Here is a 72,089-nt window from a genome sequence, read left to right on the forward strand (position 1 = left end):
AATCATCGGCTTGAAGATATCAAGCTAAAGTCATCAGCGATTCGAAACAGCGAATGAGCTTTTAAAAGCTAAGAGCTTTAAGTCGCAGCAGGGGCTTTCAATCGCCAAGTAAATCTTATTAGTATTTCTGTGACTTGGGATTACAAGAGCCTAATAAATAATATGGCGGATTGTGCTTTGAAATCTTTATAAACCACACAACAAGGCTGGAATAAAAACCATAATATTATGTTTAAGCGAGAACTCCGTCTTTGAGATATTGACAATAATTTTTTTTCATTATTTTAAATGGCTACCCTTTATTTAATTGAAAAAAACTTTAAGTTACAATGTACAGAATGATGAAGTTGCGTGGTTGTTTACACTATGTGGGCCAGCATGTATAATTAATTAAAGATTTCGGTTGTGCATCTGTCTGTAGCTCCGGTTCAAGAACTTTTGCGTTGAATTTCAGTTTAATTTTCAAATTGGAATTGTTTGTTTGAAGAATTCTATAAAGAACATTTACCTATAATATAATATTTTTAACATAAATAATTTTCAAAATTGGAACTGATTTCTCAAGAATCACAGAATTTCGGAAAAATGTCTGTTGCTAATTTATTAAGAATCTCTCCAAGCTATTGGCATTCCGGTTAAAAACGGGATTGCAGGACGATCGAATTAACGGGTGTGCTGATAAGGTTTTAGTAATTTACGTTATCATGATGTCGGAACACGTGTTCACGAACATCCAAATATATTTTTGCTCGTGCGCGAGCATTTGCTAGATACATCATGACGAAATACAAAAATATTCGAATTTCGTGAACACGCGTTACGAAATCGTTAAAATATATTCGTAATTTACTATAAGTTTTTCAGGAAACCTGTTAATTTATTATTCATCCTAATAATTTATTATTCAGGATTCCTAATAATTTATTAATAAATTAGCAATATTATGTCATTTTTTTCCGTACGCGCTCTTCTACACGAGTAATAATACGGAACACGTTTAGAACACGGAAGATATTACTACTCCTCTATACTGTGATTTTTTCACGTTAGTATGATAATCATTAGATTAATATTATAAACTTTTCGTCTATGTCATAATAATTATCGTCCATTTTTCCTTCATCAGATAGGCATTTCTAAAAAATATGTTTTATATTACTTATAAATTACACTATAACAAAACCTTGACTAATCACTGGAGTGATTTTTTGTCATTTTTCAAAAACGTTTTAAGTGATCGCTTGTCATAATTTTCCATATTTATAGTACCGAAAAATATGGGATAAATGGCGAAATCTAGGTTGATTCATTTGTTTTAAACCGCAGTAAGTAGTTTTGTACGTTTTCATATTAATATTTTGAGGAATAGTATTAATTAAATAATATAATAAAAATATATGACACCAATCGCTCCAGTGATTTTAACAGTGTAAGGCTTTTGTATTTTTTTGATTTACCTAAAAAAGTCAATATAAACAATACACCAAAATTTGAAAAAAATACGTATAAATGTTTATGGTTGCCCCACTTGAATCTATAAATTTTCTTGACAAATGAAAGGAAGATGTGTGCGGTATCCTAGCAGCGGCTTTATTTAGGTAGTCGAATAACAGAGTCGAAATAGAGTAGCCAGAGAAGTAACAGTTGTTGTTGATGACGAACTACAGGCCGTCGCGTCATAGTAGCGTTGTGCATCACGGTGGGATGCATGTAGGTCACATCACGGAGAGTTGTGAATCTGTGAACCATGATCACGGTGTCTCGACTTTTGCTGACGACGAACGACGATGTCCTCAATCTTAATGTGCATCACGATGTGATACATGCATGTTACATCACGGTGGGATGTGAATCCATGATCATGGCGATGAAGACGATGTCTCGACACCGCGTCGGTGGAGACCGGCCTTGCTGACGACGAACGAAGTTGTCGTCAGTTAATATGCATCACTATATGATGCATGTAAGTGGTGTTCATCACTGGTGAAGATGCTGGGTCTTCCTTGTGCTCCAGTGTGAGATATGTGGTGGCCAGGGAAGATGATATAGGACAAAGGCGCTGTTGTAATCCCGCGGAGCTGATGATTAGTTGAAACCTCTCCTTTAAGGCCCGTGGTGGCCGCTCAGTAGGCGGCTGGCGCTTGCCAGGGACAGACTTACTGTACTTACTTATAGATGCTTATCAATGACTGCCCTAGGTACCGCGATGCGATATTTTTATAGGAGTCACACCGCATACTAAGTACAGTCAAGAACCTTTCAGGTCGTAAGTAGGTAGCTGGCTGCTTCGCTATTATTCTAGCTTCTCGTAAGTTCCAATGTGATGCGTGTTGCAGATGTTCTAGATCTTTCGAAGAAGTAGCAGGTATTATTCTAATAGCTGCCGCTACATTTATTTTGTTTGGCTTTCATTAATATTTCTATATAAAACTTAAAAAAAGATTTAATAAAATTCCTCACAAACGCGTACATTGCGTTCCGGTATCATTTATATCTATCAGCGAAACTTACTAGCAAAACAAAAGTACTACAGGTGTTTTGTTTATTTAAATACGTTCAATTTATGTAGGAGTTTCCAAATAAGGGGCTGATAAGAAAACTTGCCTTTTATTTAGAGGTAAAATATTTATATTTGTTATTTTATTGAGTACTGTGAACACGATGTGTAGTTCCATTTTTCAAATTTTGGCTATCGTCTATCTGCAAAACAACACTCAATAATTCTTATTGGATGTCTGCAAACACCTGAATGCTATTTAATGTTTGCAGTCCATTAAACAACAGCTGTCTGCACGAGAACATAATTCCTGCATTTCAGAGAAGCTATCTGATTGGCGATCACTTAATGTGGGCAAGCTAGTACAAGTTACTTATAAACACTGTACATTTGTCTTATTGGATTATTAGTTAAAGTCAAATACAGGAATCAAGCAAGCAACCAACATTACTGCATTACACCTAGAACCCGTCGCAGACGTAATGCTAAAGTCAATGTGTCTAAAATGCATCTTTTTAAGAAAATGTGTTCCGATATCGCGATGAGAATCGGATACATTCACTTTAACGCAATGCTAAAGTCAATGTGTCTAAAATGCATCTTTTTATGAACATGAGTTCCAACATCGCGATGAGAATCGGATACATTCCATTTAACTAAAAGTTTTGCAGGAAACCTATCAATTCATTCGTTACGGGCCTGCAATCTCGTTTTTAACCGGATAACGAATAATTAAAAGAGATTCTTAATCAACAACAAAACAATAACAACAAATAATAACAAAAAAATAATAACAAAACTCGTTTTTCTCCGTTCAGGGCCAAAAACAGATTCAACAAGCAACTGCAATTCCTACATTTGGGCAAAAAAGCTTCATATTCTATGGTACTAGACTCGACAGTAAAATCCCACCCTCATTCAAAACATACAAAAATATAATAACAATAAAAATACATGGCGACAAAACATAGGGAGATCAAAAATTGAAAATATACTGGAAAGAAATACAAAACAGGAACCTCTCAACTGCACTATAAAAATAAAAATTACTTATAATTATTTTAGAAAAAAACGCAACTTGACGCATTTATATTATACTTCCTTTATATTATCAATCCTACTATTTTAATAATATTTTAATGAAAGCTTTAGCAAGGGATATCCCAGTGAGGATATCATTATTTCAACTTGTTACAAAAAAGGAAGATAGAAAAACAAATATATTTATTAATTTCCCCGCCACGCGTTGCAGTGGCTCAGTCTGTCTGTGAAGATAGAAGAGAAACAATAGCGCAAAAACACACGCGTATTCAAAAGATTTTGAACAAACGAACATTCACACAAATATGATTTAAGATTTTCGCGGCCAAAAGTATTTTTTCTTATTTGTTTTTGGGATGTTATGCCGTGTTGCAATAACTCCTTCTTTAGCCAACGTTTCGGACAACAGGTTTCGGTTACAGTGTCCATCATCAGTCACATCTGTCCTGATGATGGACACTGTAACTTTGTACGAAACGTTGGCTAAAGAAGGAGTTAGCGCAACACGGCATAACACCCCAAAAACAAAAAAAATAACATTATCACTTATATTTCCATACTACCTGTACCTCACCACGCTTGGCTGTGGCTCTGTCTGTTTGTGCAGATAGAGAGACAATAGCGTGTGTTGCTTGTAAGTCCAACAAAAGGCGCTGTTTTAAAAAAACATGGCACAGTGACACCTATATAATAAAGGTATATAAAAATAAAAGTATTCGAAAGCAACGTTATGTTAAAATTTCAATGCAATCGGATAGAACTTTCGGTGATTTAAGATTTTGAACAAACGAACACTTAGGACGGGTTGTTTCGGAGAATTTGAACAATTCATCAAATTTCAACGTTCATTTTCGGGTTCTGTGAAAGTCCTATTCAAGTTCTGTTATTATATCATTATAGGCTTGGTGCTTGACAGAACTGAAATAAAAACAGAAATTGAAAAAATCTTTCCAAGAACTTGAAAATTAACTTTAAATTTGAAGAATTGTTCAAATTCTCCGAAACAACCCGTCCTTACATTTTAATAAATACTTTTTTATACTGATTTTTGTTAAACACTTTATTTTATTTTATTTAGATACCAACATTAGATATCTCCCTCTATCTCTAGATACATTTTATAATATATTTTATCTAAATCATGCATTTGAGATTAAAAACTGAAATTGTTGGAAAATGTATGTATAGAAGGGTGGTAAACCTGGATATTATAGTTTAGATCAAGGGCTCCTAACCGGTTCGGACACCCTGTATTATGTACCCCTAACCATTGATGTATTATAACTCTATGGCCCCAACGCATTACGGAGCACGTCGTTCCAGGGGAAAGGATTCTATTAGTAATTATTTTATATCGATTATAACGTAAGCAATCAAACTCTGTAAGGAATTATAATCTGTCATAGTAAATATTCGATCGGAATGGCAGGTCGGCATTCAGAGTGGCCGATCTCCCCAGAGATATCCCTCTGCTACCCACTGCAGATGCTGCGATAACATAGGATTCTGACATTGTATTTGCTGAACGTCCGGAGAGAATTTATTTTAGATTACATTGCAACCATGCTGAAAAATATGTTTAATAATTTTAATCTTTTTTGTTTCATGTAGGCATAACTATAGGTACTCTTTTTAATAATATGCTATGATAGGGATCGTAATAAAAATATGTGAAACAGTATTTTCAAATGTTTTTGTATATTCTTCAACACATATTAAAATTATTATTAATATTTGATCATTGCTCAAATTAATATGACGTAACTAAATAAAACATGGATAACTAGTTATTTATATAAAAGACCTCAACAAGTAAAATTACTCAATCAAGTCAGCGATTCAAAATATAGCGACTTTTCAATACCCCAAGGCACGGTTTTGGGACCAATGTTATTTATTATATATGTCAATGATATATTCAATATTTCCAAATATGGAGACATTGTCTCTTACGCTGACGATACAGTCCTACTACTAAAAGCAAACACCTGGTCAGAACTAAATAACATGGCAAATACAGATATCAATGAACTAAAATTATGGTTTGATGAAAACCTGTTGACTTTAACCTGTCCGGTGGTGAGTTTCTGGAAAGAAAACGGTCCCGCTGGAGGGAGTTTTTTCAACAATCAAAATATAGAAAAAAATAAATTCCACTTCGTAGAGTAAAAAATAATAATAAAAAAATCCTTAGAAACTAGCACGAAAAACCAAATACTTTAGAAGAAAAAAATAAAAACAATTTTGCAGAAATCGCCAACCATCGAAATCGCAGCAGATTTTTGTTTTTACTTAATAAAAATCAGATTCACTTACCACAATTTTAATGATGCCAAGGGAATCAAGGGGGGAAGAACAACTTTTTTCACACACTTACATATACGTTTTATTATTTACACTTATACTATTGTATTTTCATTATAAAAATTCAACATAGGTACACAATGTATATGCAGTCAATAATTACGATAACAAAAACACTAATCTAATTATAATGTACACTTTCTTAGGAATAAATTTGTCTTCACTAACTTATACTGCTTTTTCGTATGGTAGTCTTCGAAACATGGATATACGCAAAATGCAAGATTGCAGTCGGTGCACATATATTTCGTGTCACTTCTTTTTTGAGCTCGAACTGCTTTATGTCTACACACATGGCATTGTCGTTGAGTTCGCTTTCCTTGGGCTGCAGTTTCTGGTACAAGACGGAGAAAATGTTTTCCTTAAAGGCGAGTTGGTTGATCCACTACTCTCCTTCCTCCAGATGATGCCGGCCTTGGCGTGTGATATTTTTCGATCATTTGAGACACTAAGTTTTCCCGGAATTCGTTAAATGATAAAACCTTTTGCGTTTTCAAACGATGCAAAAAGAAAGCATTTAGTGTTCCAATGTCTATCAATCTGAATAAAATTTTCTTATACCATTTTAGAGACTTCCTGAAACTGCTTGCGAAGCCCAATATGCGGTCCACTTTGTCAACAGCTCCCATATTCTTCGTATAATCTAAAACTACCTCTGGTTTTTATTTTATTTTCTCCCGTGGGGAAGTCAATTTTATCAGTAACAATTATTGCATTTGTATGTATGTTACTAAGCATAAGTACATCCCTTTTATCGTTCCATTTCAGCGCCATGAGATTGTTCGAATTCAAAGACTTCATTTCAGTTAGTTGAATCGAATTCATGAATAATGGGCGTAAACTTACCTTGATCCCATTTACGATGGTCAACTTTTCTCTTTTTGGATGTTGAACAACTATGGAGAGTTTCATCCTCATCAGATGTATCAGATTCGTCGGATGAGCTATCCGAATGTATTGGCAAATCATGAAGATCCTCGTAAACATCTTCATCTTCACTTTCGATTAAAATATCAGCAATGTCTTGTTCATTCAAAGAGTTAACCATTTTTTATAAAAGCAAAATATTTAAATTGAACAAGTTATCAATACGAATCACAAGGTCAAATCACAGTAAAACACTGTCCAAATTATTAATAACCTAAAATAATAAAATGTCAATGATAATAACAGTATAACGAATAATATTTCAAATAGTTCACAGCACTCAGATTCACTATTGAATTTTGTTAAAACTGTCAAGAACTGTATTCAAACTGAAAACAAACACTGGCGGTGCAATATATGTAATAAATATTCACATCCAAACACGTGAGGTAATTTTTAATGCAAGATGATTAGGTTATTCAGTGTAAAAACAAACAAAAACCACAAATTTCACTTCACAAAAGACGTCGCTCGCAATAAAAATGTTGTTTACCCCCAACTACCAGACGGTGACGTCACGGAATATTTTAATTGTGAATAACTCCGTTGGTAATGTACCTAAATCGCTAAAAACTTTTGCAAGTTATGACAAATTGTCTTTAGATGGCAGTAACTATCAGTTTTCCGGAAGAAATTCAATAATTAATTAATTTTAGGCGCAACCGTACGGGTACGGTCATACTCCTTACGAGTAATTTTTTTCTCACCGTACCTGTACGGTCATACCACCGGACAGGTTAAACTCTAAAAAAACTTATTATTTACCATTTTTCATTAAAATACAAGAAACACCTAAAGAAATAAACATAATTATCCACTCTGTGAAAAATACAGAAAACCACAAATGCAATATGTTATGCACAAACATAGAAAGCAAGACCGATATTAAGTACCTAGGCATAACAATAGACCAGCGTTTAAAATGGTCCCCACATATAAATATTCTGAACAATAGAATAAGGAAACTAACATATATATATTTAGATGTTTAAGAGATATTTTAAACGAAAAATTACTTAGAACCACATACTTCGCTTTCTGTCAATCAATTATACAATACGGCATTATAGGCTGGGGCGGTACATATAAAAATCAAACTCAAACAATTTACATATCACAAAAACTAATAATAAAAACCATATTAAAAAAACCCTATTCATATTCGTCCGAACTTTTATTCAAACAATTTAAGGTCAGAAAATTAAGTGCATTATACTTCTACCATGCAACATTACAAATTTATAAAAACTATATTCAAAATAAAATTGCACCCTTTAAAAATAACAGAAATCTTAGACAAACGTCAATACTTCCTACTCCTAAATGTAAAAAAACAATAGGACAGTTCAACCATGAATATCTCGGAGTTAAATTTTTTAACTCATTACCAGAAAAAATTAGAAACATGAATGCAAATATAAACGAATTCAAAAGCCACCTTAAAAAGTATTACGAACAGTTGAACTGAATCGTACCAAATATAAACAAATATAACAACACCCCCATACACACAAGCCCTGCTTATTTATGGGGGTACATCGAATACTTATATTATGTAATTAATAACCTACTATATTGTGTAATTATATTATGTAATTGTTATATTATGTAATTCGTGTATCTTTTTTTTTACTAATAAAAAAAACTAAAAAAAAAAAAAAAAAAAAAAAAAAAAAAATAACGTTAAAGCTCTAAACGATTTTATAAAAAAAATGACGTCACAATAGTTGTCAATCTGTCAACAATGCTCCACAATGCGTTGCGAATGGGGTCGAATGACGTTAGAGGCGTTTTAATCTCTTGGCCGAAAATTTTGAACAATAGGCATATAGCAAAACTATTGCTGTCACTGTCAACATTATCCCTCTCCCTCGAATACTGAGCTAAAGGGACAACTGATAAACACCTCAGGCTGATTATACCTAAATAAAATGGTAAAAATTGAAGATTTGTTTGCCTCTGTTTTCTTCTCCAAAACTGGACAGATTTTTAAGATTTTTTTCAAAAACTTATATTTGAAAAAAAATTTATATATATATGTAAGTAATCCCTTTTTAAAAAATACATTGTTCAATTTATTTACTGATTGCGTTCAAATTAGGAAATCTTAAGGATTTTTTGAGGGTCCTAATTTCTTGAAGTAGTTACTTATCAAAACGTAAAACGTACGAGTGGTCGATAATACATTAAAAAATATTTGCAATAGAGTCAAAATGCAGATAGGAAATTGGGGAATACGTTTGTATGAACAAAACGCGTTGACCGCGTTTCCACTTAATATATTTTCAAAATGGATTTTAATTAAATTTTTATGAATACTTGTAGGTATATCTACAATAAAATGCGTACTTAGATATTTAGAATATTAGATTGAAGTCATAACACTTTTCATTGGAGTTCCATATTATATTGAAAATTAGGTAGTATTATTTTGAAAAATAATTATTAGTTATGTTGGAAAGCTAAACCAATTTTGACTTAGTGCCTTGTACAATAAGGAAGCTATTGCAGATTCGAACGATAAGGATACTCTATTTTGTTATTAACTCAAAGCCTTATAAAGCAGTAGCGTGCGATCCAAAGAAACTGTTTCCTTTGTGCAGTAAAATAGCACAGAAAAAAAAATCTCTTGATTAAAGTTTTTTTAAGGAACTCAGTAGATAGAATCGGAACCATAATAATTATAGAGTGGGTTTATGTCGTGATAGATTTGTTTGCGATTGGCCGATGGCACTAGCGCCACTTTTTAGATGTAGCGGTAAATCTGTGAAATATTTTTTAACAGAAAAATATGTGAAATTATATAAAGGTAGAATTACTTCTTATTTTAGAATTATTATTGGTTTGGGGTAAAGTTTTGAGGTTATGATACCTTTTTAAGATATACATTTCTGTAGTGCATTATTTAGATGTATTTGGAAAGGTTTAGCCAGCGTTAGCAATGTAAGCGACGGATTTTTTTTTTTTACGAATAATCAAGTAATTTGTCAAGACTATTTTGTAATTAACAAAACGTCGACTTTTCTCTACTTTATATAAATATAATATGCATTTACTATATATATAAACATTCCGGAAGAAATTCTCTAAATGGTACTGATAATCTTATCAATATCCGTTGCGTAGTTTAGAAGAACTAAGCGCACAAACAGACCGATGTGGATAGCGAATTTATTGTATACTATTTAGAGATTGATTCTTATAGTAGAGATGCTTCCTTTGTTGTTATTATTGTTGGATCTTTGCTGTAAATTGATATCGACAGAACATAAATTTCCGAGAGCTGTGAAGTTACTTACGGTGATGTTATCTTCTCAATTACTTACCAAGCTACTAAAAACGTTTAAACATTTAAAGTGGCTCGAACTGTGTCAAAGTGTTTTGACACTTAAAGCATATTTCACTTAATTTTAGTTAAACTAAAAAAATACCAATCAACTGTATCTAATTTACGAGATTTTTGGCATTGCATATACACTGCATAAATGGTACAATTATAACGTCTTAGGCTTTATTACCTGTAATTGTTATAAATAAATGTACAAATTATATATATAAATAAAAATAAATAAATAATTAGACAAACTGACAAACTACTTGAATCAAAAGCCAGCGTAGGTAAACACGAATTTGGTATGCATTTGTAAACATTCTTAATTATTTATGAAAAATAACAACCAGTAAAAAACATTTTTTTTGTATTTTTTTTCTATTTTTGTTAATATATTTATTTAAAAAAAAAGTTTTTTTTTGACTGACGATTAAATCTTCCTCTCCAAAAAAAGAGTGAACCGTACCATCACTTAAGCTAAATCCTAATTGGATCGTACCAACATTTATTTCGTATATTAACTGCTGTAATTTTTTTTTAAATCATCCGATTTCAGAGAAAGCGTGAGAGTGCACGTGTGTATGCGCGATTGCTACCAAACGTTGATAGAATACATTGCCATCGACATCGAGTCTATTTGCCTAGTTCAGCTCGATCGCTTGTAGGGAAGAGGGTTAATTTCCACTTTCAAGATTCCATTTCAATAATTTATTTATTATTCATCCATTCGAAAAAAACAAAATCGAAATGCAAAGAGATATATTTAATAATTAAATTTGTTAAAATTAATTCATATTATAACAAACATTCCAGCAAATTTACACCAATTACCTAATATAGAAATCCTTGTATGCCTCCTTAGTTTCCTTCCGGCACCGCTGTCACCATTAACGCCATCTATAATCCAAGCTTACAACCTGTGCACAGACTTCACTCATTAATTTCCGCCTCTGCAGCCTACAAGAACACAGCCAGTCTATGCATACCGCTGATAGCTCCATTCTAACATCTCCTTCTTTCTCATAAGCGACCATGTTACAGAAAGAGATGTAACAAGTTACAGCAGAGATCTCTGCGTCAGGACCACAGAAATCAGTTTAATGCTGTAGCTAAGAGCTTCAATGTAACTTCTCCCTCTTTCTCATAATCGACGCATTTGACAGAAAGAGGGGTAACAACAGAGCTCTCAGCGGCAGAACCATAGTAAGCGGGTACCTACCTGGACCATCACAGCATCTCCAGGAAGTAAACAGGTTCCGTTGAAATCTATTCAAATCTTCTGCAGGAGCGCGAGAAGAGAATGTTTATAATACAATGTTATTATAAGCAACGTGCAACGGTGGCAAATACTGTGCATTGTCACTATCAGTGATGATTTCATATTATATGAATTATTATTTGCTGCATTTGATGCACAATTATGAAGCCTTTTTTACTTTCCAAGACTAAATTCCACAACAAATAAGGAACAACTTATAAATAACAATTTAAAGAAACGTCACTATTTCAAAAACAATTATTTTTTCAATCTTTCGTGCGCCAGGTAGGTAACTAACAGTAGGTAGGCACTTTAATTTATGGTACTGTATATCCCATCTTACTCATAATAGATAATACGGAGGGATAATAACAGATTAGTAGAAAACGTTACAGATAATTTTACTGCGTATACCGGCCGTAATACCGCAGTATTAGTGACTGACAGATTTTTAATCCGCCCGACCCCCAGGATTAGGGACGTATTATTGTGGTATTTACACGGAAATCGCGGACATTGTTTGATTTGACAAATACGAATCGGTCACGCAATGAAAAGAAAGCAGATGGGGTCAATGACATCGCAAATATCATCTGAAGAAACGTGAACTTAGCAACTAAACGCGAAATGCAAAAATGACCGTGTTTTTGAGGATTGGAACAAAGTGTTACCAGTCTAAAAAAATCTTGCAAGAATATTATTATGATTAAATATTTTAACCTGAGCAGTACAAGCCTCTCCTTACCGTATAGCTAGCCATACCAGCGCTGCAGCAACGTATTAGGGAATCTTCATAAGTATGACAGATGAAATACAAAACGGTTGAGTTAAAATAGGACTTTGCTACACTGAGTCAATACATATACATAAATTGATCTGGAATGTTGTAGCTGTGGCAATCGTAACACTGATCTAATGTTACGATTTTTGCTTATTTGCTGATGACAAGCAACAGGAAAGGTTTTTACCGCACTCTTTCTATATATTTTGATAATATTTAACAAATTTCTCCAATAGAAACAGTTTTTACATTATTCAAAAATAATATAACATTTTTCATCCATCATTATAACATTACAATAAGTCGGTAACATGTTGTCTTTAAACTTTTTTGGTTCACCAAACACAGGAAATGACAAATCTTTTCTTGTGTCTGCATTTTTTTGTCTAGCATCAATAAATCGATGTGCGAGAGTGATTTTGAGTTTCATGCGCTTGGCGTCTAAGAAAATTTGCGACTGTTGTTTTAACGGAAATACTAGAAAGTAATGGAAGAGCGAGAAACGATAGTCCAAAACGTGCCACCATAAATAATAATAATTTATAATTTATTTTTTTATACTTTGTTTTAAACCACTTTTGGGTTACATAGGTTGACCGGTTTCGGTTAAACTCAACCCTCTTCAGGGCAATGGAAATATAAACTGAGAGTTTATTTCATTTATTTATTTTTCGATTTATTTAAAAATAATTTATTTATTTATTATCAACGCCTTGAATTCTTTTACATGTATAATGTATACATTGTTATAGGTAAGTTGTTCAGGAGTACAATAATAAATGTATAGAACATAACATAATAAACTGAGTATGAACAATATATAAGCAGGTACAAAACAAGTTATCGCAAAGGGTTCTGTTGTACAAAGGAGTTCAATAATTGTATACAATAACAAGAGTACAAGATACTATAAAAGTAGTTGCAGAGCAATGTGAAATAACAAAAATAAACATGAACCGTTTGTTGTAAAGCACGTTTGTAGTTAATAAACATAATAATAATAATAAAAGTTACATGAAATTCGCTTTGTGAGAAGATCTAGTAAAATGTGAAAAATTATTTCTTTGTAAATTTAAGGTTACCCGCGCCGCCTGAAGATGTCACCTCAGGCAATATTTTTTTTGTATTTTTCGTATATAGTATTTATTGCATCTCACTATACATAAATCCATGTTTTTTCTCATAAAAATCAACCTCACTAGGAATAAGCCTGCATTGAGGTTAACAATTTACATTTGAGTGAAGCAAACATAGATTAATCACAAACATAAAGTAATACTACATTTGTATGTTTGTACACAAAATATTTGAAAAAGAAAGAACAAAATATGTATTCGATAAGTTACCAAATGGGTAATTTGACGGTATATTGAAACAATATTTGAACCATAACTACTTATTTACTAGAATATTTGAACCATAAACATATTATTAAAACAATCGTCCGTCAATATAAACAACGTATAGGGTCAATGATTAAACATTCAGGGATTTCGAAATTCAAGAAATAAAAAAAATTTAACCCCGCCGTACCGCGTATATCCAAAACTTAATTTTTTTTTTAAATAAGAAGATAATATTAAACCTTTTGTTCCGTATCCAAAGAGCCGAGGCATTAAATAATATAATGAGTTCTACCATTATACCCATAATCATAATGCACCGATTAGTCCACAGAAAACGTTCAACAATATAAAGTGTAGGAGATACTAAGAAAATATCTGATAATGAGTTAATTTCTTCATAAAAATAATTATACAGAGCGTGCAAGTGACGGTCCGTAAGCCTGTTGCAATTTTCATCATTAATGCATTGACCACGATTTTCTCGCATTTATTCTCGGCTGTAAATCTAGACTCTGCGGCGATAATAAGACAAGTAATAAGGAGTACCAGTTTACGTGAAATGAGATCCTTTAATTCACGCTTCATACCTCACACTTGTCGGTCCTTCTCACTTGTACTTATTCAACACCTCGCCGTACAATGATATGATCCTCCAGACGTCTTCGACACCTTGATTTGTAACTCTATCCGTGGCTTTCAAGGACCCAGAGTGGTACAGGATTAAGTCCGATTTTATTTACACAATTTGACTAGCACAAGGGAGAAAATAAAAAAAATGGTAACGTTTCGAAGTTACGCATCTGTCAAAATAAAATTACATATTGCTTAATTTCGATATTAGATCTTAGGTGCAAAAGAAACCGCTAGGTCACAAATAGTATTTTAAAGAAAGCATTCGAATAACGTGCGCCTAAATTATATACAACTCTATTAATTCCCTTTAATAGGGTCATTTTTTTGATATTCTGGTCCGTCATGATTTGGCATGTCAGCCCTTCAATGGATATCATTGGCTTTTCTCGAAATGTTTGGTAAGAATATTGGCACATTGCTAGTCAATCCATCTGAGCCTAATATCTATGCCTCTATACAAAGGACTATCTCATCAAAATCGTGGTTTTAACAAATTCCCCATTTCTCCAAAATAGGAACTTTTTCACTAATTCGAATGAGGATTGAACATTGTTCCGTTCCTTCTCACATTTTTAAAATTCACGTGCTTGTCTAGAAGTGGGAACTTTAGATCACATATTTTTTGGTTGTCCCTCTCTAAAAAACATCCTTTCTACTATCAAGCCTTATTTAAAATTGCCTTCCCTTCATTCAACATCTCATCTCTTCTAAGTCTGAATTCGACTCTAATCTTCCTTTTGAAATTTGTCAATTTAAACTAAATTAATATATAAGTTCACCTTTCTTCTCTCCATAATTTGAAATGATGTCCTAGAACCATTGATATATAAATCAATGCCTAGAACACGCTGGAAGGGTGAAAGCCAGAAACATTTAAAAACACTAGCTTTCGAAACACATTTTTTGGTGGCAATACGCCTACGCACGAGAACATAAAGGTTTTCTCTAAAATTGGATGACATTATAGCAGTTAATATACTAAATAAATATCGGTCCTACCCAATTGGGATTTGATTTAGTTGTTAGCGCGGTTGACTCCAGTCCCCGGGGAAGAAGATTCAACCTCCAGTCAGAAAAAAATGTGTATTTTTAAAAACATCAATTAATAGAAATAGATGTATTACAATATAAAATCATTTTTTGTTACGGATTTATTTTTTGCTTTCTTTCCAGCATAAAAATGAATCTAGTATCCATACAATGCGTTTTATCGTTTTCTCAACTAAATTTATTGACTTTTAAATTAGCACCTTGAATCATTGAAATTTCACGTCCCATGTGCCGTGTATAATGATTGGATTGCGAATGCTAAAATTTACCTAACTTGCAGAGATACATATTTACCATAATTCAATATACTATCCATCGCTTTATTCTCTATCTGCCTTCAATCTACTGTACATCGCTACATTCACTGACTGGTTCACACGCAGCGCCAGTAAATTGCTCTCCTGCCTTGTTTTTAATATATTATTGTATATTTTTACAGAGGGTAATAATAAAATGATTATTGGTTCTTTAGAAAAATTTAGTCCATCGATACGAATGCAGCAAGAATTACTATTTATTTAGTATTAGCTTTCTAACGAGTTTCATAATTATAATTGCAAAAGATGAAACCAAAATAATATGGCGTTTTGTCTCAATTTGTTGTCAGTAAAACGGATATATTTTAATAATCCGTTAAGGCGATGCATTACGGACTAATGCAAAATCATGTGTTTTTGGTTTGAAAATTTGGTCGCCTAGAAATGTTTCAGATGCTTTAATTAAATACTGCGAGTAGAATACATCTTGACCTTTGAAATAATCGAGTAGTTTTTAGATAAGTCTTTTTATAAGCCCAGAAAAAAATAATGTATAAGGCCTATGAAAACTGCTTTATAGTTCAAAATCTCCTACTTATAAACCCATTTTCGGTTATGATTTTATTGTATAATGTGGCAAATTAAGTTATTTATAAAATGGTCGGAATAAAATTAAATATTTATGCTTGAACATCCACAAAATAAAATAAAAGCCACTTTTTGGCCATGTTTTTTTCTTACATAAATCAAAACAGGCGGATGGTGTTAAGCGGGAATTTAAAACTTATCGCCATCTATAAAAGGGTGTTATTGGTAACGGCTCGTTTTAACATATTACACGACGTAGTGCATCGCCTTAAGTGTTTCAATAAATAAATTTCCTTTACGCACTGAAAATTATTGGTAGTGTTAAACCCGAAAGAAAAAGCAGGGCAAAAACCGAAAATGTGTTATCTTATTTTTGACATGTAAAGCTACATATTTCGTGATTGACGTAGTCAACTGTAGTATTGAAAACGGTAGTGTTGAATCCGATGAACGAGGCAGGACCACTTGTATGACGCCAGAGCTTAGCATTTGATAGTTGATTTCTGCTTTTCATGTTATTAGAATCTTTTTAAAGTTTTCAATATGAACCACTCAGGACGGGTTGTTTCACAAAATTTGAACACTTCATCAAATTTCAAACTTGATTTTCAAGTTCTGTGAAGGTTCTATCCAAGTTCTGAAATCTGCAAATAAATAAATTGACCGTGAAAGTTCAACGCAGGACGATCAAATATCAGGAATTTATTCCCACAAAGGTTGCCTCATTCATTGGCATTTCTTGCTTTTCACTTCACACCAATCTTTATCGATACTATAACTAATCGTTATTGTTGCAAAGTGATTTAGTATTCTTTTGCTTCCCATGGAAATCATTCCTGCGTAATCTACCATACTAATTTAATTATGAAATATATTGATTTAATCGTGAACAAAAACAATCGAACCTGCCATTTGTAATGAGCGTGAAAAGAATTGGTCCCGGCGATGGTTTGTTGAATCTTTTAATTGTTTTTATCAATTTCCTTGGTAATGACCGTAAAGACGATTTTATTTGTTACGTTTATCAAACCCAACAATCGCAAGCACATCAAAATAATTACATTTTTAATTTTGTAAAATAGCACTAAATCTGGGACCACCCGTGAAACAAGACTATTGTAAAATTGACAGTGAAATTGACCATTTTTGTATCAGAAGAACAAAATTGTAAACTTTTTTGTATGAATTAAAACCATTTGGTGATTGGTTAAAACTAAAAACTGAGTAAAGCATTCCACAGGATAAATTTTCAAGTTTAAAAAAACATACGTCATATTTAAAAATTGAATGAATAATTCAATCCATTACTGTACGTGTATGCCTTTCTTGAAAAAACTGAGTTTTCACACGGACAAAACTATTTATTCATATTAAGTTTATGATTAACAAGACTAGTCACAAAATAATAATTCAATACACATTAATTAAAAATATTAAATTTATACATAGAATTATTTGATGAAATTACATAAGTGAACACCGAATATAATATAATATGTTGGATATAGGATCCCTGATATTTTAAGAAAAGATTTCTAGTTTTGCAGAGACAAGCAAATTTTAGTTTGTCTCTCCCGAACAATTGATAGTACACGGAGAAAAATGAGTATTGCTGACTTATTAAAAATCTCTTCAACATTATTTGTAATACGGCTTAAAACGGGTTTTGCAGGCCGCTTCCTGATAAAGCTTCAGTCAATTCCCAATATATAGTAATACGTGTACACGCACCTGCATTGATAATATATTTAAAAACAATATGATTTTTATAAACACGTTTTCCGACATTGTGATAGTACATTCCTCTTTCACTAAAACTTTAAACAGGAAACATATCAATTTACTCGTTAATGGCTTCTGCAATGCCGTTTTTAACCAGATTACGAAAAATTTGTAAGAGATTCTTAATAAATTCTTATTAAACTACATGTGCCGACTAGGAATACAAGACAAAATATAACATTCTTCTGTAATACATACTCGACCAACTATCAGACACACTCACTGACCAATAGGATGCATGATCTGGGCAACAAGTATGGGGATGCTATTGATTTATTTATTGACTCCATATATAGAATTAAGCATAATCTACACCAACACTTTGTTGAATCCTACAAATTAGAGTAGCGTTGCACAGTGAAAATGAATCAGCAACATTAAAAAGGGTTTTTTTACACTTTGAGGATTTAAAAAAAAAAAAAAACACCTTGCGCCACAATATGAAGTATGTCAAAAAATACAAATAAATAGTAGTATATCTGTGTGTAAGGATAGAACGGCCAACCTTATGATTCCAGAGATAGCCTCATTTTTAATGTCAGCGCCATACAAATTTTTCTTAAAAAAATTATAACTCCTTCATTTGTACACGCAATTGCTTCGTACGACATTTTATAGCATAATAATGATCAGCAGAATCCATTTCTAGCCAAAAAAAATACTTTTGAAAATTCAAGTCTCTATGTCTATGAAAGGCGATTTTCAGCCCACTGTGCGTTGGTAAATTAGTTTTAATGATTTGTCTTATATGTAGTGTTGTTGTAATTTCTTTTTTACTTTATGTTACTCTTACGTTTTACTAATATTGCTTCATATTTTTTAACATTTTCTCATTATACTTGTAATCACAATTTTACAAGTGTGTATTTTTTACCTTCTTTAAATTGGATTACATCTATTTACTGTCAATATCTCCTGTATAATATCTACATATTCTCTTATTGTACTGCATTATATATCACTTCTATGTAAAAGCCTTTTTAGGCGTATATATAAATAAATAAATAAATAAATGAGCAATAATAATTTTTCTTCGTGTGACATTATTCACTTAAAACCTTAATTCTGCCCACTAAAGAAATAATGAATAAGTCAATAAAATAAATATAAGTAACAAAATAGATCAAGAAATATTTGATGTAACCAAGCTAGGAGGCAAAGTTATTTATTTACTCATTAAAATTATGGTTTGTCTGCGTCTTGTGGAAAATAAGTTAGATAAATTATTAATGGTTTGATAAAATAATAACTGACCATTCACATCTAGTTGCTTGAAACATTAAAATAACGTTACATTTTACTTAATCAAGGTGATATCTACCAGCTTAACTTTATCTTTTGTTTGACCTCGAATTTTATTTCGTTGACTGAAATAGAATTTAATCAATATTATTTTTAGCTGGTCCAATATTGATCTAGTTTTGTGTCTAACCTTTTATTGCAATATAAAACTTGCTCCATTTCACGCATCGACTCCGTGGCGCAACGGTAGCGCGTCTGACTCCAGATCAGAAGGTTGCGTGTTCAAATCACGTCGGGGTCAAGAGGATCAAGTCTTTTTTTTAACCTTTTGTTATTTTATCAAACACAATCAAATATGTTTTTAAGTACGTCGTACTTATCGAAGCGTTTATTTAAAATAAATTACGTTAGTAATAATAACAGTCACCTTCGATAATAACATTATATTATTTACGAATAAAAATGCCTGTATGAGTAAAAAAAATGTTTGTTTAAATAGATCATATTTAAATTTTAAAGTGCTTAGGAATATGGACGTATGTCATATTGTAGGTATATACATACATATTTAGGGCCTTACTAAAATCGTGTTTTAAATTTTACACAACTGATAGACAGTCATTAATGTAAGCCAAAAGGATGTTAAAAATATTTGAAAAAAAAGTTTATTAGTAAGAGGAGTTAAAGTTTTTTTGTTAAATTAAATTTTTTTTTGACAATAAAAATAAATGTGTTAAATTAAATTAAATTAAAAACATCCCGAAAGACTATCCAAGCAGCTTTTTAAACTTATATAAAATTAAAACATTACATTTTAAATAACACGAACAAGGATGATATTTTAAGCAAAACTGGGGCTTATAAATTAATTTGTAATGATAGTAATATGGGTAATTTATATAGGTAAGACGTGTAGAAAAATTAAATTAAAAAATTTAATATTTGAGTTAAGGAGTTATTCTGAATTTGCTAACAACATTTTGAAAATAAATCGTTTATTTGATATTATTAAAGGGTTAAAATTTTTACATACGAACTATGGGTTTACAATTAGATAACTTAGACATTTTAAGAAAAAGTGTTAAATAGACAATTAAATTTACTATTTATTTATTTATAAAATACATGATAATACATCTAAAACATTAATTTATACATGAAATATAAAATCACCATACTAGGCGACTGCCTGATTTATGGTGACCAATGGAATATAGTTATGTCTGGAATGTAGTGAGGTCTAATATGAACATATAAACTAAATATATAAGTGTTGAAAATAGGAAAGATTAAAGTAGAAAATTTATAACGGAAATAGAAGATATAAAATAAAATAAAATAGAAAACAGAAAAACGAAAATAAAAATGAAGTATTATACATTATTTAAAAATATTATTAATAACCAAATATAATTTTAAAATAGAAATCTCTTAAATTATTTTTACACAAAAAAGGGGTGATTTTACACAAAAACGGCATCATACAAATCACCAAAATATTATTATTTTATTATTATTATTGATAATAATTTCAATTTTCTTATTTTACTCTTTGATTAATTTATGTTAAATTATAAAAGTTTTCGATTTATACATAAATATGTTATTTTATATTTTGAAAAAAGCTCTATACATTAATTTAATATTTAACTTTTTTATATTATTAATTTTCAATTTATTTTATATATTTTATTTTTATAATAATAACTAATTAATCACTTTTTATTATAATCTTTTTATCTAAATGAACTTATTTGTCTGTACTTATCTATTATAAATTCGTTAATTTGAATTATTTTGACGATTTGCTTTGAAACATGTAGATGATTATTAATTAAAAGTGATGTAAACAAAGTGTTTCGTAAGTTTTCGACTTATACACAAATTCAATAATTATATAATTTATAGTGATTTTATTTATTTTTTATCATTGTTTTTTTTTTAAATAATAATTCCCGGTCATTGTAAAATTGTTGGTCTATTTTTATATTTATTATTTTTCACTATAAGTTTATTTTGATTGAATAGTAGTGTATACTATGTTACGCATTTTTATTTAAATAAAAGTAATTTGAAAAAGTCTATCAAAGATTTTTCCTCTGATATTTTCTGAGCATGTAACTTTGCTGTTGTTATATTTATAATTCTGTATTGAATTAAATATATTTTATATCCTGTCTTATAATTATTATAATATGATTTCTTGTCTTAATATGACGCCCTCAATTACACTAGAATAAGCTTCATAAAATATATTTTTTTCAGAAAATAATTCGTATAACCTATGTTTTTAACTTTTATTAAATTGTATTTCTTTTCATTCTTTTAACTCCCCTCCACCAGACAAAATCCTGGGTGCGCCACTGAATACGAGTGCCTACCTACCAGTGGCGGTCGGTGACTTTTAGTAGAAGGGATGCTGGACATCAAATGTTTATACTCGTACTAGATGCTAGCCCACGAACATGATACAATTAGTTACCGTCTAAAATTATCTCCATAAATCCATTAAGCTCCATAACTCAATACTTCCAGTATCCAGAATAAGTTTTTTCCGCAAATGGCCAAGACACAAAACTTTTTCGCATCAATGATTCAATTATACAACCACACAATTCACTATTATCATTTAGAACACGTTGGCGAAGTTTCCAATAATCCAATGAGTATACGATTCTGTGCATTATACATATGAGCATTAAAGACGGATTTTGTACGTTGGATGCTGTCATTAATATCGTATAAAGTTGACGAAGATATTGGCTTGCGGGTCTTAGTGCGCATGCGCGGAAAAAACGTACGTTCTAGCATTCTTAGATACGGTTTAAAAATCGCTTCCACACCAAAGTGTGTTTTACGCGTTTCACAGTATTTGAGAATGTATGTGTATTTAGACTCGCCCGCGCTGTTTGTATCGTGTCGTTCGTTGTGCGTACACAGACACGGTACGATAACATGCACCATGTCTTATAATAATAATATTTGTATGATTTTTTACAGCGCCGTTTTTGTAAAATAAAATCACATTAAGGTCGCTGTAAAAATATTAAAATATTTGAATTGTTTACGGCTAGAAGTCCAAATCTTTTTACTCTAAAACGCAAGGGATGCGGAGCATCCACAGCATCTATGGACGGATCGCGCCTGCTACCTACCTTTTGTAACTCGCTTTATAAAATGAGTGCTTACTTCTGTAACTTTTTTCAGTGTCAGTTTCACTTGTCGGAAAACAGCAGGACAGCTTTGTAAATTAATTATCTAGGCGTCAAAGCTTCCGGCTGGTCAGATTCCAGTCCATTGAAATGAACTGAACCCTTCCAATAGACTGCGTTTCGCTGTGCCTCAAAAGGAAAGTGGTTTGCAAAAAAAATATCGTTTGAATAACATTGCTTATTTTATCTCGTGTAACGAATCAATGACAGAGTTTTTAGACATTTAGTACAGGATTATTAGGAAAACCCAAGAGTTATTGTTGAAAAGCATCTCTATCCTCAACGTGTGACTGTTTGGTGCGGTTTATGGTCCGGCGGTGTCATTAGACCTTACTTTTTCGAAAATGAGGCTGGAGCAACAGTTACGGTGAATGGATTGCGCTATCGAGAGATGATTTTTTATGGCCGGAATTGAATGGTATTGATCTGGACAACGTTTACTTCTAACAAGACGGCGCTACGTGCCACACAAGCAACGAAACCATTGTTCATTCATTATTCATCTTTTACGATTGAATATCAAAATAACACCTCTTATTAGAAAACCCTGTATAATGATATGTAGTAATTACTATGTCCTTATTCGTATGTAAAGTGTTTGAAAAATATACGCAATGAATAATTATTTCATACATGACGTAAAACCCCTGTTCAACACTAATACCATTCACTTAAGATTTTGACAGTAGGTAATGCATATTCCAAAGAGGAGTATGTAAATGGTTAGTCAAAAAATATTTAAGTTCTTCAAATTTTGCAATTTCACTTTGTGGCACCATTTTATTAATAAAATAATTAAAACACTTTGTTTTTACCACGATAATCTTTATTTTTTATATAAAGTCAACATGTTTCGAGAACGATGTTCTCTTCATCAGGTAAATTTTTAGTACATTAATTGTCCTGATGAAGAGAACATCGTTCTCGAAACATGTTGACTTTATATAAAAAATAAAGATTATCGTGGTAAAAACAAAGTGTTTTAATTATTTTATTAAATATTTAAGTGTTCATAATGTCACGTCAGTATAGGTAGGTACATGAAAAAAAACATGTTAGTGTAAATAATAATACGTCAATATAGGTAGGTACATAAAAAAGTAAGCGTAGGTCCGCAAATTAAGGACCTCTGTTGAAAAAGTCGTTTTTTTAATCCTTGTAACTCTACCATTAAAAATGGATAATTTAAATAACATCATTGGAAGAACTTGAAATTTAACCGTTCTATTTCTTCTTCTTTTCTGATACCTTCTCCTATTTATTTTTCGTTTATGTTGTTCACGTAATAAATAATAAAATAGTAATAATCAGCGTTTTATCATCTTCTTTTTTTGTTACAAAGATATGATGAAGATTTTTTTTTGGGTTTCACTTAGGATTAACTTTCCTCCTCAGGGACTGGCTATTGTTAACTGCTGTGAACTTTTAAAATGTTTTTTATAACATTAAAAAGTTTGAATATGGATTGAAACTTCCTCTCCAGGGACTATAGTAAACTGCACTAGCAACTGGGCCAAATATTAATTGGGTAAAACCATATTTTATTTCGTATATTAACTAACAATATCAGATAAATGCGTATTTGTCCACGTGTCCACACGTGATTGCCACCAACAGTTGATAGAATACCAGCTAGAACGGATGTGGGGTGTGGGTTATTTCCCACTTCCAAGATTGCAGTTCATTCCTACACTCATTCAAGAAAATATAAAAGTTAAAATCAAATTGATTTATTTAAAAATGAAAGTAATCCAAAAACTTTATCTACCCTATGGGCATAAATAAATTAATTACTAATATCTATCATACGTACAATATTCATTTATTTATAATTATATCTGTTTTCCCAGTGTTTTGGCGATTCCGCCAATGTGTACCAACTCAAAGATCCATTTATTAACTCCATATTCTTTATTAATTATTAACTGAATTAAAAATTTGTATTTTATGACCTGCAAAGGTAAAATTTTATCATGTGATCAAATATTATTAAATTATTATTTTCACGAAAATATTGGATCGGTCAGCAAGTACTCTTTTTAAATCACGGCGCGTGTAAATTTAAATTTTTAAATATTGATCTAAAATCTATACTTTTACCTATCTACGTATTGAATAACATTTCGTGAAACTGTTTAGTCGATCCTCATTACAATGAAGTGTTTGTTAATTCGTCACTCTTTCCAAATTAAAAGTTCAACGTACTAAAAGCTTCTTAGCGGAGAAAAAACAAATAACGTCAAACATCATGCTGGATTTTGCTCTTTATTAATAATAATCGCTTGTCTACTTAATAACTTTGGACGAATGATAATATTAATAATTTATTATTATATTTAACGGAAAAGGTGTTAAGTTATTATTATAATTGTCATTTTTAAGGAAGGAAATAACACATATAAGAAATGAATTTAATCCCGAATGATGTCCATAACGCTCGTTATCGTGGTAAGAGGGCAGTTGGGTTTCGAAATATTTAACTGTTTTTACTCCTGCCAAGAGACCCTGTGATCTTCCTCAGAATCTATATTATCTTTGTTGATGCTATTTGTATGGTATTTTCAAGGAGATGAAGTATTGAATTCGAAGAAACATGTTTGTAATAGGTGGTTAGATTTGTTGGATAGATTCTCTAATCTAATTGATTGATTCTCTAATATATACAAAAGTAGCTACACTCTAATGTTTCAATCCCTCTGGATTGAAACATTAGAGTGTAGCTACTTTTGTATATAGTCTTACCTTCATCAGGGATGGACTACTCACTACACTGCAACTTATGATATTACGTAAATCATGTATTCCATCAAAATGTACGTTAGTTTTTGGGTACTAACCATTCTTATCCTTCATTTTTATTGTTTCCAGATGGTGGTAAATGCTGTATACTGTAAACAAATGTTATTTAAGTAACACATAATAATAGTACATTTAAAATAGAAAAGAAACATAAAGTCGACAAGTGGTTTCACTGAAGAAATTTTTAATACTAGAACGTCTTTCTTTCAAGCTCACAAACGTTAGGCATGCCCACCTGTGCACAGGTGCTGATGGTAAAATTTTTGCTAGTTTTTCAGATTATTTTCTATTGAAATATTTGTAAAATACACCCAGAATCTGTCAGTTAAGAAAGGGCAATCAACAAAAAAATTCTGCTCCTTTTTTCAGGCTTTGGATGGCGTATTTGTTGGGAAACAGAATCAGAAGACGTTAACAGTAATTAAAGCCTGATGACTGACTTCGGATATTTGAAAGATGGCCTTAAAGAGACTTATATGTCCAAAGTTGAACGCCAAAAGCTTATGAAGTTCGCATGCACTGCAGTCACAGTCACTATGCAAATGCACACGTAAGGCTTATTGGACTCTGATTTGGATGAATGTGGACAAATGTTAATTACAGAACACACCATAGAGGGACATCCCTTTCTCAAGTTTCCCGGAGGCACACATGTGCTGAACCAAGTTAGTGAGTGAGCCACACCTGATGCCGTTAACTGGCTGATTAACCTTAGAATCCCAGTTTGACCTCCACCAACTCTGCTCCGCCATACGAAGATAGAATTTACTGTCGGCTCTAGACAGAGATTGTTGATGAAATATTTCCCTGTTAGGTCGACGAACCTAGAAAAGATCAAAAAGTCTTCACATTTCGTCATACGTCATACAGAGAATTGAAAAAATAAACCAATCAACGAAAACCTTTCGTCACACCGGAGACGCCATTCATGTTAAATTAACTTAGAATGTAATACTTATTCAGCACCCATATTAAATGGATCTATCTTCAATAACAATTTATTTACATGTTGACATTTCCTTTTGTACAACCGTTATCTTATAAACCAGAATGTTTGCTATTAGTTGACCAGTTTTTTTCAATCAGTCCAGTTAATATTTACGTGTCTGGTAATCGCCGCATTCCGGCGTGGTTTATTTGCATTTAATTAAATTCACTATCAATTAGAATCGGGAGATTTGGTCTGATTACGGGAAACAGGTTTGTTGTTATTTATAGAGAGCATCGCAATCGAATAGATCTTATTAAGTTGTGTAAAAACTGCCAGCCTAAAACGAAGCCGCTCCGATAAGTTGAATACAGTTAATGTCGACTAAAAATGGAACTTGCTCCAAAAGTTCCAGTAGTTCTTTTCGCTTATTTATCGTGGTTTTGTGTTTGCACCTTTAACTTCGCACCGATTAGCGATTGCATGGTTAAAACTTACTGATATAAAATACAGCTAATTTATTAAGAACCTCTTCAAATTATTCGTAATCCAACTAAAACGGGATGGCAGGTCTTTAACAGTTGAATTGATAGGTTTTTCAATAAGCTTTCTGTAAAACACAAATGTGTTATCACGATGTCAGAAAATGCGTTCACATAAATTAAAATATTTTCACATTTATTCATCTTCATCTTCATTTATTATCAGGAAAAATGCAGGCGTATGAATTCGTGTTACGATTCATTTGGAATGTAATAAAATGCCCGAGATCCTGTTTTTAACCTAATTTAATATATCAGCAATACTCATTATTCTCCGTGTACAAATCGGAACTAGTTAAGAATGTGATGTGAAGCTTAGTTTTAAAGTTTATTATTCATAATACAGAGTTTTCCAATAAGAGGTGTTATTTTGAATACCCCGCTATTTCAGTAGATGTTACTTTTGTAGCTGTCATTTTTTGACATTTGACAAGTAAAAACTACGCCATTAATATAAATGGAACGATACATGCAATTGAAATTATTAAAATTCACTTGAGTGAATCAAATGCAAATCATCTTGAGTGATGAGGCCCATTTCCACCTCGGTGGCTTCGTCAACAAGCAACATTGTCGCATCTGGGGCTCGGAAAACCCAAGAGTTATTGTTGAAAAGCCTCTCTATGGAGTCATTGGACCTTACTTTTTAGAAAATGAGGCTGGAGCAACAGTTACGGTGAATGATTAATGATTTTTTTATGGCCGAAATTGAATGGTATTGATCTGGACAACGTTTACTTCCAACAAGACGGCGCTACGTGCCACACAAGCAACGAAACCATTGATCTTATACGATTGAATGTCAAAATAACACCTCTTATTGGAAAATCCTGTACTTTGTTTCTTTACAACTCACATGAATGTATTCATATAATTTCTAAATCGAAATAACATATTTCTAAGCGATATTTAATTGGGAGGATTAAAAAGGGCGTCACCACTAAGCTCTGCCGTGTGGCCGCGGATAGCAAATATAAAATAGGTATAGGCCAGACCTGTGGTCGTAGATTAACATGGCCCGGCCGGGGCCGCATAATATAATTTAGGCATGTAAAACTAATTTTTAATTTCTCATATTACCTGACCCACCCATTACGGCGGGTTCGTGTGACCTCGAGATAATGGGTTGCGGATGTTGCCAAACTGTGGCACGCGATAACAAAAGTATTTTTTTTTAATCAAAATAAATTAAACAGACCTAACAGAATAATGTATGTATAATTCTTGATTTTTGAATGGTGGGTACATTATTTGAATTATTATTATTGTCATTATGGAGCCAACGTAAATTAATCTAATTATATTTAATAATAATAATTTCTTAATTCCAGAATGTTGGGAGATAAGTGCAATCCCACAGATTTCGTAGAGAGTATAAGTACGTAGTTATAACACACAGGGATTTGTGAGAGCATATATATAAATAAGAATGAAAAATAAAACAACTAAAAAATAGAAAAGAGGGTGGGATCATAAGAGAATAAATAATCAACCACCTTGGTTTTATTAGAGCGGTTCTAGGGGGTTTCAATTACGGGGGGCCAACATCTTTCTGCAACGCTTCTCGATGCTCGATCCTATAGTCATACGGGATTCAATGATAAGGACGTTTCTGGAGTTGTTGATCCTTCACCTCAGTCCTGCCACCCTGGTTCTTATAAGAGCTGCAAATTCGGGAACTCGCCCTTCCGTGAACGTTGAAGTGGCACTGCAGTGCATGGGAAGTCCGAACATAATACGGTGTGCATCAAAGATATTAGAAGAACGAGATGTGCTATGCGCAGTTCGTACTGAGTGGAATTGTTTTGCCGAGTGTCGCCGGTTTTGTTCACCAATACTACTGCACACCTTCGCTTGCGCTAAGGTATCCGCACTAATACATAGAACAGATTTCTGTGCGTACACGTCCCGATACCGTTCAAAGTACCCTAATTAGGTAGTACTCCGGCTACGGTCCGGCGGCCAACATAGCATATCTCGTTCTTCTAATATCTTTGGTGTGCATTGTTGTATTGCACTTGAAGCCTTTCCATGGTTCTCCTTTTGAAGTTGGCCCACAGCTCGCAAGTATACAATGTAGTACAAAAAACTGAAAAAAGCGTTCTTTTCACCTGCGGACTGCAAAGTCAAAATCTTCTAATAAGCACATTACCTTTTATGCTCAGTGATCGCCTCTGCCTGTCGATGTCGTCATCATCCGTAAAATTATTGGTGATGATGTGCCCTAAATATTTTGAAGCTTCCACTTTAGTGAGAGGCTCACCGTTCAAAAAGGCTATGGGAATATTATTATTTAATCAAAACAATTATTCTATTCTGTGAATAGTTTATTTTTATATTCATTGTTTGTCAAAGGTTGTTTGTTACAAGCAAACTTTTGTAATTTTTTTTTATATTCAAGGGTAACAATTTTAATGAATTTTTTTCTAATGAAAATAATAAAAATTGAATAAGTGTCCGGGATCACAGTTTAATTTAAATGAAATTTTCCTAGACGTTTAAAAAAATAAATTGTTAGTTAATAATATCTCACCTAAAAGTTTGACAATCGCAGGTAAGCGTGGTTCCCCAGGTATGCTCGAACAAGGCTTTTTGTGACACGCCCACCAATGGGCGGTTCTTAGGAGCACCTGAACAATACTGAACACTGACTTTAACACACACCACTTCAGCCATTATTATACACACACACACAACTCAAGACAATATGGACACTCAGTCAAAAATTAAAACAATCCTGAGGATTTTGGTTACCTCTTCAAATAACGCTAGCTATTATATAACTTTACATCAAAAGGGAAAGATTCATCTTGAAGACTGCATCTTTATGCAATTAATTATACCAACTGTTTTAAAGATTTCATTCAATATCACCATTCCTTTTGTCATGCTACGCTCTGCTAGAATTTCTGTTCTGCCGTGTGGTATCTTGAATAAGTCGTGGTGATAACTACGACTGAAGCTTTCAGGCACGTGTAAGTCACCATAGCATTCCAAGAGAAATGGGCTATCAATGGAGATATGCACTACATTAAAACCAAGTATTCCAATATTTGCATATCTGGTTTCTGGGCTAAATCTATTTGTTCCATGAAGTCCATACGGTAAATGAACCTTGGATAAGTTCCGCACGTCTGCTTATAAATATGTAATATATATTCCGAAAGAATTTGTTTTAGCTTATTTATATATTTAGTTTGGTGCGCAGTCCATACACCACTAGCATATTATATATTTCAGTCATTTATTTTTTATTTACTGAACATTTTTTTAATACATTGAAACAGTTACAAATACAGGGTAACAAAAAGAAAATACAAAAACACAAATAAAAAAGGTGTTAACAAAAAAAATGCCACATATAAATGTGCAATATTTGTAAACATACTTCTATGATTAAATTTTTTTTAAATATTGTGTAGTAATATAGTATAGTGTGTGTTCCAAGCTGCTAATTAGTACCTCCCTAATTGAGAATAACTCATGTTTCAGGAGAGAGTTTACAACATATAAGTGTTGCAGTGATAAGGTGAGTATTCCTCAACCACGTCTTCCGTAAATCTTCCTATGAATGTTGCAAACGATTACACTGAACAAAAAAATATTGATGAATCTTGTTATGTCGTCCCTCGCGTTTTATTTTATCTGGTATAATTTTGACTTGGAAGTTGATTAGATACACATTTTTGTTTTGTTTTAAAGAAAGAAAGACATTCCCGGGTTACGAATAACCTGACAATATATGGGAAAATCTCTTACCACCATCACAGTAAGCGGAAACTTGTGTCGTGATAGAGGAACTAGCCAGACGAGGAATTAAACTCATCACGCAATGCTTGGATAAGAATCAGACGCGACGCTAACTCAGCCACTAACTGGTCCTAACTATTACTTTGGTTTTCTTTTCGAGGTCACTTTTTGGTACTCAGAGGTAAATCAGAATCGAAACGTGCTTTAAATTGCATTAGTTTCTTTTAATGATCAGATCTGAATAGTCTTGTTCTTTTCAACTCTTCCACACTTCTTTCCCTCTCTACTACGTTTAGCTTAACAACTTACTCCGTCTCTCCGTCTTGGAATCTCATAGTCCCACTGGCTTCGGGTAAATGTTTCTCTTCTAAAGCACTCACATACAAACAAAAAAATTGTCTTTGGATAGTTAATTTTTAATTCCTCTCTTGTTATGCTTCACTTATCTTTTCCAAAATTCAATTGGCCTTTTTCATCGGTACACAGTTCTATAAATTATTAAAAATAATTTTAAACTCCAAATTCACCCACTGCTTTGCTAAAAGTAAAAAGTGCATGACACGTGGCACACGATTTATATTACAATCAAATAGTATCATACATTGTTCGCATAGCACATATATTTTTTTTATTTTAATTTTTCGTGAGGTGCCTCCTTTCTTCGATTTAATAAAAAAATTAAAAAGTCATCCCATCAAAGGTTAATCACATGGATCCACTTCAGATAATTACCTTGGTGGCTGTGGAATGTTGTTTAATTTCCTTAACATGTTTCGGTAATGTTGTGTAAACATTTTAGATTGTGAATTAAATCTACTACCGTTAATTTTCTCATGAGGATTCTAACTGTACTAATAGACTAAATGCACAAAAGCAGGTGGATTCATTGATATAAGTTATTAGAGGTTATGTTTCGAAATCTCTTCTATTCTTTTCCATTCAATTTTTTTGTTTTGTTATTTTATTGTATTCCCTTCAGAAGATATTTCTATTTACTTGAATTATCTTCGGCTATTTTTTCCTAGTTGATTGAGTTATCTTATGTTATTTTCTCGCATTCTCTTCTACTTGCTTGAATTCTTTTCTGCTATTTTATTGTATTCCCACCAGAAGAGACTTCTACTTACTATTTTACCGTGTTCTGTTCAGGAGAGACTTCTATTTGATAATTTAGTGTATTCTCTACAGGAGAGACTTCTTGCTATTTTATTGTGTTCTCTTCAGGAGAGACTTCCAGTTGCTATTTTATTGTGTTCTCTTCAGGATAGACTTCTACTTGCTATTTTATTGTATTATCTTCTACTTGTTTGAAATTTCTTCTGCTCTTATTGTATTATCTTTTACTTGCTTAATTTCTCTTCTGCTATTTTATTGCATTCTCTTCTACTTGCTTGAATTTTTTCTTCTATTTTCTTTTATATGAGACTAAGCTACTGTCTATGTGTGAGATGTATAAATATAAAGTTTCTTGCACCGTGAAAAAATAAATAACTGACACTGCGAAAGTCCCCCAGATAGGTAGGTACTCTATTTATTAATTAAATGATACGTGCATATGTAGCAAAACGGAAAATAAATAATTTATTCAATAATATTCCCGTAAGCCAGTAATAACAATAATACAGTACGTAATATGCACAAAAATTATCCGAAAATAAAATAGCGAATACAATCTAACTTTATTTTAAGAAATGGCAGTGTGCCAATATTTAAAAAAGTGTTTACTTTGTTTTATTTAAATAAGTCTTCAAAATTTATCACGACCTTAGAAAATTAATATTAATAAAAAATGGCCAGTATTGTTGTTGAATTTTGCAAAATTTTGCAAAAGCATTTTGATGAAATGACGATACTTTCAGAATTCATATTAGTTAAATATTGTTAAGATCGTTTTTTAATATCATTAATAATAATTATCTAACATACATTAACGCGGCGATGTTCATTCGAGCCAATGAATGGGCTATAATTATAATTTACTATTATTGTAAACAAGAATCAGTATAATGTATGCTTTGCTGACTGAGTAGCTGTAATTGTAATTAAAATCTAATTATTGCCTTTACACACGTGAAAGATACGCTTCTATGCAATTAAAATTATATTGTTAGTTAAGCAACGAAAAAAAATTACTGATATTTTTTGTAGGTAGCTACTAGGATTCTTCTGAGACTTGCACCATATTATTATTATGTTGGTTGTGGGATTAACCTCTCCATTTTCGTATGATTCTGTGACGAATATATGATCATTTATAATCATTTAGATAAAAAAATATTGTGATACAGAGTTAGAGTATCTACAAAGATGGAGGACGAGCAACACGGCGTAATAACACAAAAATTGTTCACAATGACCTGGGTGTTAATTTGACCCACTTGTACGGGTGGCTTATCTTATTGAACTGACTAAAACATATTCTAGAGATTTTATTTGGAAAAAAACTACTAAATTATAACTAAAACAATTTAAATATCTGTGTATTTTTTGATATTTTTTTGCAATCATATTCCAAAAAAATTCATATTTTAAAAAACTTTCCACATTACCACGTGGTATTGATCACATACAAAAATAAAACCTTATATTTAAAAATAATACTCACTGCCGATATGTACCCACCAGTCGTAAAAAACATAAGTTTTCCACAAAATTACCAAATTCCTGATAATAATTATATAATTTATTTATTATATTATTTTTTATTTATTAATAAAAAAAGATACACGAATAACATTACATAATATAAAACAGTTTTTAATTACATAATATAATATGCTATAATATTATAAGTATTTGATGTACCCCCATAAATAAGCAAGGCTTGTGTGTATGGGGGGTGTTGTTATTTTGGTTTAAATTTGATGTGATTCAGTTCAAGTGTTCGGAATAATTTTTAAGGTGGCTTTTGAATTCGTTTATATTTATATTCATGTTTCAATTTTTTTCTGGTAATGAATTAAAAAATTTAACTCCGAGATATTCATGGTTGAACTGTCCTATTGTTTTTTTTACATTTAGGAGTAGGAAGTATTAATGTTTGTCTAAGATTTCTGTTATTTTTAAAGGGTGCAACAATTGTTAATATAATTTACAATTTTTTATTATTACTTACATGCTTTTACAAAATTGAGCTTGAATTCTTTCACTAAACAAAAAAGCTTTGTCCCTTTATAGTGAGGAAAGAATATTTTTATTTTCCTCTAATAACACTGTAAGAATTGTACATATATTGTAAAAAATACAAATATTAAATTTAAAAAAAAAGGTTTGAAACCATTTTATAAAATTATTCCATGGAAATACACAAAGTACTAACAGTTTTGAAAATAGAAATTTAACACTTGTGATTCGTATCGAGTATGAACCAAATAAAAAAAAGGAAATTTAAAAATAGAGATCTTCACAATTAAAGTATTTTCATTCAAAATAATAAAAAAAAAACCAAATTAAAAAAGAGATCTCCGCCATGACAGTGTTAAACCACTGCCGTGACCAGGAGTCGAACCTGGGTTACCACGGCCACAACGTGGGGTCCTAACCACTAGACGATCACGGCTATCGGAGCAGTTGCTGGTAGCGGCAAGAAACAGATTAAAATTATATTGGAGAGCAAAATTTATTACTTTCACTTTACTGTTTTCATGGTAATTTATCAGTACAGCTTGATTTCATTATCTTTGTCAGTGGCGTAGCTAGTGTAGGTTTTATATTTAAAATATAATTCGTTAGTTTGATTGAAATCGATTAATATCTCTTTTTTTATTTCTCCGTAAATTTTATTACAAAATAATGATATTGTTTTAGATTATATAACACAGACTCTCCTGAAAGCTGATGCTTATGAAAAGAACTTAAAAATTACAAATATTTGTGTATATTATTGTGTAAAGTTATAAAATGGAAAATTTCAAAGCAAAGTTTTAAAGTGATAATTTTCAAAGAGAAGTTTAAAGTGAAAAGTTACAAAGTGAAAGGATACAGTGCGAAATCAAATGAATTAGTTAGACATGGTTACTATTGTGTAAAGTTATAAAATGATTTTTTTAAAGTGAAGTTATAACTTTCAAAGCGATGTTTAAAGTTTAAAGTTAAAATTTCGAATAAGTGAAGATGTAAAGTGAAATTTTAGACGTGCATATTAGTGAGACATGTTTATTAATGTGAAGATATAAAATAAGGTCACAATGCGATGTTTATGGTTTAAAGTGAAAAGTTACAAATTGAAGTTTTACAGTGAAAGGTAACAGGGTAAATTCCTACGATTCTTCACAGTATACTTGAGTTGTGGAACACACTTTAACAAAGTTAATTAAATATGAACACTTGTAATAACGTCAAATAAGTTCAGAATTTAATAGCTTCAACTGAGTTCTATGTCAAAAAATTTGTTAGATCGTATACTTTGGAAAATATTGATTTCTTACACAAAATACTGCCTCTTAATGAAAATTAGATGCGATAATGACAATAATTAAATTTACATGGTAGTTTAAAATCAAATGTGGCTCTTTTGGAAACAATGAAAGTACATTTTGGTAATGCAATCTTTCACATTCGAACTGTTACTGTTAACTAGTGAACTATTTAATGTACTTAGTTTTATACTTATAATGTTTCATGACCTATCCCACCTGTGTTGCTATTATTATTGAACTGTGGAATATAAAAAAAAACATAGAAGTAAATGATTAATACGTTTTACAGATACCTGCCAAAAACAAATATCTATTATCTCGACTCAGCTGCCGTTTTAGTTTCAATGCTTAAAATATCTCTCTTAATCTGTAATCGATTTGACGGGCACAGAATCGTATCGTATTTCAAAGGTCTGGTGGGAGATTACTATCGGCGTCAGTCGACAGAAAATTTTTCAACCCATTAGGGCTTTGGTACACAAGAAACCAGGCTTTTATCGGAATTTTTCAAGAAAGAAAGAAAAAAAAAACTAAAGTGATATACCTGGAATTTAAGCAGCAGACGAATGTGTAGCATTGGGAGCGTTATGACGACATTGTACTTGCATACAATTTTATCGCAATAAAATTACCCATTTATAAATATGTATACAGGATGTATCGGAACGTAACCGACAAACATTAACCAGCTTTTCCTTAGCACATTTGGAGTAAAAAATGTTATGGGCACTTTGCTGTCCGGTAACATTTTTTTTCAATTAAAAACAAAAAATTATAAAAAAATCCACACTCCGTCACTGTCATTGGCCTTGTTTCTCGTGTTCAACAGCTGTTAATAGCAAGTGTGTCAAAAAGCGTCTTCGCTTTTTCATACACACTAAATAATAATAGTTAAAAATGAGACGAATGGTGCCATGCCATTTCGTTGTGATTGTAAAAGCGCGCCAATGTAGGTACGTACGTATATTATTCAACGAAACTCGAATAAAATATTGCCAGATGGGTTTTCAAACTGTGACAAAGGATAAAACAGTGGTGACATGTGGTGAAAATATGAATGATAAATTTTTTATTAAAAATGTTACCGGACAGCAAAGTGCCCATAACATTTTTTACTCCAAATCTGCTAAGGAATAGATGGTTAAAGTTTGTCGGGTACGTGCCGATACACCCTGTATATTTTGATTAGATTCTTATATGCCGGTTCGACTAAGGTACGTTAAAGCTAGCCTAAAGCCTGGTTTAAGGCCGTTTTAACCGTGCAAACGTCGTGTTAATAAGTCTACCTTTATGCGCAAGTACCTACGGTTCTTGCCGGTTTTCTTCCGTTCAAATGCCCAGCATCCGTAATGTATGTTGACTGAAAAATGTCACACCCATGTGTTCATTTATCCGTACCTGCTAGGTACCATACGTTTATTTACAGTAAATTGCTGTATAAAATAAAATAAGCACATCTCGGGTCCAACGGGTTGGCACATAATTCTTTCAACATTTCGCCTTATCAGGTTTCAAATTTGCTCTTTAGCCATGTATACCCTTAGAGACTGCCGGTCCGCCGCGCTGCCAACCTACCTACATATATACAATCCAACAGTTACACTGAATAGAAAATCTCTAGTAGTGTGGTAAACACCAATTTGAAAGAATTTCGCAAATTTACATCACGCCACCTTCCGATTCCGGGGCCAAGAGAGACCATCTATTCCAAAAAGAGTTCCTGCAACATTTTACAATAGACGTCAATTTTAAATTAATCGACGGTCCAGTTTCTTTACCACCTAGGATTCTTGCTGCAGAATCTCCATCTTCTATAGTCGTCGAACGTCACAGCGGTGCTGCCAAGGTCTGGTATCTATGTGAGGATATTGTGTAAGCCCTTTATTAGCAGCAGACACATACCTGGACGGATGACGAACATCGCACTGGCACTATTGGTGGACGCGGTGGACTCTCTCGCTTCAGCAGCTGGTCCAGTTTCTTCACCACCTAGGATTCTTTCTGCAGAGTCTCCATCTTCTATCTTCGTGTCACCTGATCCTGTTCTATATTTTACTTAACTTAACTTCACCTTATTTTTGTAATATTTATACTTTTTGTAATACCTGCATCAACAGTAAAGCGCCCCTGAGGTGATATTTCACAAAAGCGGCGATATACAAATTGTCCAATATGATTATTATTATTATTGGTGACTGGTTAACTCATCAAAATTAAAATTCAACACACCTTCGAAACGTGATGTAAAGTCTTGAAAAGTGATAAAACAAAAACTTGGTTAAATAGGCTACGTAGGAGAGATTTATAAGTAAGTTTTTTTCATCGTTTTTAATGAATTTGTATCACTTTTTAAAGGTGGGTTAAATATTTATTGTTTTGAGTTTTCATAAACCCGCAATACATTTCTCTCAGTTTACCTATTCAGTGCTAATAAATTCACGATTTTCATTTGGTTTCTTAGTGGTGGTTTTGTCAACGAGTTTTCCCTTTTTACTAAGAGCAGTAAATTAGCAAAGGGACACTTTCAGGGATGCCTGTCGCGCCCTTTTGACCCCGGCCCTCGTCTTGTTGCAGGTCATTTAACGATCATATTAAAGATGTCACAGTTGAATGTGTAATCTGTGTTTAAAATCGCATGCCCTGGGGCAAGTGTAATGAATGCATTCGTGGCAATGACATAGGATTAACAAGGTGGGCCCATCGCTGAAGAAATGATTTCAAAATTTGACGTAAAACACTCTACCTGCTTCAAAAAAATCAATTATAATACTTAATATGTCGTGTAATCACTCGCTCAGGCTTAGTTTTTAGGTTGGGTTGTTTTAAACTCTCGTCACATTAATCGATGATCATCAAATCGACCGCCATTTTTTTGCATTCGAATGTTAAAACGCTGTTAAACGCTGATTGCCAGTCAGTTTCTTCTATTGATGAAATTGTGATCAACTGATAAAGTGTAGCCCGTTGATTGATAAATTATCACGATTTGTTCAAAAGCTTAAATGGAACGAGAATCAGTATTTAAGGCTCCATAGTAAGGCTTTAAAAATTAAGTAGAATATTACTGAAGATGGTTTGAAAGGAAAATATGAAAATTTGTAAATTGTTTTATTTGATGAATACGATTTTTGTCATAATTTTGTTGTCCTACGTATAAAGTCGTATTTGCATTATCACCAAAACCATTTACTGACACAATGTCAATTGATAATAAATATAATATACTTGTAAAAAATTAGACTTTAATCGGTTATTATTTGGATTTGTAGCGATCAAAATAAACTTTAAACTGCTCCCCTTAACAGTCGGGACTTTGAAGATACGATATTTTTCCTAGGAGGGGTCGAAATTAAACGCGACGTTCGTTATAATCTACGTGTTCTTAGATGGCATTAATTTAATTATTTTATAAAAATACGCTTTTTGCAAGTTACCTTTACAGAGACAAATTATTGGTTTGTACACCCGTACATACGCAATATGAATATGAATAAATAATTCAGATGCATACAAATACAATATGGTATCGGTGATTCAATCCTACATTAATATTGTGAATAATTCATCTGTTTTAAAACATATATTGCAAAACGTGTGTTTAAATGAAATAATTAACTTGGCGCCATCTACTAAAGTAATGAATTATTTTAAGTTAATCCCTAACTAGCATTTGCAGAAATATTTTAGATTTTTTCATACCCATGTAAATGATAAAACCAAACGTGTTTTGTATGATTTATCTAGGGAATATTATATATTTACTTTTCATCTCTGTTAATGAATAAAGATTATTTAAAAATAATATTTTTTGTATAATAAGCTTGTCAATTTATACAAAAATGATACCACAAAGTAATTTTGCAATTATTGAAGAAGCTTAAGAATTTTTCCACGAAAGAAAAAAGTTTTCAAGGAAGTAGGTAGGTACGTTATATTCCGGAATTCATTACAAAATACAGTAATATTTTTGCTTACTAGCAGATTTCTGTGTTGGGAACTCTTGTGAAGAAGTAAAAGGTTCTTTACTATAATTTCGTGTATTTACGTTACAATAAATATAAGTCTGGATTTAAATTTATTTATTTATTTTATTTATTCATTTAAATTTACACACAGTACAATATGATACAAGATATAATTAAAATATTTTGTGATTATTGATTATTGTACCTTATCAGGTCGAAATTATTGGTTCCTAACTAGGCAAATTGCCCGTTCCAAGAAACCAAAAAATATGTGAAAGTAAGTTTGTGATTTGTCTATGTCTATAATATATCTCATTAATGTTTTAATTTGTGATGTTTAATCGTTACAATCTTATGATAGAGTCGAACTTGAGCTGTTGTGTATGTTTCAATTGTGTATGAGCAATAATTAGAATAATGGAAGATATATATAGTGTGTGATTAGTCTATGTCTATTTATTACGTGACGTTTTTTAACATTTTTTCAGATTCTCCTCTGCCCAGCCAATCAACCATTTAGTTATTATTGGGCCTATGTATGGAATATTACAAGTTTTTATGTTTAATTCAGGGGGGATTTTGTTGTACAATTTAGGTCCCAAGTATGTGTGTGTCTTTTGGTACTTTGCCGTATTGCTCGTTGGGATCATAAGGTCATTTCTGGTGTGGCTTCTTGTGATGTGTTTATGGTCAATTTTATTAATATTGTCTAGATTTTTATGTACATGGATAGAAACCTTTTTTATATAGTTTTGACGAACATCAAGTACATTAAATTGTTTAAAGAGCTCATCGCTAGAGAACCTATATGGTTTGCGCATTATGACTTTAATTATTGATTTCTGGGCCTTCATAAGCGGATCTAGAATTGATCTTCCTGATGCTCCCCAGCCAATGCAACCATACATTAAGAGGGGGTTGCACAGTCCGAAATGTATTTTTCTTAGATCTACTTGTCTTATTATGTTTCGCACTGCAAAGAAAATGTGAGTAAGTTTTCTTACCCTAGTTGTAAGATTGTCAATGTGATAATTCCACTTAAGATGATTGTCTATTATAACACCTAGATACTTGATGTTTTTCACACATTCAAGATCTTCACAATTGCAGTTAGGTTCAGTATTATAGGAGTTACAGTCATGATTATGTGTTTTTATTGTGTGTGTTGTAATAGGTTGTCCCTTTATGGTTGAGCTGAATCTCATGTATTTGGTTTTAGAAGTGTTCAGTGCTAGTAGATTTTTGTTGAGCCATTGTTTTATCACATTAATTCCACGTTCAGCAAGTTTGTGTGTGTCAGTCCAGTCATCTCCTTCAAAGATAGCTACCGTATCGTCTGCGAATGTATTAATTTTACCACCGATTGGTAGCTCGCACAACTCATTGATATAGATTATAAATATAAGGGGTCCCAATGTGCTTCCTTGTGGTACATCAAAGTTAGTGCCTAGTGAGTTACTCAAAGTTTTACCAGTTTTGAGTTGCTGGCTTCTACCTGCTAGGTAACTCTTTAGCCATTCGTATGGCATACCTACAATTCCAATATTTTGTAGTCTTTTGAGGAGTATTTTGTGAGAAATTGTGTCAAAAGCCTTGGCTAGGTCTAAGAATATTGCGATGTTTTTCTTTCCACGATCTATATTATTAGAAATATATAATAATACACTGTTCATTACCCGAGGGTTGGTAATTCTCTGTTTCTAGAAGCTTGAAGTCTGACAAGGATACCCCACAGGCAATTGCTACACTCTAGCGACATCTGTCGGACTCTGGAGTAAGCTTTCTGACTAGTGCCATAAATCGCTTGAATACCCAACTTATTACATCACAATCGACAGCTGAATTTTTTTTTTTTTTTTTTTTTTTTTTCTTTATTCATGAAATATTAATGTGTACAGTTTTTACATGCTTTTCGACTACCACACTAGACACACGCCCGTATTATGGTAGTCGAATTAGATGGTTATCAAATGTAACGACTATTTTAAACACCCCTACATCGGAAAATTGAAAATATTTTTAATCTGTTCAAACATTTAATATGTACCGATAATTTTTTCAGCTATAATTTCATAACACAAATAACAGAGAGAATTTTGGGTAGGGTCATTTTTGTCCCTGAGAGGCCGATCTAGGGTGTTTTAGGGTAAACTTTATTCATAAGACAGGACGTCAGAGCCACTTTTTTAATTTGTTGGTCGTCTTTTCAGCCGATCTGCACAACAGCTACACTATTGGGTTTATTGTTCCCTTGGTATGTGGTTAGTAATGTAAAGGGTAATGGTGTGAAAGATAATATGGTTAGGTCGTATAATAATATATTTAATGACCTTAACTAATTCGCTGTTAAGATGCTAATTGTATTTTGACCTGGGTGGTCGTAAAATCACCTGCAATATTATATATAAATATTTTATAGAACTTTTTTACACATCATGTGCAGTCAGTCTATAAATATATATACAAGATGAGCTGTGCCTACCCACAAGGAGGAAAATGAATTTTTAGTATATTCTTAATATATCGGAATCATTGACTCCGTATATGATATGATTCCGTTGCACGTACTAAAGGAATTGCAAATATTTGAACAAATTATCTTCATTTTAATTGCAACAGCAGTAAAAAATAAATGCTTATAAGGGGGCAACGCATATTTAATTTTGTATTGTTTCGAATTTGAGATGGTAATCAGAGATGTGCTTTATTTCAAATAAATCCATTTCAAATGGAAATGCAAAATGCAAAATGGGTATTTTCCATTTTGCATTTTAAATGCTTTTCTAAAAACCATTTTGCATTTTGCATTTTAAATGCTTTTCTCAATGCATTTTCCATTTTAAATGCTTTTTTGCAACATTCTTCCTACTATCTCCACTCATCTTCTTTTCATAAGCCCCAAATATCAGTCGGTCCTCAACCTCGCTATGAGAGATAATTTACATTTGTCAAGTTGCTCCCTGGTAGGAGCCCTGGCAATTGAGTGATACCATTACAAAAAATACTGATTCAAATAGGTACTGAACATGGGGGCATGACGCTGTAATATTAAATGTTAGATAGCAGTTTCTATGTTTTTACGTTGGCAACATTAGTCCCGCGCAAATTTTTTGTGGTTTCATAATCTGTAGTCGTGGTGTTTTTGGATTTACCATCATGTAATATGTTTGTTCTACATTGATGTCCATTATTAAATGACAAAATTGTTTAAAAATTCTATAATTATTTTAATTAATAAAAAAGAAAACACTTTGTAGTCACTTTATTGATATTTTAAAGTCTACCGGTTTCGGTACCTCCGTACCATCATTAGGACTGTTATAAAAATACTAACAAATACAGAATAAAACACACATATATAAACCAATAGTTAAGAGAGAGAAAGAGATAGAAAAAACGAGAGAGACAGTGTCAGTTGCGGGAGGGAAGTGGGGGTGGGGATTTTTGGATAACTGGAAACATACTTATTATAGGGCTGAATGTTAAATTTAATTGATTTATTGATGATTTCAGCCTTTGAATTACCTGATTTTTGAAGTGAAACTTCTTTAGGCGCGTAATGGATTTTCGATGGACGGAGTAAAACCGAGTCAGGATCGACACGAAAATGCGGGTACCCCCACCACCGCTCACCGTTCACTGTCCCTCTCTCACCATATGCGCTTGTTGAGGTGGGGGAGCCGCTCACGAACGTTCTCTCTCTTCTCTTCTTTCCTCTCTCTCAGACACCAGCGAACTGCGCCACGCCAAGCATCAGCTGCTTGGTTAGTATACTGCGTCGTGAGTGTAATACGAGTGAAATACGTAATTGATTGTGGTTCATACGGTTTAACAAAAGAAGTTTCACTTCTGTCTTGCGTAGGCTTGACACACCCACTTTTTTTTATTTCCAATGCTTCCAAATTGTTAAGTACCGAAACCGGTTGACTTTAAAATATCAATAAAGTGACTTTAAACAAAGTGTTTTCTTTTTTATTATTTAAAATGTCAAGTCACAATGTGTTTGCTTCTTTTGAAAAATTTTTTAATTGTTTGACCTGAGAAACCATTTTGCATTTTCAATGCATTTTGAAAATAGGTATTTTGCATTTTGCATTTGAAATGCTTTTCTAAAACCCATTTTGCATTTTCAAATGGAAAATTTTTGACCCATTTCCATTTTGCATTTCAAATGGTTTTGGGTAACCATTTTGCACATCTCTGATGGTAATATTGTAATTCATTTCTCGAGTAACCAGTTTCTTCTCGGAACTGTGACAAGATTTAAAGTAGACGGAACATATCATCACGTACTTGGGGGTCGAAAGATAAACTAAATATAATATTCTCGAGTTGTCGCGGTGTTTTGATCACTGGTGGTGAAATCTATTTTTTTCGCGTGTTAATAATTTAACACGCAGTACTTACGCAGTTCAGAATACTTAATAATGAGGGTACCTATGTAAGAGGAATATTTTTTTAAATGGCAATATTGACAACCTCAGTGGTAAAGATTTCTGATTCTTGATAAAATGTAAATATATCTTTTTATTATGGTTTATTTTGCACGTAAATAATTGAATTTTCAAATTTGTTAAACACCTATTATCGCTTTAGCGATCGTCGGTTTGACCTTACCGCTTTATATAAACGTAGAAAAATTTCTGTTGCCCTATTCTTGTACAAAATCGTAAACAGTCTTGTTGATTCATCATATATGCTAGAAAAGATTGCATTTCGTTGCCATGAACACAACACCACATCGACCGACTTATTTAGAACACCACACTGTAAAGACAAATATGCGCAAAACTCTTTAATAGTACGTATCTGTAAAACTTACAATGCCTCTAGAGATGTAGACATTTTGAAGTGTAACTTGAAAACATATAAAATGCAACTTACTAAACTGATAACCTAATTTTTTTATTTTGCGAAATAATCCTATCATCTTTGTTTATTTTATTGTTTTTATTATAATCACACAAAAACTGTATTACTACTAACTGTCTTTAATTGTTTTTATAACATTTTGTAATTCCATATAATGTTTATTCTTTATATTTCTTTGTCATTTATGTATAGGTGTAAATATTAAATCAACAACTAGAATTAATGGAACATTATTTGTCTAATATTGTAAATAATTGCTGTTTATGCTAAATATATGAATGACTGTTTGTTTCCTAAATAAAAAATTCAAAAATGAAAAAATGAAACATGGTATTTGCACCTCTTTAGAATACAATAAATAGGATGTTGTGTGTTGTGATCTGTGTTGATGTGTGTTGTGATCTGTGTTGATGTGTGTTGTGATCTAAAAGTCTTCCCAATCGGGCATTACATTTCAAATACAGTAGTGTGTCTCATTATTGAGCTATAGTCAAGTGTACGAGAGACAGGTGCGTGCTAAATGGGCTAGAACCAAATGTATTAAGTTAGTAGTGACATTGGATTCCATTCAAATCTACATCGAAGGCTTTTCTAGTATGTATCATCTTTGTATGTTTCAGAATGTTAAACACTTCAGTGTAGCTTAGACGAAAGGTCATTATTCCGAATCCTAATGCCGTGTTTAGTGATTCAGGTCTTATTAGCTAGGTACTCACCAACTACCTTCTTTCCCATATAGTTCCATTCCTCTCTCCCTTCAGCCTCAAAATATCTAATCTGAATAGGACGTAAAAACAACCATGATTTTCAAAAATTACTGAGAACTTAACAGAGGCAAAAAGATCGGCTTCTAGATATGTGCTGTAATCTAAAACAGAAACCTACATAATATAAAACAAATGCAGCACAAATTCGCCAATTAACCGAGCTCTTCATATTTTAAATGATGTTTGTCTAAGCTCAAACAGCGACATTTTTTCGGATTCACTGCGCAAATTTAAACGTTGCATATTGCCAATAATATAAACTGTTCAATGCGCATACATATTCACACACTCACACGCACATTACACACACACACACACAAATACCTATTCATTGCACACGTCACTTAATAATCAAGGAATAAACATACTACTTAGCAGACATTACAAGGAAACATATCATAGGTACGCAACATGAAATATCTAATTCCTGTATATTTTTTCATCACTGTTAATCATGTGCTGTTTGTTTCTATAGTAAAATATGAAATAAATATATTTAATACATTTGGAATTTTTTTAAAAACACTGTACAAAAAATCTATGATAATCTAACAAAAATTAACCTACTACTGAAATAGATCATTTGCTAATAAGAATATGTTTATAAACATATATTTTTTTATAGCTAGGTCAGTGACCCAGAGTAATGTATGCGAGTAGGAAGGAACTATTATAATTTCAGAATAGTCAAACATAGATCTATACACCCAGACACCTGTATTATAAACATAACCAAGATTAAATTCCTTGGTTAACCAATGGATTCTTAATAATTCCACGTACGTTATTCACTACAGCCCGCCTTTATTGCACTGTTACCTTGTCCCAAGTCCGAAAGATCGCTAAAAGAATAAGTTATTTCTGTAATACCTATTCAATATTCATATTGCATAGGGCTTTTCTCAAATTGATTGTAAATTCCTGACACTCCATAGACTTTATACACCTACGAACAGTTTTGCAGACGAGAGATAAAGGATTAACAGTTTGAGTAAACATGGCGTCAAAAACGCCATGCCACTATTAGCAACACCCTTCAGCCAACTATCATACCCCAATAGTTGGGGAGTTTAGGACGCCGTAATTTTATTTTATTTTATTTTATTGTTTATTTGCAAAAACAGTATGAACCAGAACATTGCAATATCGATAATTAACATTACAAAAAAGTGAATAACAAATAGGTACATTTACAAGTGGGGACAAAGAAAAAAGTTTCAAATTTAGATTTACAATTTTAAGTATTGAATAATAATATTTCACGTTTAAATACGTTGTAGGACATGTGGAAAATATCCACATTTCCTGCGAGGCAGTTAATTAACCTAGTGATTCTTCCCAAGGGCATCACCATTGGTAAGTTAGTTCTGCACCTAGGAAGAATCAAAAGCCTGTGTTGGCGGCCTCGCGCGAAATTATCCGGGACATAAAATCCTATTTTAGCCAGAATGTCTGGTATTGATACTAAACCGTTTAGTAGCTTATACGCCATCAGGAGTAATGCAACATCCCTTCTGGAACTAAGGCTGCATATACCCAGCATTCCCGAGATAAATGCTGTTGGAAACAGCCATGGGTAATAACCAAACTCTCTCATGTAGAGGTATCGTAAAAACTTTTTTTGTATCTTCTCGACCATTAGTACATAGACAGTGTCCTCTGGCCCCCATACCTGAGATCCATTCTCGAGAATGCTACGCACTAAGCTAAAGTAAAGCAGCCTTATTACTGCAAGGTTGGTCAAGTCTAATTTTAAGTCGTGTGTTCCTAAAACATGTTAGGAACACACGACTTTCCTCACAAAGAAACAAAAATAAAAACTTGCTCATGCACCCACCCGGATTCAGACGGGAGCTTTTTTCTGTCACATTCCGTTTTATGTCGAGTTGTCTGTATTGGGTTTAAGGGGGAAGGGAGTTCTTTATACGAGCTATTATTGTAACAGAGTAAATGTCAAGCAACTTCTTGTTATCATGTTTTTCAGTAATCTAATACATGCAATTTATGTGCGTAAACTTTTTACCACAGGTGATGGAAATCTTATTTTATAAACATATTATATTTTGCATTTTTGTAGAAGAACAAATATTCGAATTCTTAATATTTGGTGATGATCTGGCTTGTAAACCACACAGACCATCAGGGAATAATTAATTCCCTATGAAAAAATGGGAAGAATCAAAGCCTGTGTTGGCGGCCTCGCGCGAAATTATCCGGGACATAAAATCCTATTTTAGCCAGAATGTCTGGTATTGATACTAAACCGTTTAGTAGCTTATACGCCATCAGGAGTAATGCAACATCCCTTCTGGAACTAAGGCTGCATTCCATTTCCTCCGGACAGTTCAGACTGTTCTGTGGTAGTCACAAAAAATTAGTTGTAGACACCGAAGAGACAAACCGATAGAAGGTGTTATGGGCGTGTCCGTGGGCCCAAAATAGATATAATTATGGAGAAGCAGTAAACTAAAACTTAGTTAACTTAAAATTAAAAATAGTGGACAGGATAGACCTCTCTGGGAATTCTCGCATAGATTTTTCTCTGCAGATAAAGTGATAATGAATTACAGTCATCTTCGCATTAAACAGCTGGATTCATCCGAATTATATTGTTTGACAAGAGAGAGCACCATTAGTCCTGATTGTCATCTTCTAATTTTAAATATTTTTGTCACAAGTATGTGGCAGTACCTTTAGAATTACAATGTGTTAGTTTAATTATTCTAAATTCTACTCTCTTGAGAGCTGGTCGTGACAGTTCATTTGTTCATGGTGCGAATACAAGTTTTTATTGTGCTGATTGCCGTCCGCTGCCAAATTTGGAGATTAAGGAATCGCTGCTAAACTCAATGCGAGTGATATATTCGGTGAGTCCTTTGTTTTTATGTATTTGGTGGCTGGATTATATTTTGTTACTTTTCCTGCAGAGTGCATTTTGTAATTAACCCATTTTTTCATAGGGAATTAATTATTCCCTGATGGTCTGTGTGGTTTACAAGCCAGATCATCACCAAATATTAAGAATTCGAATATTTGTTCTTCTACAAAAATGCAAAATATAATATGTTTATAAAATAAGATTTCCATCACCTGTGGTAAAAAGTTTACGCACATAAATTGCATGTATTAGATTACTGAAAAACATGATAACAAGAAGTTGCTTGACATTTACTCTGTTACAATAATAGCTCGTATAAAGAACTCCCTTCCCCCTTAAACCCAATACAGACAACTCGACATAAAACGGAATGTGACAGAAAAAAGCTCCCGTCTGAATCCGGGTGGGTGCATGAGCAAGTTTTTATTTTTGTTTCTTTGTGAGGAAAGTCGTGTGTTCCTAACATGTTTGTTTCACGGTGGAAGCGTCGGTAATTTATTTGTGTTTGACAAACTGTCGAGCAAACTATTCGCACTTCGAAGTTAAGTGATGATCATCTTCTTGAGCAAACTTTTCGGACAGCTATGTAATGTACATCATCAGAATAAATATCAGTGGGTTGATGAACGCTGTACAGACGTGTGCAGATTATTAGATTCAAACAACAATTAACATGTTTTCATCTTAGGAGGTATTTTTTACACCTGTTTTATAATACATATGTGAATGTTATTGTGTTTATTTAATAAGAGATATGTTAAGTCTTTGTTTTTTGTTTTGTTTTGGCAACCATGGTTTATAAATGGTCTTGGAACATTCATAAACTACAAAACTCCCCAGTCAAAATGCAAAAGCTGTGCACAAATATCTGTAAGAAGAAAGTTTATACAGGGGTTTCCAATAAGAGGTGTTATTTTGATATTCAATCGTAAAAGATCAATGGTTTCGTTGCTTGTGTGGCACGTAGCGCCGTCTTGTTGAAAATAAACGTTGTCCAGATCAATACCATCCAATACCGACCATAAAAAATCATTAATCATCTCTCGATAGCGCAATCCATTCACCGTAACTGTTGCTCCAGCCTCATTTTCGAAAAAGTAAGGTCCAATGAATCCGCCGGACCATAAACCGCACCAAACAGTCACACGTTGAAGATAGAGAGGCTTTTCAATATTAACTCTTGGGTTTTCCGAGCCCCAAATGCGACAATTTTACTTGTTGACGAAGCCACCGAGGTGGAAATGGGCCTCATCACTCAAGATGATTTGCATTTGATTCACTCAAGTGAATTTTAATCATTGTAATGCGTTGTCGAAGCGTGTATCGTTCCATTTTTAATGGCGTCAAAAAATGACAGCTTCAAAAATAACATCTACCAAAATGGCGGGCTATTCAAAATAATACTTTTTATTGGAAAACCCTGTATATATATATATATTTAAGTGAAAATTCCAACGCCCTCATGTTCTGTAAATAGCCCCGATACAGACCCTATTGTAGCATTGCAGAACAAACAGATAACCACTCATTGAAATATGGCATCACAACAAAGAAATAATAAAAAATAATAAAAAATTTGGTGAACAGCATTAAATTAACACATCGACTAGGATTTTAATTGCTTCTTAAGAAACAAGGAGTGTTATAATTGGAACGATTACTTGCCAAAAGCCATTCATGTAATTATTAGAAATGAGAAAGACTCAAGCTACGGTTCAATTTAAAACGGCATAATACGAGTAATATTACTGTCCGTGAGAAACTATGTATGTACTAGATGACAGACCGCCCGTCTTACGTAATAATTTATTTAATTTTATTAATGTACACAACAGACGTACGGAGAAGTAACAAAGCATAAAAATAAAAATCTTCCAATAACGGTGTATAACAAAAAGTACACATAAAACAGAATGAAAAACGAAACGAGAGACATTACAGTTTGAGTCAAGTGAAGTCAAGTTAGATCAAGAGATTCAAGAAATTTTATAAAGTTATGGGTGCTATTGCTTAATGCTGAATATGTCTTAGCACACACTCCTTGCTGCATTCAAATTCATACTTCTTCACATCTCACATGCATACCCTTCCGTTGTCCTGACTCTTGACAAGTCCCAACTCAAGTTACGATTTGGTTCACTTGATGGTGACATGTCTTTCTCGGATGTATTCGACTTATTCCACTATTTATATTAGTGTCAATATTTTTCTTACACTCCATTTTTCGTTCATACCCAGACCACCTAATCGTCCCTTTTTAATAAACTCTAAATATCAGTCTTGCATTCTTTCCGAATATTTTCATTTTTAACACGGTTGCACAAAGTTTCACATACGCCTAAGAGTTCTCACTTAGAAAACAGCATTCACTGTTCTATATTTATATGTATCACGATAAATATATACCAGTGAACGTAGAATAAATATAAAACAGTAAAAAATAATACCTTTTATCTACCACCTTACGTCCGCGACCAAATTATTGTAATATTTTTACATATCTGAATACTTCGGAAAGGAAAGGAAAGGTAAGGAAGTTCTTTGACCACATCAGCGAAAATAAATCGTGCAATTAATTGTAAAATTATGTCCGGTAAACGGTGCAACGATTTGGGTTTATGTGATTTTTGGATTTAAGGCGATGCACTACGTCGTGTAATATTTTGAATCGAGCCGCTATCAATAACACACCTTACGTAGTTGGCGATAAGGCTTAAATTCTCGCTTCACACCATCCACCTGTTTTGATTTATGCAAGAAAAAAGCATTGCCAAAAAGTGCCTTTTATTTTATTTTGTGGATGCTCAGGCACAAAAATTTTAATGTTTTTCGATCATTTTATAAATAACTTAATTTTCAATATTATACAATAAAACCATAACAGAAAATGGGTTCGTAAGTAGGAGATTTTGAACTTTAAAACAGTTTTCATAGGCCTAAACATTATTTTTTTCGCGGCTTATAAAAAGACTTATCTAAAAAATACTCGATTATTTCAAAGGACAAGATGTATTCTACTCGCAGTATTTAATTAAAGCATCTGAAGCATTTCTAGATGACCAAATTTTCAAACCAAAAACACATGATTTTAAATTACTACGTAGTGCATCGCCTTAAACACACAAACAATTGATATGCATTAAAAAAAGTTTTACTGTTGATAAACCTAGAACCGTTGTTTAGTCATAATAATAATTACGACGATGTAAAGTGGTTTGAAAATATTTCCAATCCCTTATTTTCTTAATAGTTATTGTTTCTATTACCTACTAATATCAGCAATTTTTAATTACTACGATTTCGATTTATGATATTATGTTGTGATTTGCTATACAAAATCTTAACATTCAATTAGTTTTTTTAAGTAAAATGTTAATCGAATGTATTTATTGTTATTGATATTAATTAGTAAAACTTATTTTTCTATATTATAGAAACAAACAGTACATGCTTTACAGAGATGAAACAATATACAGGAATAAGATACTTCATGTTGAGTACCTATGATATGTTTCCTTGTAATGTCTGCTAAGTGGTATGTTTATTCCTTATTTTTACCAGGTGACGTGTGTAATATATGGGAGTGTGTGTAATGTATGTATGAGTGTTTGTGTATGTGTATCTGTATGTATGCGCATTGAAGAGTTTAAATTATTGACATGATGCAATAATGAATTTGGGCAGTGAATCCGAAAAAATGTTAACGTTTGAGTATAGACAAATATTATTTAGAGTATGAAGAGCTCGGTTGATTTTCGAATAAGATGCTTTAATTTTTTTTAAATTTAAAATAAATCAAATATTAACTATTTCGGCGGACAAAACCATTTTCAAACTGTGAATATGCTACACGGAGACGACATATTTATTTGATTCAATTTACCCTCTCCTATTTTTGTTTAATGATGTTTACAGTGATGTGTTATTATTTTACTTAGAAATCAATTGTGTGGTTTCACTTACCTTTAAAATTTTGGGTTTCTTAAATTAATAAAAAAAGATATTGGAATAATGCTTTTGATGACTTAACCCTTTGTTACCCGCAGTTCTCACGCCATATTTTCTTTTGACGACTTAACCCTTTCTTACCCGCAGTTCTCTCGTCATATTTTCGGGCATGCTTATCTTATCGGGCAGTAACATCAAACATCACGAGAGACAGCCATGTTTTATGTTTTACAGAATCAACAAAAATCCGTGTCAGGAGATCAAACAACATTTCGGGGCGTCTAACTAAAACATACACTCGCGGATGGGGTTTTATTGCCCGCGTGGTATTTTAGGTACACACGTTCTTTCGGCTTTGGTCTGGTTTTGTAAAATTCAATGATAATATTGGGAGGATTCACCATTTCTCATCCATCAACGCCCCTTTCACAATAGCGATAAAATTATTTTAGTAGAATCAATCAATTTAATTAAATAAAAGTGCAGCTCTCTGTCTCTCTGACACCTGTCCGAAGCCAGTGGGAACTATGGGACTATGGCATCCCCAACGAGGAACTGAAGTACGTTTAATTACTATCACTATTTTATCAATAGTGACCTAAAACCTACTGACTTAAAAAACCTGTTTATTATTTATTTTTTTAATTTTCGGGTAATCGACAATTTACATTTATTTCAGTTTGTACATAAGTATTATAAGCCAAAATAAAACCAATTATGGATTTTCTCCTTGTGACTTTACCTCTACTGAGACAGCATGATAAGTAATAAGTAAATTAAATTCGTTAGAAAGGAATATAAATTCAAAAATTTATACAACATAAAAGATTACATAAAACGAAAAATTTATACAACATAAAAGATTACATAAAACGAAAAATTTACAAAACAAACATTTATGAGTACATTTATAGCCATGGAGAGAGGTTGTAGATATAAATAAAATTAATAGAGACATAACATTATTCACAAACCATCAGAGAAATATTCTTTTATGGAGCTCTTGTATTTGGTAGTTCGCAACTGAAAATATCCACCTTGTAATATACGCTAATTGTAATTATTACATAGTCTGTTCAGGCAACAATTCTGCTTAGAGTTCGTTTTGGGTTGATCCACCCTGAACAGGACACAAGAGCGTGTTGAACGCGTAGGTACATTGAATTGAATCTTATTTAGCAACTCTGGGCATTGAATATTATTGTTAACTACTTTATACAGGAATAGTGCATCTTTATGATGCCTCCGTACATTCAGTGAATCAATTTTAAAGTACGAAGCTGATATTTTATAGAATAGATATTTTAGGAATTTGTTTAGAATTGCTTTGATTTTGTTTATGTGAATTTTGTAAAATGGAGACCAAACAATTGATGCTCCAGGTGACTTCGTACCTAGGCAAAGTAGAGTTGCTTAATGATATTGATGCTATTAAAAATTTTTGTGTTATTGTAATAGTTTTTAATTGTTATAGTTAGTTTTCAGACGTGACCCGTGTCATCGCCGATGACCAGTCTCAAAAATCCTAGAAATTCCCAGCAAATTGGGAAATTCTTCACAAAGTGGCAACCTTGATGTAGATGTTTTATACCATAGATGTATTACTCACATAGATTGGTTGTGATGAAACTGCAGGTTCAGTCGTACCATCCAAACGGTGTGTTTTAACGACGGTTTATAAATTCTATTTTTTATTATATATAATAAAAGTTACGTATAAAGAATCAGCGTTTGTTGATCTCTATGAATGTATATATTTTTTAAGGGATAATATTTTTCACTGCAGTTCCTTATTATCAATTGGGATATTTCGTAAGACTGAAAGGGAAAGGAAAGGAAAAGGATAGGGAAGATAATGGTTGGAAGAACCAGGCTGTTGAGATCTGGTCAACAAACAAGGGTAGAACTATTTTAACAACCTAAATTAAATGCGTTTAAAAAAATCGGTGCAAAAATCGTTTTGATTTATAATTGATATCCGCCAATGCCTTAAGGGGAACGACTGCGCGGCCCTTTTCATACAATATAAATTTGGATTTGAAGACAAAATACTTGACTAACCTGAAAAATTTTTTTTTTTCAAATGAATAGTAAATATCAATACCAACTTGGCAAGTTTTATGGATCATTTAAAACATTTATTTCAACAATACTCCTAAACACATCATGTAAACCTACAAATAGCTGTAATTTTCTGTTTTTGTTTCGTGTGTTAATATGACTTGTTGCATAGCTTTTATCAAATGTAATTTTATTCCTATTTTTTATGTTTCAAAGTATCTGTCAAATTTAAATTATACTACCAACCATGTAAAATCCCTCTGGGCGTTAAATAAATAAATAAATAAAAAAAAATAATTTCAAAAGGAAATAAAATACAATAATATAAATATTTTATATTTATTTTTCATATTCATATCAATAAACATTTTTTATTTATAATGCAAAAAGAATTAATAAAATTGATTGATATTTGTCTATCTAGTAAGGATATGTGCTAATTTATTCATTTGTGTTTTTAATTATGAAATAGAGGCCATTAAATAATTAAATTATGGATGATTGTAGAGGCAATTGTGGCATTTTTTTGTAATTGTCAAAAAATAACCTTACCCTGCTAACTATTTTAACACAGTGAAAAAGAAAGTAAAAAATAAATCAAATTTTAGTTTATCTACGACTTTTTTATTTTTTTTTCAGCGTAAATTAGTTATTTGTAATCCTAATTTACGCCTATGAAAATATTATTTTAATTTTTTTATTTCATTATTTTTGCACATCGCAGAGACATTTTTTTTTTAATATTTGCCATTAACTCACAAATAATTGCCAAGGTTGCCTATGAAATAAAAAAATAATTGAAATCTTTAATGCTATATATTTTATAATTTAAAACATAAATAAATAAAGCAACACATATCCGTACTAGATATTTGCTACACGTGTAGTTTGGTTAGGTATTTTTTTTGGCCCAAAATCCAAATTTAAGTTTTGTATGAAAAAGACCGCGCAGCCGTTCCTTTAAAGGCCCCGTAGTAAGCGTTCAAAGATGGTTTGAAATGGAGATATGTTAATACGAATGTCAGAATATTGTAAAAACGATAATAATTAAGTGAAAATTGTAAAAATATTTAATAAAACACGACTCGTTTGAAATAGAGCAAAAATCTCTCGACAAATGCTTTAGTTGCATTTAAAGATATACTATGATTTTTTCTGTGCCATATCAAATAACAGAACAAAATTTGCTTTTTATTTAAAATAATTAACGTTTCAGCTTAACAAATGTATGGATATTATTATATTAAAAAAATGATATATTCAAAACTATATATATTTTTGTAATTTGTTTTTGGGTGTTGCGCTAACTGCTTCTTTAGCCAACGTTTCGGACAACGTTACAGTGTCCATCATCAGGGCAGATGTGTCCATCATCAGGGCAGAACGTTGGCTAAATAACGAGTTAGCGCAATACGGCATAACACCCCAAAAACAAATAACAAAAATACTTTTGGCCGTGAAAATCTTAAATCATATTTTTTTTTAGAGAAAATATTTTTTTAAACTTAAAGAGTTAAAGAGAAAACTTGTTATAGATCGGTAGAAATAGAGAATGCAGGGCTTAAGTCAGACCGGAGAACCTACAGAAATAAGATATTCTTCATAACTTGTAAATGAAAACACCCAAATCAATTGACATTAGGTAGCAGAGACGCATTAATGTTTTTCTTTCGATCTAGATCTACAATTCAATCTTTAAATTAGAAACACATTTAGGTAAAATAATTGGGTCACTAGTGTGGAGGGCCAGAGATTCCGCTAATTTAATGAACGGTTTACAATGTTTAAATGACAGGTGTCACAGTCGGGGTTCCATGATAACTCAACACAGTGACAATTCAACACACTTTTAAAAAGTGATATAAAGTCATTAGAAATGATGAAAATTTTTTTTTTAACATAACCTAACCTACTTAACCCAGTTAATAAAGTTTTGTTTCATCACTTTCCATGACTTTATATAACTTTTTAAAGATGTGATGAATTATCATTGTGACGATTTATCCGGTTACCTTCAGTCGGGAATGTCTGTTCTACGGATATATCATTTGTGGTCCGGAGTAAGTAATAATCATCTTTATTTTATCACGTTCACTGGTAATTAATTATGCGTGTTTCACGAATATCAAACTTTTGTTAGCACAATGGCTTACTTTTTCGCAATGAATCTGTTTTTGAAACGGGACGCAATAACGGCCATTAAAATTGCCCGTTTAAAGCAATGTTGCATCAAGACGAGAAGGAAAGAATAGCGTATTATTGATAACAGTTTAGTTATATGAACAGGCCGGCCATCTCTTTCCAAAGGCTTTGCTGCATGATCTGAATCTCAAAAAACAAAAGAACAGGTTCAATGAGTAATCTCGTCCGCCATAAGCAAGTGCACATATTCAGTCAACTGGTTTTGCTGAAAGTTCGATCCAAACCAATCCAAAACTCGTTCAGTAGAATGTCACTAGTCAGTCCGACATTCCTTCCCATTAGCACGCATTCCCAAAGCTTCTATCCTTTCCATTTGCAAGCGGGAATTCCTTTCTAATTGGACTGGCTACTGTACTCCTGCGGATGGACATTTCATTGCGAATTTATTTATTGCCCGCTGTGCATCACCAAAATGACTGCCGCGAACCGGCGGAAAATGTCGCATTATTCGATACGCGATATCGATTCGCGGCTCATTTTGATCGCATCAGAATGGTGGTTTCTTTCGATGGTCTGTAGAATCATTTGCCGCAGGGCGGGTTGAGGCCCATCCCAAAAAACACAACTCAAAATAACGAAACAAAGAACCCGCACAAAAAAACATTCAAATCAGTCGACAGATTCAATAATCTACCTCAGGCTTTGTTACTCCGGTGAGCGTTGTTTGACAGGTAAATTGACGGAGTCGGGATGGTCCAAGAAGCTCGCTTTAGAACCAGTTCGTTAGTTCAAACTTGCCGCCGGTAATCGGATGACGTGTGCGCAGTCTCAGATCTGCAATGAAAGAAAAACACGCGGGCCAATCGGGCCGTTGAATTCAATTTCAAAATTCGAACTCGCGCGATTTTTTAAAAGTTCAAAAATGAAAAAGTTCGTTAAATTTTAAAAGAGTGAAATAAATAATATCAGTTTAAACTAATTTTGTGTGGCACACAGTGTTTTGCGTTGTGTTAAATCGGCCAATCGAAAGATTGCAAACTACTTGATGCAGTGAAAAAGTGCATTTATTTAAGTGAGTAGGTACAGTTGAAATGAGTGAGTCAAAAAATAGTTCACATTGAGAAGTTTTTCTTGTGTACATTCAACAGCAAAGTTCCAAAAAGGATTAAAAAAATGATTTGAATAGGTAGGTAAGTTTATATAAAAAAAATTATATAAATTTTATTTGTGAATTTGATCGAATATCTGTGATCGAAATCGAGATATTAAGTTATTCTTCATAATTATTATAAACCTGTCCTGTCGTTTATGATGATAGCTATATATTTTGCGTTCATATAAACCCGTTTTGTGTAACACAGCGAATAGGTATTATAAATTATCGGAGTTGTCACTTTATGAAGCGTACACAAAAACTTCTAGGCACGAATGTCAAAAGCTAATATTTATGAATATTAAGTAAGGCGCATTGCGAGCTTTAAATTGCATTAAAGCTTTCAAATCTTTATTATGCACATCATTTTAATGCTTTGCAAAACTTGAACGAGTGCATTTAATTTGCTGTGCGCAGTAAGATATTTACACCCAATAATACAGGGTTTTCCAATAAGACGTGTTATTTTGAATAGCCTGCTATTTCGGTAGATGTTACTTTTGAAGCTGTCATTTTTTGACGCCATTAAAAATGGAACAATACACGCTTCAAAAACGCATTGAAATTATTAAAATTCACTTGAGCGAATCAAATGCAAATCATCTTGAGTGAGTAGGCCCATTTCCACCTCGGTGGCTCGGAAAATCCAAGACTTATTGTTGAAAAGCCTCTCTATCCTCAAAGTGTGACTGTTTGGTACGGTTTATGGTCCGACGGAGTCATTGGACCTTACTTTTTCGAAAATGAGGCTGGAGCAACAGTTACGGTGAATGGGTTGCGCTGTCGAGAAATGATTAATGATTTTTTATGGCCGGAATTGGATGGTATTGATCTGGACAACGTTTACTTTCAACAAGACGGCGCTACGGGCCACACAAGCAACGAAACCATTGATCTTTTACGATTGAATATCAAAATAACACCTCTCATTGGAAAACCCTGTGCAATAACATTTAGTTGAAGGGAAAAACAGATTTATTATTATGAAAAACGGAAAGGTATTTAAATAAATAAGTGGTAATGTAGGTAGGTAGGGAATGTTGTAAGGCCATACCGCTATAGGAATGAAGGGCGGGGAAAGATAAAGAAAAGGAATATTGGGAAGTATCTCACTGTTATAAAATGATTACTACATGCGTTTTATGGCCTCCGTGGTTGACTGATCTTGAGGTAACAGGTTCAAATCCCGGCGTGCGTAAGTAAATTTTATTTTATTGATATATTCATTCAAAATAATTTGTTGACATATGAATTAATTATTAATTAATTAATTATTAACAATAAATATTATTTTATTGATATATTTATTCAAAATAATTTATTGACCTACCTATAAGAATTTAAATATTGCTTGAAATGGCTTTACCCATGTTTGGTGACCAGATCTGAAGATCCAGGCCCACCTCCTTATCTCCTTCCCCTCCCTACTAACAACATACCCCAATTGTAGTTGCCGTAGTCTCATTGGCTCTAAACGGTTGTAGGACATTCACAAAAAAAATATCTTAGGGTAGCAGAGCTATGAACTGAACATAACTACATTTTTTAATCGATTTGTGGTGAAGATCTGCTTTTGAATCTCAGCATTCACAATAATTACAGTAATATGGAGGGCCGGTAAACAACGAATTGCAGCGCAATTTATGAAATAGTAAAAGGATAACATTTATTAACAGGCCTCCCAGCAGATTTATCTCCTTTGCCCTGCGTAGGCTCAAGTTTAAAACCTCATCAGCAGGCTATATGTTATCTTGTAATTAGATTTTCATATCGCTTGATTACCCCGCAATGCAACTAGATCTAAATCTAAACTCTAAAACTATTCTGAAGCAGTAAAACCCCTGGAACGGTGACTCTCTTGCATTAGGAAATTTGCTCAGCTTTTGTAACTATATTATCATCGTTAGATAAACAGCGATAGATATACATTTGACGGTTAAAAAATGGTTATATTAATAAATAGGAACTAACGGTATTGAGCTGGGGGCCCCTTCACGGAAAAACATTCACAATCATTATCACGAAGAATTTGTAAGCGTTTCAATCTTACCATGACTCAATCTGACATCCCATAAAAACTTTAGGTTTTTTTACTGTAATATATTTATTTTTATTAGTATGTAAATATATTTAAAAAAAAACACATTATTTTTTTGGTTTGACTGACGATTGAACCACCCCAGTGACTGGAGTCAAACGCGCTAACAAGTAAGTCAAAACTTTAATGTTGTCCAGTTTTAGAGAAATATATATTTCTGCGTATGTGTACGTGATTGCCACATCAGTTAATAAAATGCATTGTCATCGACAAATAGTCTCTCTGGGAGTTTCAGCTCGACCTGATGTAGGGAAGAGTGTTAATTTCTGCTTCCTAGATTTACATTAATTCTTTCCCGGAAACAAAAGTAAAATTCATTTAAATGTTCTTAAAATAGATGACTCTTTCTCACCAGAATATTTATAAGAAAAATAGTTTATTTCAGTTTCGCTATACGAAAAACTACATTTTCATTAATAAAAATGTTATTTATTAATAACTTTCATAATGCAGAGCTTTGGTGTCCTGAAATGAATACTACTGTATAGAATCTTCACACCAATGCAACTATTTTCAGCAATATAATTCCCATCACGAACTATTGAGCTTGTTTATCATTTAATTGTAAAAAATTAAGACGTGATGCCATTTTGCTTGTTTCACATTTTTAATACAAATGTTGAGCAAAACCGGTTGGTAAATCTACATGGCGAAAAATACTTTAAAAATGTATATCAATCTTATTTCATAAAAAAAATAACGAATCCCATATAGGAACTTTTGACTATGCTTTAAGGTGATGCACTACGTGGTGTAATATTTTGAATCGAGCCGCTATCAATAACACACCTTATGTAGATAGCGATAAGGCTTAAATTCCCGCTTAACACCATCCATCTGTTGTGATTTTTGCAAGAAAAAAAACTTGGCCAAAAAGTGCCTTTTATTTTATTTTGTGGATGCGCAGGCACAAATGTTTAAATGTTTTTCGATCATTTTATAAATAACTTAATTTGCCACATTATACAATAAAAGCATAACCGAAAATGGGTTCGTAAGTAGGAGATTTTGATCTTTAAAGCCGTTTTTTTTGTTTCATAGGCCTATACATTATTTTTTCTGGGCCTATAAAAAGACTTATCTAAAAAATACTCGATTATTTCAGAGCTCAGGATGTATTCTACTCGCAGTATTTAATTAAAGCATCTGAAATATTTCTAGGAGACCAAATTTTGAAAACAAAAACACATGATTTTGCATTACTACATAGTGCATCGCCTTAAAGTAAGATTTGCAAATTCGAACTGAATTTTAAAATATTAAATCGAATTTAATTGACAAATAAAAATGTTTGAAAAAATAGCTCACAATGAGAATTTTTTAAGTTGTACATTTACAGAACAGATGTGAGGATGAACAGAAAACGGCCGGTAGATTTATGCACCTGTATTAAAACATGGTTTACCTGTATACACGCGAGCAATAAATTGCCGGCTTTAAATACCGTGATAAAAATTAAGAGCCCAATAATTTGTAACAGGTATTTTTAAAATTAGAGCAGTTAAGTAGGTTATATATCAAGGGAGATAAATTGTATTATTTAGTGGATCATTTGCATTAATGTTTTTATTTATTGTAATTTACATGCTCCAAATTCTTAATTATTATTAATATCTTTAAAAACTTTGCACCAATTTTTTTTTATAGAAATTACCATGGATTTCTCATGTTGTAATTGTGTAGCACGGTCGCGGTCGGTTGTTCAAATCCCGCTAGCAACTGCCATTTTAATTTTTATTTTCGTTTTTTTTTTCTATTTCATTTTATGATTTTTCATTAAATTGTTTCGATATTTAAAAAAAAATGAAACTATTCTTACAAACAATCAACTCAGGGGAGTGGCAATTTTAAATGACATTAGACTGACTTTACATCACTTTTGAAAAGTGATATAGTAACTGAAAGTGATGAAAAAGGCCTACAACCTAACCTAACGTAATCTGTTTAAATGTTTTTTCATGACTTCAATATCACCTTTCAAGAGTGTGTTGAATTTCCAAGATATATATTTTTAAAAATATAAAGTATTAGAAATATAATACTGGCATAGAATAAAGAAGGAAACTAGAAGTGCCTTACTTATAGATTTGAATGGCAACAAATGTGCTACTGACTTATTACCTTTTGGTTCTAGACCATTTAGCCCTTACACTTGCCTGAAATTGTATATCGCCATCCCATTTGATTTTCGTAATCACGATGAACCACCAAAAATAATGATGTATGGAAATACAGGTCCAAATTGGGCTTATATTTGGATAATGAAACACGTCCACAAGGCACTTATTTTGTTAAATTTTATTCTATGCTTACTGGTAATGCATAATATTGTACAAATAAATATGTAAAAAACTGAATATTACGCAAAACAATTAAAAATTATCGAAAAAAATAATTTAGGAAAAATATTTTTTATAATGTGCGGTTCGCTCGTAGGCTGTAAATCAAAGAGCTCCGAAGTTCTACCGAGCTCATAAGAATTCCACAAGAACTCAACAATACATGGTATAGCAATATTAAAGTTCTGGAAATTACTTACTGTACGCAGTGTTTATTGCCCATTTAACTAGTTTTTACAATAGGTGGGAGGATGTTGTGTCATCGTGACGATAAACTGTACATTTAATGTTCGTATTTACAGACAGATTTTTTTTTATTTGTGTTTTTATTCCAGCAGGACTGGGTGGATTTTGCAATACCCAATTTGCCATACAACAACAGAAATAATGAAAACAATAAGTTTAAGTAAAAGTAAATAAGTTGTGGGTTTTTTTATTACTAAATCATTTCATTTTGATACTCAAAAACTTCATGCATTTTACAATCCATTATAACTTCACTGAATTCTTGTGCGAAGGTGATTTGAGATTCAATCGAAAATCTTAACTATAAATACCAAAAAATGCCATTTTCCCTGAGGTAAAGACATTTTTCTTTCGATGCTCATGTTTAAAAAAAAATATTCCCAAAAACCTGATGCAGACATGCAGAACGTAAAATATCACCAGAAATCCATATAAATTATTGGAAATCGTTGAATTTACGGAGCACGCTTTATGACCCTTTGGAGACTAAATAACTAACAATATGTAATCAAATAATGTCTTCTAAACTAAGAACCGTGTATCACGAGATGCAATACCTGACTTCAATTAGTAAAAAATATATATTGGGAACTTTTAGGGCCAGCTGTTTCACAAAACTTGAACAATAATTCATTCAAGTTTCAAAATTGATATTAAAATATGAAAATTCTATTCAAGATTTGTTAATATTAAAGTACTGTGAAACAACTGGCCCATAAAGGAATATATTTTTTTTAAGTTTTATAAATTTTTTTTAGAATTGTTTATTTACTTTGAAATTGTTCAAGTTCCCCGAAACAGATGGCCCTAAACGTTCTTAAAGTTTTTGTTTTTAAATTTATGGAAGATGTATTGAATCTCATGTTGCAAGGTTTAACACCTTGTATAAATAGTTATTATTATAAAGAGTAAGGAAGACCGAAGAACATCTGATCGTTGCTAAGATAGAAACTGCAGCGTGTTACATACTTAAAAGGTGAAGGATGATGAAGGAAAGGAATTAATACAAAAAAACTGTTTCGTTAAAATGATTGGTCAATTATTTAATATCGTGCCGTTTTGGAACGGAAAGTTAAAACATAAAATTTTTAAATAAATTGCGAATACAACTTTTTAAAACTGTAATAAAGATTTTTTTACTATTTGGAAGAATGGTTGAGCGGCATTTTTCGTAGAAAACTTAAATTTGGATTTGAGGAATTAAAATTAAAATTATGTCTTTAATGAAAAGGTATGGAAAATATATAGTATGGATATGTGATATTTGTATTATTTATTTTTGTTTAAAATTATAAAATAAAGGCCAATAAAGAATACAATTTTTCATTATTTTAGAGGCAACTTTGTGAATTATTTGTGGGGTAATAATAATTATTATAAAAATTTTATATTTCGAGAGACCTTTCTATATACTCAAAGGTGTTCAATCAACAAAACGATGCTGTGCTACCTTAGAATGAAGTGCAATTTTCGACCATTGATGTATTAATATTTAGACGAGACATGAAACGAAAAAATAAGTTCCACTTTTTTACCTAAAATTTACCAACTAAAACTACCGATTCCGGCCTACGAGTACAGCTTATCGCGTCCTTAATGGAAGAACACGTATCGACGAAATATTAATACGCAATACCGCCTCTAATTGTAAGACTCTATGTTCTTGACCCATAAATTTCCCAGTGGCACTGAAAACTCATTTGTATTATTTTAATATATAAAAATCACATGTCACTGTATTCAAAGTCAACTTAAAAAGTAAAACTTCTGAATTCTTTGAAATAATTTATTAACCACAGTAGTGAACCCTGTGCAAGTGCACGCAGCGCAACTTTGCACAAAATTGTTCGCATTCTGAATGCACGCGGCCAGCCCACCTGTGAGGTAATGCTGCCAGAACCCGCCGACCAATCACAAGTCGCTCACGGTTTTAATCATTTTTAAATTATGATTTATTAATTCTACTTATCTTAATACATAAAAATCAGCCCAATTTTGTGAATGTCTATGGTTGTTTCCAGCTTGAACTATAGGATAATTTTTCATCCAAATATACATAATACCACAATTTTAAACTTCCGTACATAGAAGGCGGTCTGTGGCAGGACAACGTCTTATAGAGGGTTTTCCAATAAGAGGTGTTATTTTGATATTCAATCGTAAAAGATCAATGGTTTTGTTGCTTGTGTGGCAAGTAGCACCGTCTTGTTGAGAGTAAACGTTGTCCAGATCAATACAATTCAATTTCGGCCATGAAAAATCATTAATCATCTCTCGATAGCGCAATCCATTCACCGTAACTGTTGATCCAGCCTTATTTTCGAAAAAGTAAGGTCCAATGACTCCGCCGGACCATAAACCGCACCAAACAGTCACACGTTGAGGATAGAGAGGCTTTTCAACAATAACTCTTGTGTTTTCCGAGCCCCAGATGCGACAATTTTGCTTGTTGACGAAGCCACCGAGGTGGAAATGGTCATCATCACTCAAGATGATTTGCATTTGATTCACTCAAGTGAATTTTAATAATTTCAATGCGTTGTTGAAGCGTGTATCGTTCCATTTTTATTGATGGCGTAGTTTTTACTTGTCAAATGTTAAAAATGATTCAAAAGTAACATCTACCGAAATAGCGGGCCATTCAAAATAACACCTCTTATTGGAAAACACTGTATTATAAAATACATTCCAAACGTTTGAGTTAAATTAGAATTGGTTTCTAATTTTAATGTATAAAAATGCGCCCGCGTATGTTTGTGCTCGCAAAACTCGAAAAGTAGTCTACCAATTTCACTGTAAAATTTAAAGTATGTTGTTATTAGTGCCAGAAGTGTTTAGAGAAAAAAATAATTCTGACTGGTCACCCAGGTGGAAAGAGAAAAGTGGGAAGACCCAGACTGAGGTGGAAAGATGAGGTAAGAGGGGATGCAGCACAGCTTCTCCAGGTGACAAACTGGAAGTCAGCCGCTGAGGACAGGAGGTGTTGGAGGCGACTGTTGCAGGAGGCCAAAGCTCGATATGGGCTGTAGCGCCATCGAAGAAGATGAAGTGTTTAGAGATGTTTAAATGGTAGAAGAATTCAGGGACGCCCGAGGAATACTTAACGCAATATCTCTGCACCGTAATGAGATACGGATTCGAATTAATGTCGATGTAATGTAGTTTTTTAACAGTAGCGAATGGTGGAAGAAGTCGCAGACGCCCGTAAAGACATTAGCAATAGCGAAGAAATTTAAAGAGCAGCGAAGGATCCACTAGTAGTTAATTATTGATACGTTTCCAATGGCTCATTTTTTTCGGTGCCCCCTCCTTTCGGAGTTTGGTTATCAGCTGGGCAGACTTTACTCGGCAGGCGGCAGTCTGTTTCTACGTGAACAGAATGCATTTTGCGTTGCACCTCGTTCAATTTTGAAATCAATGGGTTTTGGATCCAATACCAAAGTTCCAACGCTTCTGCCAAAGAGGTCGTCAATTAATGACAAAATATTGAATGAGGTTTATTTGCCAAATGCGCAAACTGATTAAAAATGTGAAGAATTTCTTTCAATTTTTTTTTATTTTACTAACAACAAACCAATTCTCAGATGCGACCGAATCTTTTCTGTTTCACATTTTTCGTTTTAGACTGGTTGTTGTCTTCAATGTTTAAAATTTTTTGAAGTTTTACTCAATAATTTATTCCACTATAAATTTTTTGAATAAAAAATCACTGAAACTACCTATAAGGTTTAATAAGACCTAATTATCACTAAGAGATTACTCAGGCATAACTCCGGCCGTAATAAAACCTTCGGAACCTTTTGGTGTGTTTTTTTGTATTTAGTTTTAATGTCAGAGTTATCTACAAGAGATAAGTTCAACCTTTCAAGCAACCGTACCACCAAACGACTGACGCCCTCTTTTTGTACTTGCAGTCTCATGTTTTTTTTGGATTAAAAAAAGAATAATTAAATAAAGCAATTCGTATCTTAAGTATGAATTTTTTTTTCAGATTTAGGAGTCAACAGATTATCGTCTAACCAAAGCTTATACCACCTTCTGCTTTGCAGTGTACATAATTCCAGATTTTTTCTTCAAATATTGAGATAGCAAAAGCACAATTCTGTCGGTTGATCTCAGTGGTAGAAAATCATAATGAATCAAGCTAATAATAAGGTATTTTTTTTGATAATGAATAAAGAATCAAAAACCAGATTTTGAAAAAAAAATTACGGTTGATTTCCATTATTGTACCTTTACTGTGGTTGTATGTAAGGTGGGCAGAACGCAGACCGCAAAACGGCCAAAAAGCAAGCACTCTTGGATGCCCGAAGAGAAGCTGACAGGTTCGCAAAGAGGAGTAAAAGAGCTAGCGAGAGAGCGGCCAGAGACCGATCGGCTAGAGAAAAAGCGGCTAGAGAGCCAGAGGAATTATGTTAAAACAGAAAAAGTGTGTTAAGCGTGCAGCGTTTACCCAAACTTCTCCAATAATTGGTAATTCGCTTTATGGCTTAATTTAAATTTAAATAAAATAAATACTCATATACTTGTGTATTTCATTATTTAATAAAAATATTCGACATGTTTCAAAACCAATAATTTCTTCGTCAGGAATAATAAATTTATTCTGATAAGTCCCCTCCAGCGTTTAGGGTAATATATGAACGAGTAACAAAAATACGTAACTTTTTGAGGTTAGAAAAAGAAATGATAATTCTTTCAAGTTTCTCTCAAAAATTTATACTGGAATTCATTAATAAAATCATAAAAATAGCCAAAATGATTAATCAAAATTTCGCACCGTTATCGTAACAATCGGTTTAAGTTTAAAAATTATTTCTTATTTATGTTATATGAGAGATATATAAGTGAAAGTATAGTTTTCTTACATATTCCCCAAACAAAAAAATGTGTTTTCGAAATATCGAGTTCTCTCAATTTTTTTACGATTAAAAATGTGGTTAGCGTTTCTGACAACATTTTTCAGATTTGATATTTAAATTTTATTATTTAGAAAAAGTAATGGATATTTTCAATGAATACACCGAAAAGATAATTTTATCTAGTTTAAAAAAAAAATAGTATTTAGCGCATTTGAAATACACAGAAAAAATTGCAAGCTGAACTAAAATGTGTTCACAGAAATCAGAAAATTCAAAATCTTTAAGCTACTGTGGTTCACGAATTATCAAATTAATTCAGGCATGAATATACCATTCGGAGTAGATGGTTAAGTTAACATCTTAACCGAATTATACCACCTTGGGACATGGAAATTGCTTTACAAATCGAAAAATTGGTAACGAATTACAGCATATTGTTTCGTAGTTCAGTAAGCTGTAGAAATATTTAACATTTGGTAATAGATATAAAAACAATTTTTATTTTTTATTTGGTCTGTTACAACATAATGCGTTACATCGTTCATAAGAGGGAAGGGTTGCAACGGAGCTATCGGTGGTTATAATTTTTTAATGATAAACTATGATGTTTATAAGACAAGGTTTTATGCATAGTACAGAGGATAAATACAAATTGAAATATCTCCCGAGTAAAAATAAATGCCGCCAACGGGAATTGAACTCGTGCCTTCTGATGTCCAGTCAGGTGCTCTGAAACCAATGCAATGAGCTATGTCGGATTATTTCCAACCCGCCAAATGATTCAAAATGTGATTTCAGAGCACCTGACCGGACATCAGAAGGCACGGGTTCAATTCCCGTTGGCGGCATTTACTCTGGAGATATTTTTAATTTATATTGATATTTCAGGCGACTAATTATTGCTTATAATTACAATTTGCTATCGGTGGTTGTAGTGAACCCTTCTGTCTTGAAAAAAAAGTGTTTTTTTCATTGTGCACACGTGCGCACTGCGAAATAACAAAAATGCAAGTAATTGTTATTCGAAAACTGATTGAGACAGTAATATTCAGAACAAATTCATTGTATTAAAATTCAACCAAACTGATTTTTGTCTTAAAATGTTTTCATTTTTAGAATCGATTCAACGCTCAGATGGTTCTGCAGCAGGCTGTGCAGGTGTTGAGTCGCCACCGCAAGATATTCGGTCCTGTGGTCTGCTAAAGAATCGTCGAATCAAATAATAATGGAAAGCCGATCTGTATTATTATGGGAACTGGTTTTTTCACACGCTGGGAACAGAAACATTGAATCTACCGCGTTTTCTCGTCATATTTTGTTATTATTATGTGATGGATGGTTCAATGGGCCCTTCCACTGAACAGATAATCCCTAGAATGATCCTTACCGATTTGAAAACAAATTGAGATAAGATCCTCCAACGATGAAATTGTTTATTTGCTCAAGATTATTTTCGAATTTTCATAATTTTTGATGATTTTCACCAGAAACAAGGAAAAATTGAGCTTACTTCTGGAAGATGGAAACGCCTAAAACAAACTCGTTATTTTTTATTATTCTGCATTATAAGCACCCGCTAAAGTGCAAAAGCAGTTTTTCAGCAGTAATGTCAGTATTATCAATTTCACAATATCAGTTATAGCTAGGGTTGCCAGATGTCGGGTTTTTGGACCGGACAGTACGGTTTTTGTCCACATAAAATATTTGCTTTTGACTGATACTTTGTTACGAACTCTTTCGATTCATTCGTTATAGGCCCGCAGTCCCATCTTTAACATGAAAACAAATAATTTTACCAGATTTTTTATAAATTAACATTATTTCCGATCAGTAAGTTTTCTCCAAGAATTAGTGACTACAGTACAAAGGCACAAAATACACAGACAGATAGGTATAACTCGGTCAACATACTCATAGGCAAACACACTCAAAGGCACGAACATACTTAAACACACTCATAGGCATATTTATAAAACTACATGCATACATTCAATGAATACTTGTCGGTGGCTGAGTTGACATAGCGTTTGGCTGGTTGGCTAAGTCCTCAATCATACCAAAAGCAAAATTTTCCGCTTACTGTGGTGCTAGTAAGAGATTTTAAAATATTGTTATTCGTAATCCGCTATGTAATCGTAATGTTATCGTATCCAGGAATGATTGTCTTTCTCTACAAATATGTACACATGAAGTCGTTATGAACAATATATAAAAAAAATCTTTGTCTATTAACCTATTTTTTGAATGATTGAATGGTGCAATTTGGTTGGCTTATTAATAAAATAACGATAATGGTGGCATTTTTATTTTATTTTTATGTTGACGAAAAAAATTTCAAATTTGATTTACCGTATAAAATACATGTTCGTTTTGTATGTGAATATACTGAATATGGCGTTCTGACGTCACAGCGGCTAACGACAATGATAGCCGTTTTACCAGCCATTCCAATTTTCTAATTTATAATGACGTTATAGCCAGTTTTAAAATATTTTATTTTTTTATTTTTACATTAACCCCATACAAAGGGATTTGAGGAAAATAATTTCCCTCAGGCCCTAAGTGATGTGTGGTTTATAAGGAACGGAAGGAGAGGAAGATCTGGTCAGGAAAAATGTATAAGAGGTAGGTAAGAATCTAGGGATCAGTATCTCCAGGAGTGAAGCATGAATGATCTACCTCTCCCGTTGCGGTGCAAGGCGATGGGTCAAAAGAGACCAGTTGGAGAGATCAAAGAGTCTGCCCAAACCAGCCTCAAACACACTTAACACACTTCTCCCGAAGAACCTGGACACCGGTGCTAAATCACCAAACACAATGTAGCGAACCACTTGGGGTGACCTATGGCAGAAGCGTTGGTTATCCAATAAATGGTCCCATGGGCGTCGGTAACCAAACCAGCATTTCAAACGAACGGTGATCAGAATCAGATAAATGAACTTTCCGCGCATTTTTAACTGTATTCATTGAGATCGAAGATACCCCATTGACAATTTAATTAAAGTTTGTCACCATAACCATAACCCTTTCATATAAAACAGACTGAATTTGTTTTCTATTTAAAAGAAATCTGTAGTAAATGTACCACGATTTGGCAAGGTAGAATTGAGAAGTTCAATCATACCAAATATAATTCTATTTTCGGCATGGTGAAAGACCACGATATAGGATCGAAAAGTTGCAAGGCTTTGCTTGAAATTTAGTTCTGATCTCCTTCCCTTACCCACTCCAACTCGTGGAGTGGGTAGGGTTAAAATACAGTCAGGGGTACCATAGTCCCACATGAAATGCGCCGGCAGCTTAGAATTAAATATAAATTTTAATAAAAGTCAGTAGCTGAGTTGAAAAATGTTTAGAGTTCCTGTCAATTCTTCTACTAGCCAAGTCCTCCTTCATTGCACAGGCAACACTTTCCTCTGATCATGATGGTAGAATAAGTTTTTCAAACATGATCAGGTTATTCGTGACAAGGGAATGCGCATATTTCTTTCAAATAATAGAAAAAACGTAAAGAAATGTTTTAAATGTTGATTCCATTAAGCCAGTAATATTTATTTTATATTTATACAACGTAATGAATCTTTTTTTGAAATGTTACTGTAAATTTTCTTGTTGTGTATAAATAAGAAGATACCTGTTGAATGTAAAATTCGTCGATCCAATTAGTTGTTGGCGAGTGAATTAGCATTTCAAGCCACCACCAAAATACACCGCTTTGGGCACTAGAGACTCTGCAATAAATCCTAGCGTGACATAACATGGGTCGGGGATTTTAAAACGCTGGATGCAGGAGGACGATGAAATTATCTTAATTAATAATAATAATGATTTCTTGTCTTCTTTTCTTAGTAGAGATAATGTAGTATATAGAGATAATGATATACTCATTGGGATCTCCCGTGCTGAGGATGTCATTTACATATATTTAATTATAAGAAATTAATATTACAAAAAAGTAACATATGAATTTAATTATATCAGGTAGTATAATTATTATTATTTTTTTTAAATAATTTTAAAATAAGTAAGATAGTGTTTTTTTGTATAGTTCAGTTTAGTAGATTCGGTTTTAGTCTGTGTTTGATATCAGTATATTTTCTATTTCAGATCTCCCTATATTAAGTATCCAGTTTTTTTATTTGAGATTTAAATGTCATAATGTTGAGGTTTTTGAGTGAGTGGTATTTTATTGTAGAGTTTAATACTATGATATAGGAAGCTTTTTTGTCCAAAAGTTGTATTAGTAGTTATTTGTTGGATAAGTTTTTGGCCATGAGATCTAGTGTTTCTATTGTACGTGTTTGTTGTTATTTCTTGGGTTTTGTACTTATGAATGTAAATGAGTAAAGTTTTAGAATATAGTTGTTTAATTGACATGATGTTAAGATTGGTGAAGATTTCGTCAGTGCTAGTTCTAACAGTTCTTCAGTATAATTTCATTATGCCTTTTTGAGTTTTAATTAGTGGATTTAGTATATTTTTATTTGCACTGCCCCATCCGATAATACCGAATTAAAACTTGAATGTAAATAAAACACTTTTGGCCTCAGTATTTTACATTTTACACGACTGACAAACATTAATGTACGATAAATTGTTGTTTACTAGTTGTGTAATATTTAAAATATTAATTGTTCAAAAGAAGTGTAGGGTAAATTATAGGGAGTCTACATATCCGGAAAATAATGACAACATTACTTCTACCCACATTCTTGTGAGGCTGGTATCATTGTAAACCTGCGCGCGATACCTCGCGCGGCAAATAATTCATTCTGTCTCCAGCGGTCTAGCCGACGGTTTAGCCCTAAATCTCCTCTAGCGTACGCGATCTGTTTTTGTTCATAAAATTATTGTAACGTGAGTTTTGTTAAAATAAAAACTAAATTGGAAATATCCGAATTCTCATTATTGTACGCCGAGAGTAAACACGCAATCTTGGATTCTGCGGATTGGAGAACCACAGAATCATTCAGCCAAGAACCCATTTAAATTGGCGATAATCACAATCCTCCAAAGAAGCAAACACATTGTGACTTGACATTTTAAATAAATGAAATGAATATACTTGGTTTTAGGTCACTTTTTTATATATTTTCATTGTATACCGATTTCGGTACCTCCGTACCATCATCAGGACTGTTAAATAAATAAAAAAAAATATTATTTAAACATTCCTGATGATGGTACGGAGGTACTGAAACCGGTAAATAGTGAAAATATTTCAATAAAGTGACTTGAAACCAAGTTTTTTCGTTTCTTTAATTTAAAACGAGGATTAGAAAGGAGGTTTGTTAACACCCGTTGTTTTGTACACATCGTTGCACTATATAAGATAATATTTCTTAGGTAGTTAACTTATTTTTATTTTTTAGATAATTGTCTTACTTCGCAGATTTATGTGTTGGGAATTCTTTGTTAAAAAGTAAAAGGTTCTACTTATAGTGGTGTTTATTTACGTTATACATAATAGGTCTGGATTTAGCTACACTGTTCATTACCCAAGGGTTGGTAATTCTCTGGTTCGAGAAGCTTGTTCCCTGTCACTATAACCTCACAAGAATGTGTTACACTCTAGCGACATCTGACAGACTCTGGAGTAAGCTTTATGACTAGCGCCATCTATCGCTTAAATACTCAACTTATTACCATCACAAATAACAACTTAAATTGTGATATTTTGATTTTTTAATGTTTTTAGATGTGTATTAATTGAATTCAAGAATGTTCATCCACACAAGGCCGCATATTCATTAAAATGTTCGATGTTTAGGATGTTTTAAAAATATTTTTTAAAATACCCAAACTAGTCCAATTTCCGTGTTACGGTGGTAACATAATACAAATAAGAATAATATAATACAATGATACTCATATAAACTAATAATAATGGCTGACCGGTCGGTGGCTGAGTTGACATCGCGTTTAGGGCTCACCCAGGCGTAGTGTGTTCAAGTCTTCGGCTGGCTAAGTCCTCGATCACAACAAAAGCAACATTTTCCGCTTACTGTGGCT

At 32.6% G+C, this 72,089-nt stretch overlaps 2 non-coding genes across 2 annotated transcripts; one reads left to right on the forward strand and one right to left on the reverse strand.

Annotated features, from left to right (window-relative positions):
- Window positions 1-19,326: 19,326 nt before the first annotated feature.
- TRNAW-CCA (transfer RNA tryptophan (anticodon CCA)) lies at window positions 19,327-19,398 on the forward strand. Its single transcript has one exon. It is a non-coding gene; the product is annotated as a tRNA-Trp (tRNA).
- Window positions 19,399-33,815: 14,417 nt separating this feature from the next.
- Window positions 33,816-33,887, reverse strand: TRNAH-GUG (transfer RNA histidin (anticodon GUG)). Its single transcript has one exon. It is a non-coding gene; the product is annotated as a tRNA-His (tRNA).
- Between the last annotated feature and the right edge of the window lie 38,202 nt (window positions 33,888-72,089).

Source organism: Hesperophylax consimilis, chromosome 13, assembly GCF_061612785.1.
Source record: "Hesperophylax consimilis isolate HC1 chromosome 13, BYU_Hcon_1.0, whole genome shotgun sequence".
Classification (NCBI taxonomy): domain Eukaryota; kingdom Metazoa; phylum Arthropoda; class Insecta; order Trichoptera; family Limnephilidae; genus Hesperophylax; species Hesperophylax consimilis.